This window comes from Anabrus simplex, chromosome X (genome assembly GCF_040414725.1).
Source record: "Anabrus simplex isolate iqAnaSimp1 chromosome X, ASM4041472v1, whole genome shotgun sequence".
In the NCBI taxonomy this organism is placed as follows: Eukaryota; Metazoa; Arthropoda; class Insecta; order Orthoptera; family Tettigoniidae; genus Anabrus; species Anabrus simplex.
Window position 1 is genome coordinate 193722649 of NC_090279.1, and position 72089 is coordinate 193794737.

Genomic DNA, 72089 nt, shown 5'->3' on the forward strand with positions numbered 1-72089 from the left:
GTATAAATGTTCCCTGTGACTCTGAGTTTGCCTTCATAGAGAGCAGTCAGTGACGAAGGCATTTGTATCAAGTGACCTATGCAAAATGGTCGAGGAAGTGAAGGTTGTTAAACCAGTCGAAGTAATTTCCATGAATTTTTTTTTTTTAACCATTCAATCTGTGCCACACGTGATAATCCCTACAAAAATTCTGAACATTTCAAAAGCTGTCAGCATCACATACAATTCATCAGATGTAGAAAGTGTAATGATAAAAGAATGTTATACCGACATAGAAAGGGTCCGTAAGGTGAAAGTCTTCAAAAAAGGGAAACATGCAAGAAACTTTCAATCTGCTATCTTTTTAATCTAGTTCCTCGATGAACTCAATCACAGATGAAAGAAGGCTTTAAGGTCTATCTGGAAAGGAATGAGCATAAAGAAAATTAAATGGATATCTGTGGAGAGTGGCTGAGAACACACCACCTAGAATAATTTGATGGGACTTAGCATCTCTCATGAATGTCTTAAGTTTGAATTCAGCACCAAAATTTTCCAATTTTGTCATGAACTGCCAATAATGTATGATAAAGTATAATTTGTAACTTTTAAACGTATGAGGAATAAATAATTAAAACACTGCACCTTAGACAGTTTTTTCATAATAACTTCCGTTCATAAATTTGGCTCTTTGCACCTTTCTACATTTAAGTATCCAATTGTCTTTTTGTATATGTAAACTAGTTTATTAAATAAATATACAACACAGCACTCTTAAAAGCACATTTACGACACAGTAACAACGAACATTACTTTACAAAAAAAGACGTACAAGTCACTTGACACAAACTCATGCATTCGGACGTTGAAGGTTCAACCAAAGTTTCAAAAGAAAATGATATCAAAGTTTCTTTGGCAGATAAACACACACACGCACATATTAACGGCTCGAGAGTGTTCGTTTCTCGTTTCTTAAAAGAAATACTCTCTTTTAGGAAAATGATTACGTTATCTGAAGGAAGTTTTCTTGACTGCTGAAGTAGAAGATCGTCTATTTTCATTCTTTCGTGTCAATCGGTATAATTATCCTGTATGTTTGTATATAATTGTATAAAGATATAAATCTCTTGAGGTAACTTCCTACATATTTCTCTGAAGCACCTTGATATAAAGAAATAGCACATCTTTAACTGCATCTGATGATTCTTTGGCTCAACACCAACTTTTTCTCAGGTAAAAAAATACTTTCTAAAACAACAACTTGCTCGGTTCCATTTTTTGATCTGCATTCAGTTCATAGAACACCAGGTACTTCAGCGTCCGTTGAGGTTACGCAAACAAAATAAATTAATTATCAAAAAGTCCCTTGATGATGATCCAGTTATTTTCACTTTATTGCTTGAACATTTACGCTGCTTGTTTAAGTATCACTTAAAACGCGATAAAAAAAGTTTTCTTGGGTAATTTTTCTTCACTTCGTGCTGGCGTATCACGATTTCTTTAACCAGTATTCCTTAATTAAATCGGAACCCTTTTCAGCTACCATAATAACAGGTGCGTTGGTGTTTCCGCTCACCAAAGTTGGCATTATAGAGGCATCTATCACCCGTAGTCCGTGAATTCCGTACACTTTCAGCGTAGGATCCACCACTGCTTCTCGGTCCCAGTAAGGTCCCATCTTACACGTACCCACTGGATGGTAGATGGTCACTGAATAATGGCGTATCATGCACTCCCAGTATGCATCAGTGTAAATTTGGATGTGGTTACAACCCGGGAAAGGTATATCGTGCATGCGACTGCCAAATCTCTGAAAAGCTTTAGTCCTGCTCATAGCGAATGCTATTTTAACGCCTTCAATTAGAGTTGCCATATCGAATGGATCGTGGAAGTAATTTGGATAAATAAGAGGGTAGTCGAAAGGGTTTTTGCTTCTTAATTTGATAACACCGCGACTTTTGGGACGCAGCAGTACTGGGATGGCACTCCAAACATCCTGGTTGTTGATGGGTTTAAACACGGCGTTGTAGAAGGCTTCAGTGATACCGTGAGCTTTTCTTATCTGCCTGCCACCATCCGAGTTCGTGGACCCCGACACGAAATGGAACTCTATATCAGGCCAGTCTAAGGACGCGTTGCTGTATTTGGTATGCACGAACGCGAGGCCTTCTACACCGCCCAGGACTGTCAGCGGACCATCTCCGAACATGGCATACCTCAGTACCGAGGGTACGTTCTCGTATCTGCTCTGGACTAGGGAGACAGGCTTGTTGATCCTGAATGTAAAGCCGCCCAGCCCAATATGATCCTGAAGGTTGTATCCAACGCACAAATCTTTGATCACAGGAATGTTGAGTGACTGTAGATGGTCTCTAGGACCGACGCCTGACAACATGAGAAGCTGGGGACTGTTGACGGAACCACCACTCAGGATCACTTCCTTGCGGGCCCGCACGATGTGGCTCTTACCGTCGCGAACGAACTCCACCCCGAAGGCAGTTTTGGTGACTGGGTCGATGAGGACCCTCGTCACTTGGCTGTGCATAGCCACGTGCAGGTTCTTGCGCAGGCGGGCCGGCCTCAAGAACGCCTTACCCGTACTGCAGCGTGAGCCTCGTCTGATGGTTCCTGCAAGAAAGGAAAACAAACTTAGCCTTGGTAATAACTAGTGAAGGGATTTTAAGGTGCAGTACCAGTTTTAAAATATAGCTTTGTTTCACACAGATGTGGAGACATGAAATGAAGCGAAATAAACACAATCTGTTGCACCTTTTTGTAAGGTTACTATATTTTGCCACCTTTTCCCTTCTATTTCATGTTCCAGCACCTTTTCACCCCATAGGTATCTGCGGGTTTTTTTAAGATTATTTTCTTTCTTGAACAGAATTTTAACATTTTGTTTGATCAGAACTCAACACTAGTCAATAAATAAATATTTTTGCTTTACTATTATTTTGCTTTACTTCATACGGACACACATGTAGGTCTTATGGGGACGATGGGATAGGAAAGGTCTAGGGGTGAGAAGGAAGCGACCGTGGCTTTAATTAAAGTGCAGCCCCAGCATATTCATGGTGTGATAATGAGAAACCACGGAGAACAATCTACAGCGCTGCAGACAGTGGGGAAATAAATATATTATAATAATTTATGGAAACCACCAGTAATTCACATCCCAGCAACAATGGCCAATATGCAGCTGTGAAATCAAATTAAAATTTAAACAATGATGCTGCAACAGTATAAAACTAAGATCAGTTAGTACTGGCATGTATGTAACGGTTCCACCTACCCACGGTGTACTCTCCTGCTTGTTTAAAGGGACCTAACATCTAAGGTCATCGGCCCCTGTGTACTCTCTTGTTCACCGTGTTAGTGTTTTACCAGTCCGAAGGTTAAGAAGGAGGTATGGAGAAAGATCAGTAGAAGAAGTTAGGGACAACCCCGAGAAATTTGCTAAAGAGAAATTCGAATTAAATTTCAGAACAGTCCAGATGTGGAAGATATGCTTCATTGGTTGCCGTGGGTGTCTAAAGGAGTTTCTTGCTATTTAAGGATCTACTGAGCTCAAGGCGCTAGTGACTTACTGCCAAAAAGCTTTTAAATATTGTGTATAATCCAATATAATATGTTGATTAATTACGAACGTTTGTGTAACTGTTTTAAACATTAATAAAGTGATTTCATCAACATCTTTTTTTTTGCACCTTTTTGTATGTATTTTCAGAACCTTTTTCTACCCTTTTCTCACCGTACCATCCAACTTAAATACCTTTCCCTAGTATTAACATCGGTTAAAAGCTATAACATTGAATATTGTCTAGCTAGAGTTAACCTATTAGTATAATAACTTGGATTTTACAATCCGTATTATATATGATAAATTACCAAACTAATTTTGAGCGAGTGTTACAAGACCGTGTGCGACAATATTGATCAATTTACATTGTTGCTACTTCTTTCCTCACTTATTATCTTATATTTTGCCGACATATTATTGCTGCACGAGCACATACTGTGTAAACATTAGTAGAAAGATTCCTCTCAGCCCCACTCCACAAATACAGTACTTATTTCACTAATTACTTTTTTTAATTTTCAACTTTATTCTGTTAATTAACCATGTAAGTGTAAAACTTACAGATATGACATTTTTATCGACAACAAAACCGGTTTGTGGGACTATCGCCTGTAACGACCGTTAATTGGCAGCCCCTTCGGAGTCGTTTGATCGTATTCGACTGTAGTTACCTTCTAGTAATCGCATGAAGCGGTGGGAGAGTGATGATGATGAGTTTTTCACTTCTACAAAAGCAGAACGAGTAGCTTCGTCAGTGCTGGCGAAGGTACTTCCAAAGACATAAACTTATCCTACAATATCCATCGCTGACGAGAAGTTCCTCAAATTAAACATGAATATTCCTCTAAAGATATATGTAAAGATATACTTCTATTTGGTGATGAGAATTGTAAGAGCCAATTGTTTTGTAAAGTAAATGGTGAAACGTTCGAAATGCTGCAAAGTCACTAACTAATAATTATGTGAAAAAGCAGTTTAAGTGTTAGAAGATATCTTGGTTAGTATCGTTTAGGGGGAAGTACAACTGAGTAACCATCGTCCATTAACACTAATCAGAGAGAAACAAACAAACGATGAGGTCCAGTTTTTCGGAAAATGAAGGCATTGGCAAAAGAAAGTCGAGGGCCACAATGGGCATCAAAGTGAAAGACTCCCTAGGCTTCTCAAACCTCATACTGTCGAGGTCAGAAAAGAACAAGTCTTGTCCAAGCGAGGTCGAATAGGAAAGATGAAAGCGAGGAGCCAGACACGAGTAAATGGAAGCAGTGCCGGACTCAGATAGGGGACCCAAGGTCGCCAATCAAAGCTGCCAAGATGAAAGCTCGTGGGTTCCCTTTAGTCGCTTTTTACGACAAGCAGGCGATATCGTGTTTGTATTCTATTACTCTCACCCACAGGGGGATGAAGAGATAGAGGAAAGAGATGAAATGTGGCACATTGATCAGAGATGAGATAAATTGTTGCTAACAATATTCAAATCCGATTTCTAATTCTTACTTCAGTTTAGCCGGAACTGTAAGTACTGCTAGTGTGTGCTAACATGGATGTTTTCGGGTTGGGAGAATGACTGGAATTATCATCAGTTTCACAACACCACTGTAACCATAGCAACTAGTGTTCGTCTATGTATACTAGGTTAGTAGCGTCATCTTCTCATTGTACGCTTTCTTCCTGTAACCAAGTGCTAGAGAAAATCTCGTATCAATTGAACCACGCTCTGCTACTCAGTCCAGAATTAAAAGTCTTGGACTGGTCGTAAAACGAACCCAGGGCCTTGGAATAAGAGAATAAGAAACAGGCACGCTATCTCTACACCACAGGGCTGGCTAATAATACAGGAAATAGGCATCACAGGAGACATTGCATTAGACAGATCTAAGATCACAAAATGAGTCGATATTCACCCCTTTACACACCATCCAAGCACTACCACCTACAAAGACCTATTCAGAAGATCGCAAGAAAAGCCACGGCGAGAAAATATTTTTGGAGAAAATAGGCTACGGCATTGGCTAAACAACTTCAATCGCTCTCGTTAGTGGGCCACAAGGAAGAAAGAACAAACATTGACCAACATCTCTTTGAAGGTGAAGTTCAGGGGAGAGATTTCGGACGCCTTTGAAATCAAGACAGGAGTTAGGCAAGGAGATGGACTATCTCTTCATCTGTGTCCTTGAATAGGTCATCTCGGAGTGGCGCAAAGAATTGAATAATCAAGGATTCGAGTCGGAGTCAGGCTAGGGTGCAAAAGCCAAAATGTTGTTGTTGAATGCCTAGCATTTGCAGACGATCTTGCAATTTTTTTGATTCCTTAAACACAGCTTTTTCAACTTAAGACACAAGCAGCGAAGGAAGGCCTACAGATCTCTTCTGAGAAAACAGAATGTGTAACTAATATTAAGCTGGCACTCAGAGAGCTCACTGTGGTACAAGACAAAATGATACGCGAAGATTAATTCAAGAAGCCGAGAGGACTGATAACACCAAACTTGTCCGAGAAAGAAGCCTTTACATTACGGATGAACAAGATGGAAATGGAGTACCATTTAACCAAAGGCATCTACAACAATAGCTCCTTATCTTTCAAAGCAAAGCTGAGGCATTACCGCAATGTGATCCGTCCGGAAGTCTTATACTTTTCAAAATGTCTTGCAGTGAACAAAAAAAGGTCCGATCGAGAAACTGGAGGCCAAGGAAAGGAAGATTTTGGGAAAGATCTTAAGGCCCAAAGATAATTTTGACTACAGAAGACGGCATAACGATGAATTATAGATAGGTAGATAACTACGCTAGTAGCACGATCAATGAAAGACCAGAAACGCACAGTTCAATTGTTTCCTGCTCTACACTCTTTTAAACGACACTGTGGTGGTATTCCTCTGACGTCAACCGGTAAACGAGTCCATTCTCGTGCAGCAAACACAGATAATGAGTTGTTATATGCGGCAGTTCAATGGTGAGAGATGACGAGCGGGTTGGGTGTTTGAGCCCTTGAATGTCTCTCGTGAACTTTTGAGAAGTAATGGAAACGCGAAGAAAGGTAAGATGGGGAGGATGTAGTAAGAACTCGATGGAGGAGAGAAGGTGACGCGGGATCATATTTTCTTAAATTTCATATATATCTCACACATGTATGTTGAGCGCGCTGTAGCCTTAGGGAAAATAGCGGCTTCACATCATTGAAAACAACGACGCAATAGTCAAAATGTGGCATTACATGAGTTTCGATTTTTTAAAGCTTTATTGAAAAGATATGTTTATATAAAAATGTAATGCTGAGTTAACGTTTTGACAGATATGTAAAACATGTGCAAACCAAGTCATGCGTTCGTCCATGATAACTCCGAGATTCTTCACTTGTGATACAAAAGTAATTGAAACAATGTGAAGGATTACTCTTGGCAACGGACGTTTAGTTGTACTTGTCATTTGACTTTGATAGCCAAGAAGGATTACTTGCGACTCTGTAGGGTTCAGTTTCAGGCCGTGAGCAGCAGACCAATCACTAACTGCCTGTAAGTCAAAGTTTAGTAAATCGATATTTTCCGGAAGGTCTCGTACTGTGGAGTATGTGTAGAGTTGAAGATCGTCAGCGTGCATATGGTATTTGCAATGTCTTAAATTCGATGATATGTCATTCACAGAGAGTGCGAAAAGAAGAGGACCAAGTACAGAGCCTTGAGAGACTCCTCTGTTCACGTGGCGTCACAAGGAAACGACTCAATTATTACCTTTCACCCACGTAGAGGAGATTACCTGTACCATTCGAAAAAGAAGCATTATCCTTTATGAGCATATGACACGAATGCATCCAACAAGACTGACCAACCGTGTCATTACCTTCTTTCAGCAGAAGAAAACCAAAGTAGCTTGGTTCATTGAAGTGGGTAAAGAACACATAAGCACATCCACGAGTGTATCCCACTAAAGAAGAAACTTCAAGCGTTCCAGGGTTTCCGAGACAAGCCAGAATTAAAAACTGTAAAGGCATGGACGCAGGAGAGGAAAGAACGAGAACGCATTCGGAAGTATTGGGCACACATCAAAGTCAGAAGTAGCCCGTTGAAATGACGTGGTCCAAAGTTGGCTGAAACGACATGAAATGATACTAAGGAGAAGAAGAAGAAGAAGAAGAAGAAGAATATATTTACGAGGTCTAGAATGTATTTCCTTCTCTCACAATGCATGAGCTTTACCATTCTGTTGTGGATACACTTGTTTTTCTTTCGATTCATTGGAACTCGTTATCTCACCGGTGGGTAGAATCAAAGGATGCATGTCGTAAGGAGCTACAAAGAGGGGAGTAACCAAAGACCCGCTGTCTCGTTTTCTAAGCCGAAAAACATATCCATGATTCTATGTTTCTGCGTGTAGCGGAGAAAGATGTAGGGAAGTATGTATTCAGTTCTCCGAAATTTAGTATATAGGCAAATATTGTACCTTGAGCTATCATGAACCCGGTCTGGGACTCGCCGTTGATGTCTCTGTTCTCGTAGCCCATCTCGACTCCCGCCTCTACGAAAGCCGCCGCGAGTGGGGTGTGCCACGGAGCTTCTTGCACCGTGAGGTAGCCTCCAGTTGAGTGGTAGCGGGTACGTGCCAGGTACGGGTTGCGGTTGTCCTCGGACTTCTTGAAGTAGTAGAGCGCATGCTCCGACCCCCAGCCAGGATTCCCTAGCTGCTCCCACAAGTCGTAGTCCTTGTGGTTGCCCCGGACGTACAGCATGTAGTTGAGCACCGAGGAACCGCCGATCACCTTCCCTCTGGGCCAGTTGCATCGCCCGTTCTTCATCCCTGTAACACGTCATGCTAGCGAGTCGGCATTCATTCATTGATTTATTATATTATATTATATTATATTATATTATATTATATTATATTATATTATATTATATTATATTATATTATATTATATTATATTATATTATATCTGTTAGGTCTTCAGCCCAGAGGCTGGTTGGATCCTCAAATAGCACCACCAAAGGTTATGTGGTTATAAGGAAACCGCAAAAACCAATGGCAGCACTAAAATGAAGCGTACTAGGCAAGATGAGGACTGAGGTAGTTTGCCATTGCTTTCCTCATATATTATATTATATTATATTATATTATATTATATTATATTATATTATATTATATTATATTATTGTCGAGGTCCCTTGGACCATGTGGTCCCTAAGTCTGGTGAGCTTTCTTCTTAGCCAATATGCATTCCGTCATCTTTGTGTTGTACGTTGCTTTCCTTTCCTGAGTCAATTTATTTATTTATTTATTTATTTATTTATTTATTTATTTATTTATTTATTCATTTATTTATTTACTTATTTATTTATTTATTCATTTATTTATTTATTTATTTATTTATTCATTTATTTTTTATTTATTTATTTATTTATTTATTTATTTATTTATTTATTTATTTATTTATTTATTTATTTATTTATTTATTTATTTATTTATTTATTTATTTATTTATTTATTTAACCAAAGCAGTGGGATGTCAAATTACACAGTTCCACAGTGAAATAGATACTTACAAAGGAGTAACACAGTGCAAACTTAAAAATATATTTAAAAATTAAACGAATAAAAATCAATTATTAGTAACAAAAGAAGCGAAAAAAATAAAAAAAACTAACGTGATAAATGTAGGGAAACGACAGTTAACAATAAAAATAAGGGCAACTTTCAAGAACGAGAAAATTTAAAGTTTGAAAGTAAAACGAAAAAAGAACTTAGAGCTAGGCACAGATATGACACATATATAACGGTACAATGAAATGAAAATCCACAGCCTGTTTCCAGTCATTCGACCGGGTCAGGAATCGCATGAATGAAGCCCCCATCTAGCGGCGAGGATAGAAATTGTGCCGGCTGACGAAGCCTGTCGCACTCCTCTGGGGCAATGATTAATGAATGATAGATGAAATGAAATGATAATGGAGAGTGTTGCTGGAATGAAATACGACAGGGAAAAACGGAGTACCCGGAGAAAAACCTGTCTTGCCTCCGCTTTGTCCAGCACAAATCTCACATTGAGTGACCGGGATTGAACCATGGAACCCAGTGGTGAGAGACCGGCGTGCTGCCGCCTGAGCCACGGAAGCTCTTAACGGTACAATACAGTATATACATAAAACATCGTATACAATAGTGTTGGTGATGGTGTTAAGAGGAAGTACAACTAGGCAACCATCCTCTATATAACACTAATCAGAGGAGAAAAAATGAAAGGGATCCGACACTTCGAATATTATAGCTATCAGCCAAAGAAAGACAACGAAGTACTTGAAGATGACTCCCTAGCCCTCAAATGCTCTAATAGCGTCCGGGGCCGGAAAAGAACAAAAGTTGATCCAGGGAGGTCGGATAGGATAGATGAAAAAGCCTGGCGCAAGTAACTGGAAGCAATGCCAGCACTCACCTAAGGCTCCGTGGTCGCAAACCCACGCTCCCAAGTCAAGACCCCCTGGGGCCCCAGTTAGTCGCCTCTTACGACCTTTGAACGTAACTTTAAAGTGTGCCCGTATTACTTTCAAGCGTAAAGGTTACAACGATGTATGGTTTCAAAGAGCCCTGTATCCCACAGGGGCGAATAAGCAAAACTCAGAGAACGAAGAAGTGAAGGGAACTGCCTACCTTCCTTTCATTTATAATACCACAAATCGAATTACCAAGGTTCCTGGCAAGCACAATATAAAAACCGTGTTTGGCACCGTCACAAAAGATCCTCACAGTTTAGGTAAAAGCAAGGACAAATTTTCCCCATTATTTCCGTGGGGTGTACAAAATTCCCTGTACTTGCGGCGAGGTATACATTGACCAAACATACCGGTCCACTGATCAAGAGACACCAATAAAATATCCGTCTCAACCAGCCAGACAAGTCAGCAATAGCTGAGCACGCCGTTACGGGTCATGAAAAAATGAAATGTCGTATGGCTTTTAGTGCCGGGATATCCCAGGACGAGTTCGGCTCGCCAGGTGCAGGTCTTTCTATTTGACACCCGTAGGTGGCCTGCGCGTCGTGATGAGGATGAAATGATGATGAAGACAGCACATACACCCAGCCCCCGTGCCATTGGAATTAACCAATTAAGGTCAAAATCCCGAACGGGTCATGACGTATTGCAAGATGTTCGAGATCTACAGGTGTAGTAGCATTATGCGGGAAGCACTGTGGAAACACGTAAATATCCTAAAAAGTTCATCAAGGACACTCGCTATCAATGAAGTAATACTTGGTTGCCAGCCATGAAGGATTTAGGTGGATAGTTCTCTTCGCTGTCCTTTCACTATTATTATTTCGTATTCCCCTCACCAACAGATGGTTCCCTCCAGGCTATGTGCTATGGGTCATACTTCCATAACCTGTATACACATGTTTAGGTATTATTCTTACCGTCTTCAACCTAATAGTGTACGCTCCCCCCCCCCCCCCCCCCCGGCTGATCGATCTCTTTTCCCGTTTTATTTCTGCTACACACTTTTTATGTGCATCTTCAGCGCTATTCTATTCTTCTGTCCTGTCAATCTTTGGTTGGACTTTATTATATTTTAATTTTTCATTGCATTATTTTATGTACAGTATTTCTTTTACCATGTTCATCTTTGGTTAGTCTGATGACCTTGCTGTTTCCTTTTAAAAAACGCATACGTTGCTGCGTTGTTGTTTTTAGGGCGAGTACCTGAAAGTCCAGCTGGCAGCGCGTCGGCCTTTCACCCCTTGGTTCCGTGGTTCAAACTCCGGTCACTCCATGTGAGATTTGTGCTAGATGAAGCGGAGGAGGTGGGACAGGTTTCTCCGGGTATTCCCTGTCATCTTTCATTCCAGCAACACTCTGCATTATTATTTCATCTATCAGTCATTAATCATTGCCCCAGAGGAGTGCGACAGGCTTCGGCAGTCGGCACATTTACTATCCTCGCCGCAAGATGGGGACTTCATTCATTCCATCCCTGACCCGGTCACGGACTAGAAAACAGGTTGTAGGTTTTCGTTACCCGAGAGTCCCAGGGTGAAACCTATGCCCCTTTACTCATCTGTTTCCTAGAAATTCCGATGAGACGAAAAAATATCTGGTTTTGCATTGGCGGGGGAAAATCGATCTGCTTGAGAGGCGGTATTCACCTCCCGTCAGAGAAGAAACTCCCTCTTCACTTTGGCAATGGAATTTAATTTTGACTCGGAGAGCTATTGGAGGAGTAGGGGGCACCCTTCATAGGTTAAATTTTTAGTTTAATTAGTGAGAAAATTATATTAAATTTGGAAAAGGCCGAAAAAAATTACGATTTCCTGTTAAAACAGTTCGTAAGTGAGCCAAGGACCGCGGTGTTTGTAACGTCTGTTTGGCTTCTTGGTTCTTACAACCCGTTTTAAGAGTAGGATTCCAGGGTCGGTTGAATGGCTTAGGAGGATTTTAGCTTAGGTCATCTCTATATTGTCTGTACATTGTTCAGAATTAAAAAATAATGGTATTTTTGTATCAGTCGCGCCCACAGTAAGCAGGAAATGTACTTTTTAATTTTCCGTAATGTCTGTCTGTCTGTCTGTCTGTCTGTCTGTCTGTCTGTCTGTCTGTCTGTCTGTCTGTCTGTCTGTCTGTCTGTCTGTCTGTCTGTCTGTCTGTCTGTCTGTCTGTCTGTCTGTCTGTACGTGCATCAGCAGAAAACCGCTGAAGGGAATTCAGTGAAAATCGGTATGTAAAGTCGGGGAATAAGTCGCTACAATCTAGGGCATAAATAATTTTATTCACGCTGAGTGAATTTAATTCACAAAAATTTCAGTGGCTTGGTTCTAAAAGGGCCAATGTCAAAAAAACCTGTTTTTGAGTTATGAGCATTTGAAGTTTTGCTTATAGTTTTCCAACTATTTTTTTCAACAACTAACTTTAAATAACTTTATACTTTCTTCGTGGAAGTCACCTGATTAAACACTATTTTTTTCTATCGTATTCTTTAAAAATTTCCAGGTCTCTAATCTTCATTGGTAATCTAACATTATTGGCAAGGGCTTATTTAATTAAATGTTAACTGTTTGTTTAGTACTTACCAGAGACATTGGCCCTTTTAACTTGTTGCAAGCCAGGATAAAACGCGTTTGTTTCAGTTAATATCTCAATTTAGAAAAAAAATAACATTGACCCTTTTATAACCAAGCCACAGATTTATGTTATTAGTAGTCCTATCGATAAATACTACTAAAGTTATATAGAATTAAATTTTCGATCATTTATGTCGTACACATTTTTAAAGTACCGGCTATGATAACATAAATATTCATGAATTTGGATTTTTGTTGCTAAGTCCATATCAACACCGAGCCATGAAAAAAAAATGGGTAAACAAAATTTAATGAAAATCGGTATGTAAAGTCGGGAAATAAGGAACTACAGTCTACGCTATAAATAATGTTATCCACCCTGGTTGAAATGGTAGTTTAGGCAAAGGTACAGTATCTAAAATTTTAATTTTTTAATCAGCTGTGTTATTGGTCCTATCGAAAAGTACTACAAAGTCGTAGAAAATACAATTTCCGATCATAAGTCTTATTCTGTTTTACAGTACCGAGTATGATAAGATTGGTGGTGGTGGTGGTTATTGATTTAAGATGAAGTACAACTAGGCAACCACCTATAAACCACTAATCAGAGAGGAAAATGGAAGGGGTCTGACACTTGGAAAGAACGAACGACTCACTTTACATTTGGTGCCCTAATATCACAGAGTCGGAAGAAAACTAAATGTGAAGGCATACAATATCGAAAGCTCATAAAATTGGTCAACAATAACATTACATTGAACATTGTTTGTTGTGATGTGCTTTGTGTCTCCGATAGATGGGGTTATTGCTGCGTACCGAGTAGGTCTATAACCTCCTGCCTGAATATTGGCGGGAAGTAGCTGGGGAGTTAGGTCAAATACTTCAATTATTAAGTAATTATTAAGTATTTGGTTAGGTAACTCTCTTCTTTAGCATGACATTCATCTGGTTTATAAATTTGCTGATAACTAATGGCACGTAACACACTGTTTCATCATAGCGTTCCAGCATTTCGATCTCTACGCTGAGGCACTAATTGTAATGAACAGTGTGCACACTTAACGAAATAATGGGAGAGGTGTGTTCACGGCTCTGAAACTTTAGACTGATAGATCGGCAATGTAGTACTGTTCGTTAAAAGTGAGAAAATGTGCGGTTTTTCATTCGATCGGGTATTTATATGGTAGCAGTGCTTTTAATCGCGACCTACCTACTGACGTCATTGTAATGACCTTTGTTGACTTCAGTTGTGAAAACCACAAAGACAGTCTCCAACTTGATTGTGACTGATAGTAGACAAGGGCGCCTCCCATTACACTGAAAATTCCCTAACCCAGTCTTCACACGAGAAAAGACGTGTGTTGATTCTCCGTCGCGTTTCTGGTATAACGTTAAGAGCTATGCAATTTAAGGCGAAACTCCAGAGATAAGAATCGATACCGGTATTTTGGTCATTTTTGTGAAATTTGTTTATGACTGAAATTGAAAGGATTGAGTTTTTTTTTTCTCGTCACGAAGTTATTCCACTGAATTCAAAAACAATTTATCACGGTAATAATGCTTTGTTTGCATGTTGAAATTTTATATTTAAATCCCGTTTTCTCCCATAATATTCTGCCAAATATAACAAAATTTGTATGGTATATGCATCACAGCTATATTAAGAAACCTACGTATGGAATTTTTGATTGCAGATTTTTTTCAAGTAGTAGGGATTTCTAAGTCCATACTTTTAGAATTTATACAAACTTTAGTATGATATACCTCCGCATATAAATTACTAGCATGTGCCCGCAGCTTTTCCCGCGTTTATTACTTGAAGCGTTAGATGTTTCTAAACTATTTATTTAAAAGCAAATTAAAACATTGTATTTATTAACTCACATCGTGAATTGCATGAAATACATTATTTTATTTTTATTTTATTCTTACTTTCAATGCTTAAGATACCGGGTTGATGGATGGTACACATAATATTAAAACCATGTAAGATACCATGTTATATTAAAAAAAATTACTGTTTTCTTAAAGAGCTTCGGAATAAACTATATTAATGCCCTTCCATTTGGAGGTAAGATGTATACTGTATTGTGTTTGCCTTTCGAACTCTTGAACAATCCACGTACAGTTGACAAAAGCACTGTTTTCGAAGATTGAGTCCTACAACTTTAAGCGATTGTCCTATGTCAAAATTTCAGATCTGTGTGTGCCGTAGATTTGACTGGGCTTCGCACACATACACCCAAACACTTCTGAATATTACGGGCTGATGGCTCCTCGTGTCGCAGACCGAAAATGGCTTCCTACTCAATGGACTTACAGTCCGAGGAATACTACTTCGCCCGTGGCATGCTCAGTCATGATGGTGGCTTCAATAATATTCGTCATCAGTTTCAGAGCCGTGTTCATTGCAGAGCATCAACAGCTTCGTACGCCCTCACACCATATAAGACCAAAACCGGTTTCCTACGCCCTGGACGTAAAATGGCTCCTTGAATATTGCGTTCTCTACCCATCTTATGTACGTTGCCTAGCGACAGCGACGCGATGCATTTGGTGGCAGCACATTGGATTGTCATATCCCAATGCACGTTTTCCGATGGTTTTTCGTTCATAAATCACCAACGAAAGCGAATATGAAAATCCCGGCTTCGAGATGCATTCGGGCCCCCTTCCATCTACCTATGTTCAAAATTTCAGGTCTCTGCGTGCTGTAGATTTTTCTGGGCATCGCGCACAGACAGACAGACACACAGACAAACACTTCCTTTTATTATTATAGATGTAGAGGAAAATCGATACGTAGTGCTTTTAAAAGAAGTATTATCTACCTAATTACGAATTTACATCGACATGTCAATTAAATTTCATGAAAATGGAATTTAAAATGTCAAAAAGGTATTTTGGAAAAACTATTAACTGTATATGAAAGAAATGTTCGTGTTATCTCTACTCTTATGCAGGTGACATTCCAGCAAAGTTTCGTGAAAATCCATGCATTAGATAAAAATTATTTTTATCTCCGGAGTGTCGCCTTAATGCAATCTTACTCGTAACGTGTACACTGGTGGAGAGAATTCTGTATGCAGTGTAGAATTCCCGAGTACATCAGCTAGTCTGAACTATTTTGTTAATCTGGGATCTAACAGTCGGAATACGAAGTTCATTCCGTATCTTCCTGTTAGATTTCAGTATTGGCGCTTTGGTAATCATTCTGAGTGTCTTCTTTTGATAACTTATCATTTTGAAAGTGGCGTTATAGCGATATAGCCCCCAAGCCTCTCAACCATACAGCAGGATGTGCCTGATACATGCTAGGTAAATGTTTATCTCAATACTTGTAGAGATATATTTATTTTCCAGCAGAGGTCTCAAAGCTTTCCATCCGTGCCGTGGAACAAGAAACACCTCAATTGGAGCTAAGATGGAGTCGTCACCTCCCGCTCAGAAGGCTAGCGCATAGTGAGCCATCTGATGACGAACAAGAGTACCACATACTGTGTAGAGATGAGAAGAATGCAAGAATGAGGAATGTGGCCTGCAAGCACGAATTTCCTGTTCTGCCCAGCAGATCGGCTCTTATCTGCTCTTCTCTGCTACACGAAAACATTGACTCACACTTCTCAGTTTGCTGGATTACAACGGACAAGAGCAAAGAGCTGCCAGTAGAAGATAATATAAAGTCGCCTGGGTAGTAGCGGAGTTGCTATGGTAACCATTGCATCACTGGCTCTGCTGGTGAAAACCCCTTCGCCCCGTGCCTCACCAGGCATGTGCATTCTTCTGATCTCCCAACAGTACTATAGACCACAGTACAGCAAAGGGGACCGATAACTGAAATTTTTAACTTGTACAATTTTGCAGATATCGGCATAAAATTTTGTTAGCACATTCATGAATTAAATATTACCTATTATACCAAGTTTCAAAGCAGTGTGTTGATTTACTCTTCTTCAATTATTATTTTATGTTATTTAGTTGTGAGTTACTGAAGAATGTTCTCTGAAATAATTTTGGTTTCTTTGACTTCAAAATTTTATAATGGTGTTTAACATACAAATATAAACACAACTTACTTTAAAAAATGTATTTCTCCGCAAATATCCATCAGACTAGAAATTTTTGATTTTCTAGTTTGCTAATTTCTATAGAAAAATAATATACTGTCGTAATAAAATGCATATAACGTTGCTTCCAATCAACAAATAAAATTCTTTATTAAGTATGTTTTGTTAGTTAAAGACATTATTTTAACTCCAGAAAGTTTCATATCAATCAGACAAGAAATGCAGCACATGGTGCTTTTTGCAGGAAGCAAAACGCTGAAAAAAATGTAAGATGAGAAAAGGGTATTTGAAGTTTTGAATGCGCCTGTTGTCTTTTAATGATTGTGAGGCAAACAGTGGAACATCATAAAGCGCTGACACCATACCACTGTCATTTGTTAAACCTTGGAGCCAAATTCAAACGGAAACGACAAAATACTGTCAAAATATGCGATAGAGTGTGAGGTGGGCGTGATAGACACACCCACACGGCAGCCCATTATAATGTCCGTACGGCCTTTAAAAATGGCGGAACTTGAAATATTCTGCCATTATCTGATAATAGGATTGGTGTTTTTTAACAATAATTCCAAGAATTGGTTTTTTAATAAGGAAACCATGAAATTTCAGTCACCGGTCCCCTTAAATTCAAACCTTCAAGTCTCCCTCGTGAAAAATTGAGATTTTCTTCTGATGGCGCACAGCAAAGTTCTCTGCGAAACGTAGAGTGTTTCACCTTATTTTCATAACACGCCATAAGCCTAAAAGGTTATTACATACCTGCCAACTTTACAAAACCAAAAAATCAGGAGATTTTGATTTGAAAATCAGGAAAAATCAGGAGAAATCAGGAGAAAAAATTGGTCAAAACTGCGTATTCTACATGTCTTCCACAATACATACATTATCGTAGCAAGCTCCATGCATCATGTCCACATTTAAATTAACACATATTTCCAGCAAAACTGAATGGAATCTAAATCCACAAATATCTTACTCTCACATATGTATTGGTATTCTGTGATACTTAAATACACAACACCGGAAAATTTATAAGAATATATGGTATAAATACACAACACCGGAAAATGTATAAGAACATATATGGTACGCCTACCTTCCATCTTATTGATTTACAGAAGCTTCTCCATCAGTAGAAAATTGCTGTTGATTAAAGGAAGAAGCAGTGGCAGATTTTGCCTGTCTGAGAAACCCACTGTCAAAGATTTGTTGAAAGCAGTTGCCCTGTAGCCTTGATTTTACTGTCAACAACCTTTCCAAGTTTTCATCACCAATAGATGACCTGAACTGTGTTCGTGTTTTAGTCACCTGACTAAATATCCTCTCACATTCAGCGTTACTGTGAGGAATTGTTAAAATACCAAGAATAACACGAACTAATCTATCATATTTTGGACTCCCATCACCACTTCTTAATTTTCCCACCATCGACCACTGCACATCAATTCTTTCTTCCATTAAGATCTCATCTGGTATATCATCTATCTGAAATGCACAGAACTGGGACTGTAATTCATCCATGGCTTCATGCTCTTCACCTGCGTCTGCATTCAGTAACACTGGAAACTTAGCCACAAAATACATCACAGAAGAAAATGAAGCCTCGGATGCAGATGTAATTCGTGCAACGGTCGCATTCTTCAGCATTTCATTCTTCAATGGAAACTTGTGGACAATGTAGTCACATGCGGCAATGAAGTACTTTCGAACTGATGAGAAAAATTCCTCCTTCTCATCGTGCTTCAGATGCTCTACGAATTGGGAAGTGCAACTACCAATGAACAAGTCACAATCATTCTTCTGGTTTACCCTGCTGTGGTAATCGACTTCCAAAAGAGAGGAAGATTTAACCAATGAAGGTCGTACAAATTTCGATATCAAATTCCTTAATGTGTCCAGCAGCAGATCTTGCAGTAAATGGATGTGAGGCACACTTGACTGCAAAATTACATTTGGTTTATCAAATGTAGGTATAACATTTGATAAAAACAGACATAAAGCCTTATTTAAATTTGATGACAGGAACATAAATATTCTTTCTTCACGAGACAGACTGCACTTAATGAATGAATCCTGTTTAGTTGTTTTGGGTGAAGAAGAACATGGGACTGGTGATTCATTGGTTCTTTTCCTTGAAGGGGCAGCACTTTCTACTGATGTTTGTTTCATTTTAGGAATATGGTAAGTTTTTAGACTTCCAAGCTGACCTGTCTTACCAGACTTTACTTCATAATTGAGCAGACTGGACAAAGGCTGCCACTGTTCTAACAACCTGGATAAACATTTGCCTACAGAAAGCCAACGGGTGCACACATGCTTTAAAATTTTCCTAGTCTCGGCATTGTACAGTTCCTGAAATTGTTTCAGTTTCTCTTTTCTCTTAGTACTTCTTTGTAGAAAATAGTAAATGTCCACCAAATAATCATCAATCCTGAATGGCAAGCATGATGCTCCCTTTTCTGCAGCCAAATTTAACAAATGACAGGGACAACCAACAACAAAGAGATCAGGCATATCATGTTTCAGCACACCAGCAACTCCATTCTTCACTCCAACCATTACCGGTGCATTATCACAACATAAGGCTAAACAGTTATTAAGTGGAATATTGCACTCTTTCAGAGTGTTGAGAAGAAGGGCACCTATATTCGCACCAGTAGAGTCCCCTTTCAAGTTAGGTACAGACAATAAGCAGCTTTCAATTTTTTGTCTCTTCTGATTATATACAGTAACAACAATGGGATATAGGTTACAATCTCCTTTGTTACTTCCATCAGTTGAAACAGAAAATTGCCATTTCTTCAAAGTTTCTACTATTTCTTCTTTCTCTTTCTTTGCCATTTCTCCAATAATTGCAGCAGTCTTTGTTCTTGCACAGCCGTATTTCTTTGCAATATCACTGTCCGGGAACATTTTTCTGAAAAGGTGACCTGCATGATCTGCACAATTAAGTGGCAAATTATGCTCCAAAATGAATGTTGTAAACAAGCATTCGGCATTTATCACCCGATCACCTTCAATTTTAACAGCAAAATTTAGTTATGTATTACTGTCTATACACTTGACGTTTTCTTGGTGCTTCTTTGTTTCCATGTGTTTTGAAACATCACTTTTTCCACCATGTGATACAGAAATATCACATCGACAAACAGTACAAAATGCAAAAGATGGACCTTTCCTGGATTCAATAATGCACGGAAACTGTTCCGAAAACTGTTTCAAGAAAACAGAACTGTATTTCTTGGCCATAGTGAAAATTCAAAATACCAAGCAAAAACACTACAATATGACGAAAATTTGCATTATAATCTATAAACAGCCACTTAACACGAAAACAAACCACCTTCAGGGATTCGGGAAAGCAAATAACATTCAGCCCACTATAAAAACGTCAATAAATACTGGATATGCTTCACTAAAACACATGCACGCATCTAACCGAACAGGACAGAACAACACTGAACACAAATATGAAACAGAACACTCAACAATAGAAGCATCCGAACCAGTGTTGCTAACCAGTGTTGGCCAAAAGTCACCAAATTCTAAATTAAAAGTCGCTAAATCAAATTAACTACCATAATCCAGTTGCACTTCATTTGAATGATAATTAAGCCCTAATCATTTAAGAAATTAAATTCACGTACCTAGTCAGAAGAAAAATATTTCTTCATTATCCAGCTCCTCGACAGCAGACAACGAAGGTTGCATGTATTTGCTGATACTGTATAGGCCTATACCAATTTTACACATAACTTTCTGAAATTACGTACCAATAATACGTTTTTTCTTAGTTTTTATTATTTTACAATCTGCTTTACCTAGCACCGTCACAAATAGGTCTTATGGCGACGATGGGAAAGGCCTAGGGGTGGGAAGTACCGTATCCTTAAGTAAAGTACAGCCCCAACATTTGTCTGATGTGAAAAAGAGAAACCATGTAAAACCATCCTCAGGGCTGCCAATAGTTGGGTACGAACCACTATCTCCCGAATGCAAACCAACAGCAGCGCGCCCCTAACCGCACGGCACCAACTCACTCAGTCCGGTTCTTTAACTTTGTACATACTATATGACGGCTTCCCCATAATCACACATTAAATTCAATACCCCTTCTAATAACAATTAAGAACACTGTCACAACTTCAAACAATACAGGAGTACTATGGAATTATTATAACACTTGCCTCAAACCCGAATGTTGCTATATACAAGGCTACAAGGCTAAAAATTACACATCTCTATTCCCTCACATGAAGTATGTGAGAAGATAGATGATCGGTCTCTGATAAGCCTTCCGAAAATAGTATGAACTCATGCTCCACACGTGTGAATCAGTTATGCGCTTCGATGCCATGCGTAGATTAATATATTGCATCATGCGCCCGCGCGATTATAAGAAGCATAATGCTATTTATCAAGCAATAAATTAAAATTTGCCAGAACTGTCTCCAAAGGGCTACTAAAATCACTAGTCTCTATCTTTTCATTCTGTCACTAATATTACTAAAAACGACTCCAAAATTCTAGCAACTAATCTCGAGAATCGACTAGACTGATGCGAATGAACACGAACATAGCATAGCACGCGAGAACGAGAGATTGACGATCGATATTCGCGTCACGATATACAGGTTTCAATAAACATCGCACATTCGCGCGCATTTCTCGTATTAACAAACGTCGATATTTCATTTGAAAGCGGCCAATGAGCGAAGGACTTCCGGCCACTCGCGTATAAAGCTGAAAAGGCGGGATTTGAAATCAAATGTTTGGAGTTCACAAAAAAATAAGCTAAAATCGGGAGAAATAGTAGAATAATCGGGAGGCGGGAGAAACTGTCGAAAATCGGGAGTCTCCCGCCTAAATCGGGAAAGTTGGCAGGTATGTTATTATCACGTCTACAATTACGGCCCGTGAAAGCATCAATCTTAAGTATTTCAAAAGTCTGGTTCTTTTACTGAATGATCGGCGTAGTGGCCTTCGTTTCAGAGGGCCCTGGGTTTGATTCCCGCCCGGACCGAAAATTTTAACTGCATATAAAAAATTCCTAGGGCCCGGGAACTGGGGTTTGTTTTGTGTTACCCTTAATACATTTCTCGTCATGTTACATGCAAACCACTGCAAAAACGAACAAAAGCGAATAGATTCCTCCACATAGGGAGGAAGGCTATCCAGCCGTAAAACAGGGCCAAATACACGTCAATTTCTTGTATGTGTGTCCAAACCTTGTCCCGTTTTTCAGCGGTGTTGGATATGAAGTGAGATGAGTCTTCGTAGTAAGTTTTACGACCGGATCCCCTTCCTGACGTGAGCGTCATCAGAGGAGTCGATGAGATGAAATGAATGACGTGATGTATAATAGTAGGAAGGATGAGTGTGAAACCCGGTGTTGGCACTTAGCCTACCCGTACCGAATAGCTTCAAGGGCTCAGCTCAAGGGTTAACGTCCCCATGCCCTCACTCCCTATGAACTCTGCGGAGAGGTTTGGAATTTAATCCAGGTTTTCGGCACGCAATCTAGCGATTATAAATTGAATACTACCACCTCTCTTACCCCGCCGGCCAACATTCTGATAGTGAAAGTAGTGGTGGTGGTGGTGATTATTGTCTTAAGAGGAAGTACAACTAGGCAACCGTCCTTTATTGACGCTAGTCAGAGGGAAAAATGGAAAGGAGCCGACACTTCGAAAAATGAAGGTATCTGCCAAAGAAAGACGAGGGCCGCGAAGGGCGTGAAAATGTCCCCTAGATTGTCCACAACACGCAGTATCGTGTGTCACAGCGTCTGCAATGTCCTCTCATGTCCAAAACCATCTCCAATGCAATGGTCCTTTCTCTCCGGGGATAAGATCAAAATGGCACGGAGACATGTCCGGTGAGCATGGCGGTTGTTCCAGTACTTGTCTCGTCACGTCCACTCTGCACGGAGCTTGACTCACAACTGCAGTTCCATCTCCTTGTGCCTGATACCTGTCCAACAAATCTACATGTCGTGCTGTGCCCATGTACTATGAGCATTGTATGGTAGCACCTTGCAAATATGATGAAAAGAAAAAGTTGCCATGACATGCCCCAACCTTCACATTTTGTGGAGCCATATGTTCGTTTTCCATACCTCGAATATTCGAGAACTCGAACCGTTTTCGTGCTAAATAAGCAATTCGAAGTTCGACTGTATGCGACTTACCTAGACAGGCAGTTCCTTGCGGTTCTGTCTTGTACTTCCAGTCTAACTGACTGAGCTGGAGATAGCCTGCTAGAAGAGGTACGTCCGAGATCTCAGTCTCATCCCCTCCAGCCTCCAGCAGTAATACCGTCCATGGTTCGACCTCGGTCAGGCGGTTCGTCACCACCGCACCTATAACAGCATACAAAAAAATATATAATTTAAGAACATCTAGATAAAAGAAGTAATTTTTAAAAAATCACCTATTCCTAAATCCAAAAATATAAAATAGGTGTATGTTACTAAAATGAAAGTGCGTGTGGCCAAAAATCTCTGGACACTCGTTGCCAGCGATGTAACTAACAGCATGTACGACCTTCGTTTGCTATTGTTACAAGATTGGATCATGTCAGAAATGAAGATCTCCGAAGGATTGGGAGTGGCATCTAACCCAGAGAAGATGCGAGAAGCACGACTTAGATGGTATGGTCATGTCGTCCGAAGCCCTGCAGACTCAGTGATACATACAGCCGTCCAATTTGATCCTGGAGGTTTTCGATCCCGAGGTCGTCCTAAGAAGCGATGGTTCGACTGCGTCAAGGAAGACATGGGTGTTGTAGGCATCACTGAAGCTGACGCCCTTGATCGCAGGAAGTGGAGGATGGTATGTTTAAACGCAGACCCTGCTCCAATGCGGGACTAAACGCTAGGAAAGAAGAAGAAGAAGAGCTTTTTAATCTTCGCGGAAGGTGTTCCACTTACTTCAGACGCACTGAAGGTGGATTTTTTTTCCATTAGTCCTGAAGAATGGTGAATATAGGGTGTTTGTTAAGACACTCCCTGTTTTCTAATTACGGTACTCTAACTTTCTACATTATCATCATCATCACCCTCATCATCGTATCCCCTTTTCCAACTAACACCGGGTGGGGGCAATTATGGTTCGTCTCCACTTCGTCCTGTCTCTTCACCATTCCTCATCCAACACTGTGCTCCAGTCCAGGTTCAGTTGTCCTTTGCTGTTCTTCACAGAGTCCATCCATCGTAATCTTGGTCTTACCCGTCCTCTCTTCACTGTCAGGTCGTGAAATAGGCCAACGTTATTCCATTAATTTAAAAAATATAGGAAAGTAATAGGTAACTAAAAACTACCGGTTCATGAAAATGAGTTCAGAGCATTGTTGTTAAAAATAGAAGTATTAAGAAAATGTAATGGTAGTTATAAAATGTTGATTTAACGTTAAATCTCAGCCTGTTTTCCTGATATCTATAACTTATGATAGTAGAAATGTAATACTGTAGGAAGTTATCACGTATTAACAATTTATTCATTCATTATTTTTGTATCGGAATTTCGCCACCTATGGACAGCATGGAACTCGAGGTTTCTTTGCCTTTCTTCTCTTCTCTTCCCAGAACTTCTTCATTCTTTCGTTCCTCATCTTTCTCTCCTCTGCGGAAATGATCCGTTTGGGTCTCTTTTGTTGTGGATTTTCTTTTAGTGATTTTAAACTGTCGACTCTTCTTCTGAATCTCTTCTAGTTTAATTCCAACTCCTTCCGCATCTCTCTTGATCTCTCCTACCCACTTGAAGGTGGCATTTAATGCCATCACGTATCTGAAGATCCTTTCGGTCAGTGTTTTGTCATCCATTCTTGCTAGGTAATTTCACCCTTGTCCGCCTCCGTAGCGTAAAGGTTAGTGTCATTAGCTGCCTTCCTCAGGGGCCCGGGTTCGATTCCCGGTACTGCGAGAAATTTAAGAATAGCAGGAGTGCTGGTATGTGGTTGAAATGGTTCATGCAGCTCACCTCCACTGGGGGTGTGCCTGAAAAGAGCTGCACTACCTCGGGGTGAGGAAACGGGTTTACTTATTTCAAACTTCGTTTCGGCATTGTGTCCGTGATCTTTTCAGTTTACATTCCTTCTTTCCTTCCAAGTCTCATCAGTAGTCTTCTGTGGACCCAGAAATTTCCTCAGAAGCTTCTTTGTCGTCTTCTCGAGTTCTTGCATCGTCCCTTTATTTATTTATTTATTTATTTATTTATTTATTTATTTATTTATTTATTTATTTTCTATCGGGCAAGTTGGCCGTGCTGTTATGGGCGCGCAGCTGTGAGCTCGCATCCGGGAGATAGTGGGTTCAAACCCCACTGTCGTCAGTCCTGAAGATGGTTTTCCGTGGTGTCCCATTTTCACACCAGGAAAATGCTGGGGCTGTAACTTAATTAAGGCCACGGCCGCTTCTCTTCCCTTCCTAGGAATTTCCTGTCCCATCGTCGCCATGAGACCTATCTGTGTCGCTGCGACGTAAAGCAAATAGCAAAAGAAAAATGTATTTATTTATTTATTAATTTATTTATTTATTTATTTATTTATTTATTTATTTATTTATTTATTTATTTATTTATTTATTTATTTATTTATTTATTTATTTATTTATTTATTTCTGGTCTGAGTGGCTCAGACGGTTGAGGTGCTGGCCTTTTGACCCCAACTTGGCAGGTTCGATCCTGGCTCAGTCCGGTGGTATTTGAAGGTGCTCAAATACGTCAGCCTCGTGTCGGTAGATTTACTGGCACGTAAATGAACTCCTGCGGGACAAAATTCCGGCACCTCAGCTTCTCCGAAAGCCGTAAAAGTAGTTAGTGGGACGTAAAGCAAATAACATTATTTATTTATTTATTTATTTATTTATTTATTTATTTATTTATTTATTTATTTATTTATTTATTTATTTATTTATTTATTTATTTATTTATTTATTTATTTATTTATTTTAGGGAGTGTCCGAGGTCATGTTCGCCTCGCCTGCTGCAGGTCTTTCCCTTTGATGTCCGTGGGCAATCTGCGCGTCTCTCTCTCTCTCTCTCTCTATATATATATATATATATATGTGGGGGGGGCGTAGAGGGGGGGTTAAAACCTGGTGTCTCATCAGTAGCCTATTCCTGTCGAATTATATATAATCACCTCTCCTACCCTGCCGGTCAACATTCTGACGGTGAAAATGTTTCCACTAACGGGACTCAAACTGGCTAACCTCGGTGTCAGACCATAATAGACTTGACGTCTTGAGGACATATATGGTATTGTTTGAGAATAGAAGAACTAAGCATAACAAAACATGTTTCTTACGATGCCACCTTATTTCCATCTTACTGTACATAGAACACTCAAATTTTACACGTGCATTATATAGTTCTTCTTTAACCCGAAACAGAAATTTGGCATGATTTATGCATTCATTTCAAAAAAGAAAAATTATTGTGTAAAATATTATTTTAATGCATTTTTTCTCTAAAGGTGCACTTTTATCTGAAACCATTAAACCAGTTGAGTTAATATTTCTTGAGGGTATCCACAAGTATAGTAGCTATATAACAGGTGATGGATGATGGGTTATAGAATAGTCATTTCAACTTACGGAAATAAATATCAGACTTAATGATAAGAACTTCGTAATGGTTTTTATGGACATTGAGAAGGCCTACGACAGTCTGCCTAGGGAGATAATCCGGGAATGCCTAGAAGGCATAGATGTGCCAAACTTCCTGAATGATAAAGTAAAGATGATTTATCATAAATGCTTTAGCTGTAGGGGATGGAAGATCAAATTAGTTTGAAACCCAAAGCAGGGATGTCCCTTGTCACCAGTTCATGATTTTCGTGGATCAGATCATAAATCTACCAAAGTATGTTGCAAAGAGTATAACACTCTAATATTTGCAGATTATTTTCTGATCTGGATAGAAAATGAAGCAGAAGTACAGGAGAAACTAAATATTTGGAAGGGCAAGTATAAAGAATATGGACTAAACATCAATAACCCAAAAAATGTTGAAATGACTATCAACAGGAAAGGCGCAGTTTCGAATATTGTACTGAAGGGATCACTGTTACAGTCTGTTTCTAACTTCAAATACCTTGGAAGTATCTTTTCAAAAGATAACACAATAAAAATATTTATTAGGACTTGGAAAGCTTCTCAATTTTATTTTTAAATGAGAAATCTACTGTGGGATGATAAAATACCCCCAGAAAGAAAAACTGACCATGTTTCATTCCTACTTCCTTCCGGTTCTCACTTATACTGGAAAACATGCACCCTGCATTAGTAAAATTCAGTCAACAGAAATGAAATTCATCAGAACAATAAACCAAAAGACCAGGAAAGACAAGATTAGAAATGAAGCAAGCAGGAAGGAGGCTGGCATTAAATGCGTGTTAGCGAGCTTTTGGGAAGACACAGGCTACAATGGTTTGGACATGTTGTGAGGACGGACGGAACGAGAACAGCAAGGAATTACTTTGACAGAGAAGTGAGATAGTGGTGGTGATGATTATTGTTTTAATAGAAAGTACAACTAGGCAACCATCCTCTATATAACACTAATCAGAGAGAAAATGGAAGGGATCCGACACTCCGAATAATGAAGGTATCGACCAAAGAAAGGGCGTGAGAAAGAAAGACTCCTAGGCCTCGATACCTAAAACTGTCAGAGTCGGAAAAGAACAAGAGTTGACGAAGGGAGGTGAGATAGGACAGATGTGAGGAGCCTGGCACAAGTAAGTGGAAGCAATGCCAGGACACAGCCAAGAGCCCCGTGTTCGCCAACCCACGCTCCCAAGTTGAGAGTCTCTGTATCCCTTTTAGTCGCCTTGACGACAGACAGGTGATCGTGGGTGTTATTCTACCGCCCCCAGCCACAGGGGGGGGGGGAGAAATGGGAGGGAAAGAGACGATTGGGAAGGCCAAGAAATCGATGGACAGATACGATGAAATCGAAGGTCAGCAAGAGGAATGTCAAGTGGGAGGACATAGAGGAACAGGAACTATACTTTGACAAGAAGAAGTGGTGAGCGCTTGTACACCACACTCGGGAATCTGGAGCTGGGAAATGATGATGATGATGATGATGATGATGATGATGACAACTTAATGTATTGTGAGTCATGGGCGCCAAACACGCGCAAAAGTTGTGAGCCTTGTGCGGATGATTATTGAAATTATTATTATTAGTTACAGTTAGTTAGTTACATGTGACGAAGTTAGTGCTCTTCGCTCTGGTTTGCACTTAATCACATTCCTAATCCACAGCTTAATCGGTGCACTTGAATATGTCTCTAACATTAATGGATGGGTGAAAACCATCACGGTATAACTGACATTAAAAAATGAGTTAAGTGCGGGATGTAACTCCGGGAGGATGTATCCTTTCACCAGCAAAGAGATACAAGTGATAGCGGTAATATTCTGCGCTCTAGTGATAGGTGGTATAACTACAAATAACATGCTTTATATGAGTGTTAAGGTGTTTAAATGCCTTTTTCTCTGAATGATAAAAATGCTATTTATACCGTTATGGTTTTCATCCATTCTTATCATTACATATGATAAATTTCAACTTCGGTTCCGTATTGACTTAAATACATATTTTAATTTCTTGGTAATAATTAACACATAAATATGTTTACATATAAATTTCTTGTTCCTCAAGCTAAGGATGATCTTACCAAGGTCGAAACATGTCCTTTAGACATAATGTTTAGATAGGCCATTTAATTTAAGTGGTAATGTGTTATTGTACTGAACAGATGGACAATATATGTAAATTCTTACTGAGAATTTTTAAAAAACGTTTTATCATCCTAATTACTATTTAAAATCCCATACTCACCAGCAGAGCCTGCCCCCACCACTATGAAATCGTATTCAGGGTGCAGAAGTTCTGTGGCCACGTCGATGGGTCTCGACTCAGGGTCCATCAGCTCATACTGAAAATACGCGATAGCTGCTACCATCATAGGCACGAACCAGGCCACATTAGAGGCTGCATTAGCCGCTGCTCCTACTAGCGCCGCCGGCAGCGCCGCCACTGCACTGCTCATACTGAAAACATCAGTCATCATTAGAGGAAGGATTTTGGCATATTTGCATGATGTGTTTGCTTCGGGAATTATATGCCCATAAGAAATAAAAGCTATTCATACCATTTGAAATTGAATGGCTTAGTTTTATCGTACACATAAATGCATATATAGCCTACATAATACGAGCATATTCTTGACATACGTACATATAAATGCATAATTGCAGTTTTCTTATTATTTTATATAAAACAATATATAAAAAGGTATTTTAATAATGTTATTTGTTTTACGTCCCACTAACTACTATTTCGGTTTTCGGAGACGCCGAGGTGCCGGAATTTAGTCCCCTAGGATATCTTTAACGTGCCAGTAAATCTACAGACACGAGGCTGACGTATTTGAGCACCTTCAAATACCACCAGACTGAGCCAGGATGGAACCTGCCAAGTTGGGGTCAGAGGGCCAGCGCCTCAACCGTCTAAGCCACTCAGCCCGGCTAAAAAGGTATTAAGTGGCAGGGAGAGATTCAGTTAGATGAAAATGTAGGAAGCAGTCTAGCCTATGCTGACGACTTGGTCTTAATGCCAGATTGTGTCGAAAGCCTGCAGTCTAATATCTTGTAACTTGAAAATAGGTGCAATGAGTACGGTACGAAAATTAGCCTTTCTAAGACTAAATTGATGTCAGTAAGTAAGACATCAAAGAGAATTGAATGTCATATTGGGAATAAAAGGCTGGAACAGGTAGATAATTTCAAGAATTTAGGCTGTGTGTTCTCCCAGGATGGTAATATAGCAAGTGAGATTGTCTCAAGGTGCAGTAAAGCTAATGCAGTGAGCTCGCAGTTGCGATCAACATTACTCTGTGAGAAGGAAGTCAGCTCTAGGATGAAACTATCCTTAGGCCTACATCGGTCTGTTTACAGATCAACTTTGCTTTATGGGAGTTAAAGCTGAGTGGACTCAGGATATCTTATTTATAAATTAGAAGTAACAGGCATGAAAGTAGTGAGAATGATTGCTGGTACAAACAGGTGGGAACAGTGGCAGGAGGTTAGTCGGAATGAGGAAATAAAGGCTAAGTTAGGAATGAAGTCGATGGATGAAGCTGTACGCATAAACCGGCGTCGGTGGTGGGGTCATGTGAGGCGAATGGAGGAGGATAGGTTACGTAGGAAAATAATGGACTCTCTTATAGTGGGTAAGAGGGGTAGAGGGAGACCAAGACGACAGTGGTTAGACTTAGTTTATTTACGTCGTACCGACACAGATAGGTCTTATGGCGACGATGGGACAAGAAAGGCCTAGGTGGGGGAAGGATGCGGCCGTGGCCTTAATTAAGGTACAGCCCCAGCATTTGCCTGGTTGAAAATGGGAAACCATCTTCAGGGCTGCCGACAGTGGGATTCGAACCCACTATCTCCCGGATGCGAGCTCACAGCTGCGCGCCTCTAACCGCACGCCCAACTCGCTCGGTAGACACAGTTTCGAACGATTTAAAGATAAGAGATATAAAACTAAACGAGGTCATAGAACTAGTTACAAATAGAGGATTGTGGCAGCGATTAGTAAATCGCTTGCAGACTGAACACTGAAAGGCATAACAGTATGTATGGATATTGACGACAGGTTGACAAGGTGTAATTCTGTTTTGTTTTTTGTTTTTTTGTTTTTTTTTTTGTTTTTTTTTTCGGTGGCGTTTTGGTATTCAGGTCATATGTTGGAATCGTAGAAAAAGATGTTTTACGATACTTGAAGTAGAAGAAAGGAGAGATCCTTCCTCGATACATGCCAGGACCCAGCCCACCCACACCAAAACGTATTTTTACTTATAAAGAAGAAATAAAATGGAGACAGCCTGAAACTAAATAATACCAGCATTTTCTTTGTCCCTAAGAACTTGTCACTAGCCCGACCTCACCAATCCATACCAATTATCTATCAATACTGGTCTTCCTTCGTGTTATTTATTATGTTTGGATAATGCGCCACTTCAACGCATTGCGAGCTCTCCGGAGTCGCTGCTTTGTTGGATCCAGTTGGATCTGTGACCTATACTTTGTCTCTTAGTTATGTAATGACCAGTAACCACTAGCAATCATGCCGAAGGAAAAAGCAGCTAACTTACAAGTGTTTTACTTCAGCAGTGGATATTTGGAGAACCAACATTATACATAGGAGAAAAACAAGTATTTTGCATAGTACGCAATAGTGCATATATATAATAATTGTTGTTTAAAGGCGCCTAACAGCTAGGTCATAGGCTCCTGATGGTTGCTACGACATGAAAATTAAAACTTCAAAATGGATCCACTGATTAGAATATAAAACGAATTGTGATGATAGAATGGTCGTGAAACAGAAACCATCAGTGGATCCAATTCACAATGTCTTAATTACTGGGATGATGCTTATTATCTAAAGGGGTCCAAAATCCAGGTCGGCGGCCCCTCATAATTGTACTAATCACTGGTAAAGCAGAACCATGGTGTATAGTGGTACTAATCACAGGTAACGTAGACTCATGGTGTTTCTCGCATGGTGGTATTAATCACATGAAATGTAGACCCATAGTATGTCACACACAATGGCACCACTCACAGGTAACACAAACCTATGGTGTTTCGCACATAAGGGTACTACTCACAACCAATGTAGACCTATGGTGTTCGTCATATAGTGGAACTAATCACGGGCGCCGCTATTTCCGTGGTGTTCCTCACTTAGTGCAACTAATTACAGACCACGTACACTCATGGTGTCGCTCACATAGTGGTACTAATCATAGGCAATGTAGACCCATGGTGTATCACACATTATGGCAACGCTCAAAGGCAACACAGACCCATGGTGTTCCTCACATAATGGTACTAGTCCTCTCAGGGTCTCAGGCAACGCACACCCATGGTTTTACTCACATAGTGGGACTAACCATACGCAATGTAGACGCACGGTGTATCACACATTATGGCAACGCTCACAGGCAACACAAACCTATGGTGTTCCTCACATAGTGGCACTAATCACAGGCAACGGAGACCCATGGCATTTCTCATAAAGTGGTGCTATGCAGACCCATTCTGAACACAGAGGAACCGGCCGTTGAAATGCACACGATGAACATTATCACAAGCAACGCCCAGATCCGTAGTGTTCCTCGCATAATGGTACTGCTCGTATGTAACATAGACCCATGGTTTTTTTTTCTCGCAAGTTGGTACTAGTTGCAAGTAACAGCGACCCATGATTTTCCACACATAATGGAACTAATCACAGGTATTCTCATGGTTCTAATGTCATCATCCCTTGGTCGCCCCTTTTAGTCGCGTCTTATGATAGGTAGAGATACCGTGGGTGTATTCTTCGACTGCATCCCCCACCCACCTGTTTTAGTGCATATGAATCCGCCCTCCAGTCGTCATCATTAAACCTCGACAAACATGTTGGGCATTTTGATAGTAGAACTGTAACTTAATGTGCAGGTATAAAAATGATGAGATGATTTGAGGACAGAATGAAAGAAGAGATGATGATTATTGCTTAAAGGACATGTATTACCGGCCAACTATTTTCTCTTGACTCCAATCAGAGGGGTGGGGGTGGGAGGTGAATGGAAGAGGTCTAACCCTTCGAAGGAAATGCAAGGGACTTGCAAGGCGAAAGGATGGAAACTAGGGATGGAACAAATGGTTACTTTCCAGTATCATGTTCCTGAGTATCAGTTACACTGTAATATTAGGTTGGAGTATTAGGATATAAACGTAATGTAATACAAGTTGCAGGTCAACTTTTGGAAGGAACGTCCCGTATACCTGTTGTCTCTTGTAGCCCCTAACCGCATCTTGGTAAGTACAGTACTTATAAATAGCAATACTGTATCTTCATCTCGCTCTCTTCTCTTCCACTATCCCTTTCGCCAGGTTGTCACTCACATTCTTAACTATTCCTAGAAAAATATTTTTGCAATGGCCCATTTACATACCGAGAACCAATAATTTTAAACCTTCATTTATAAAAAGCGCCGTGGCTGCTATGTGCATTCATAGTTGTCCGAGGATCTGTAATTAAACAAACTCTAGGACCAGACTTTTTCTTTTTACAAGCGAATGGGCCACTAAGGATCACGCTACAACTCCATTTCTTTCTCTTCGTGCGGAATTTTTTCTGTGTCCAATACTCCTTCATGCGTTCGCTGGCCTGCTTCCGTTGTTCATCTGTCCAGGCTCTTCCGGTCTTCCTAGTTCTTCCCGCAGCTTGAACACCTTCCAAATTCTTCAGTGTGTTCCTAAACGTATTATTTTCTAACAGCTGGTCTTCCAAGATGTTTAACCTTTCCATATCCTTCTTTGTTTCCTTAATCCATGCTGAGGTGGTCTTTTTTCTCCAGAAGTAATCAAATATCTGTTTGGTAAGTCTGTTTGGGTTCATTCTGTATAGATGTCCAAGAAACGCCATCCTCCTTTTCTTCATGGTCTCTGAGATTCTTTCCACCTTCTGATAAACTTCATTGTTGTTCCGAAGTTTCCATCCGCTTTCAGTTTGGACAGCTCCCATAATTTTTCTGAGGATTCTTCTTTCCAGGACCTCTAGCTTCTCCAGCTTGTAGTTCATGGACAAGCATTCACTGGCATACAGGTAGACTTTATAAAATATGTTGATGAACGAGTTTCATATACACTTCAGATGCCTCCGAAATGGTTCTTGAGGAAAAAGCCTATCAGGCAAGACGTAAGCAGATTTTAACCCAGTACTTTTTTTGTTATTTGTTTTGTTACGTCGCAACGGCACAAACTGATCTTACGGTGACGATGGGATAGGATACGACAGGACTAGAACGGAAGCAACCGCGGCCTTAACTGAGGAACAGTCCCAGCATTTGATTGGTGTGAAAATCGGAAACCGCGGAAAACCATCACGAGGACTGCCGACAGTGGGGTTCGATTCCACCATCTCCCGAATACAAGCTAACAGTTACATAACACAAACCATGTAGCCAACTCGCTCTGTAAAGCCAGTATAAAAGGCTCCAGAATCGTATTTCGTCATATATAAAAGGTTGTGGATATGTGGTAAACAACAGTGTAAGTGGTTTGTCTAGCGTCTTTTTTCTGTATATCACTCCTATTTTATACTTGTAAAAATTACGATAGCAGCTTTTGCGCAGTCGATGACGAAATTTCAGGTCGCACGGATTCACGTGATGGGACTTGCGACAGCTTTTCAGGACCTGATCTATCCATGTACATAATCAGAACTACTGTATATGAAGCGGTAGAATTTTTAAAAGTTTAAAATTATTATTAATATTATTATGTTCCGTGGTTCAGGTGGCAGCGCGCCGGCCTCTCAACGCTAGGTTTCGTGGTTGAAATCCCGGTCACTCCATGTGAGATTTGTGCTGGACAAAGTGGAAGCGGGACAGATTTTTCTCCCGGTACTCCGGTTTTCCATGTCATCTTTCATTCCAGCAACACTTTCCAATATCATTTCATTTTATCTGTGATTAATTAATCATTGTCCCAGAGGAGTGCGACAGGCTTCGGCAGGCGGCACGGTTCCTATCCTCGCCGCTATATGAGGGCTTTATTCATTCCTTTCCTGACCCGGTCGAGTGACTTGAAACAGGCTGTGGATATTAAGTAACCCTAATACAAAGCCTTTGAATAACTAAAGAATATCTGTATCCGACCAACAAGTAACAGGATAGGAATATTAGTACTGCCAGTAAACTGTTACGAAAGTATCTCTCGCGCCTGCGCAAGAGTGCGCGATTAAAGCGAGCTGCTACGCTTCCTAATATCCGTTAGCCAATCAGAAAGCCCTTTCCTTGGTTTCCCTGAGACAGTTACTTTTGAATTAGGATCTCCGGAGGAACATAATATTTCCAGAAGAGCTTACTGTTACGGATTAGGATGCAGTATCATGTTACGATATGTAACTCCCATCTCTAATGTAAACCTCAGTAGCGTTGGGGGACATTTATCCCAATCTGTTTCCCAATGGACAATATTTCCAGTGGCAAGTATTCCCGCGGACAAATTTATCTAAAGCAAATATTCCCACATTTTCCGAAGTATTTTATTTAACAGATTCCCCAATAGAAAAAAGATCCCATAGTTTCACATTTACATTATCACTTTTCAGTCTCAATTTGCAAGGACACATTGTGGCCAGTAGAGTCTCCGCGGCTCAGGTGGCAGCGCGTCGGCCTCTCACCGCTGGGTTCCATGGTTCAAAACACGGTCACTCTATGTGAGATTTGTGCTGGACAAACCGGAGGCGGGACAGGTTTTTATCCGGGAACTCTGGTTCTCCCTTTCATCTTTCATTCCATCAACACTTTGTCCAACCCTTGTCCCGTTTCCTTACGGGGTCGGGTATGAGGTGAGATGAATCTGTCGTTGCGGGTTTTTTATGACCGGATGCCCTTCCTGGCGTCAACCTCATCAGAGGAGTTAATGAGAGATGAAATGAATGACGTGATATATGATAGTAGGGAGAGGGTGAAACCCGGTGCGGGTACATAGCCTACTCCTGTCGAATAGCAACAAGGGGTCTGCTCAAGGCTTAACGTCCCCATCCGACGGACGAATCACCATCAACAGCGTCATATGCCCTTACTCCATATGAGCACTGCGGAAAGGTTTGGAATTTAATCCAGGCTTTTGGCACGCAATCTAGTGATTAGAAATTGTATACCACCACCTCCCCTACTCTGCCGGCCAATATTCTGATGGTGAAAATTTTTTCGACCAACGGGACTCGAACCGGCTAACCTCGGTGTTAGACCGTTTTAGACTTCAGCGCCTTAACGATCATGGCCACCAGGCGGGCTTTTCATTCCATCAACACTCTCCAATATAATTTCATTTCAACCGTCAGTCATCAATCAATGCCACAGAAGAGTGCGATAGGCTTCGGCAGCCGGCACAATTTCTATTTTCGCCGCTACATGGGGGCTTCATTCATTCCATTCCTAACCCGGTCGAATTACTCGAAATAGGCTGCGAATTTTCGCATTGTGGCCAATAGCTCGAAGGTATCATTTTCCTCTTGGTAGTCTTCATATTTGGAAAAAAATATATTAAACATCCGTTGCTCATTTCGGAACTGAGTTCGACTTTGAAGCTTTCATATTGTATTTTTTATTCTTTTACATTCTTTTTATCAAGCGAGTTGGCCGTGTGGTTAGGGTCGTGCAGCTGTGATGGTGATGGTGGTTATTGTTTCAAGAGGATACAACTAGGCAACCATCCTCTATGTAACACTAATCAGAGAGAAAAAATGGAAGGGGTCCGACACTTCGAAAAACGAAGGTATCGGCCAAAGGAAGACAAGGGCCACAAAGGGCATGAAAATGAAAGATTCCCTAGGCCTCCATACGTAATATCGTCGGGGTCTGAAAAGAACAAGAGTTGACAAAGGGAGGTCGGACAGGATAGATGAAAGTGAGGAGCCTGGCACAAGTAAGTAGAAGCAATGCCAGGACTTAGCTGAGGGCCCCGTGGTCGCCAACCCACGCTCCAAAGTTCAGAGCCCCTGAGGCTCCTTGCCTTTTCCTTTCCCATCATCGCCGTAAGACTTATCTGTGTCGGTGCGACGTAAAGTAAATTGGAAATAAAAACTTACTCTAGTTTTCTGGCCATTTCCTGGCTGGCTTATCATCAATTCAGTGTCCGTGTGGGTTTATGGAAGCTGGACTGTTGGTGGCCCAGGACTGCCTGGTACCGGGCGAGTTGACCGTGCAGTTAGGGGCGCGCAGCTGTGAGCTTGCATCCGGGAGATAGTGGGTTCGAATCCCACTGTCGGCAGCCCTGAAGATGGTTTTCCGTGGTTTCCCACGGTCACACTGGAGCTGAACCTTAATTAAGGTCACGGCCGCTTCCTTCCAACTCCTGGGCCTTTCCTGTTCCATCGTCGCCGTAAGACTTATCTGTGTCGGTGCGACGTAAAGCAGCTAGCAAAAAAAAAAAAAAGTACTGCCTGAGAGCGGTTATGCCACCCTTCAAATAAATGGTTCATTCACGAATATTTCTTTCGTACTATTATAATTAAATCAAAAATATTCAGCTGCGGGCATAAAACCTTCGAGAATATCTTCTAAAATAATATCGAACTGTTGTATCACGTTTCCCATTGGTATAAGAGCAATTGCGCACATCATTTGTGTAGCTGTCTTCATGCTACGATCTTCAGGATTAGCTTAACGTTTATTATTTTGGAAAAAAATAGATTGGGAAAAATAGCCTGCAATCTATCAGATGCAAAAGAAAATATGTACTGGGAAAAATGTAGGTGGAAATAAAGGGCTCTGAGAAGTAATATTTTTGGAAATAATTAGATTTGGAAAAAATACCTATTATCTTTCACAGACCTAGGAAAGCTAAAAAGCGTTGAGGCCAGGAAAGAAAATGGGTTGACCAAAGGAGGATTGGAGAGAAACGAGTAAATGAAAAAGTCTAACACAAGTAACTTAAATAGAACTAATGCCAGACTCAAGTATTTGTGAATATCCGAGTGGATGCAGGATCTGTATATCATTCATTGTTGAGGGAAGAATGAAAGAACAGATTGTTTAATGTAGATATGCAGTATGACTCATATCACTCACCATTCCTCTTCATGCGCTTCACCAAAGCGATCTTACTCCATCTTCAGACTTTTCTTTACAGATTCCTTGATGGAAGTTGCAGCTGAACTGACCGTCTTCAAAAGTTTTCGGGCATCTATTCCGACAAGATCCTCTAATATTCTTGGACTTCTTTTAGACGATTTTTGATTGACCTCGAACATTTGGTTTACAACCGTTGTGTTGTGAGTCTGTTGCAAATAAATATCTCTGCTTAATTTTTTTGTCCTAGGGGAAAACTCTTCGTTTTGTGATCTGGTAGTCAGTTTTGGAAGTCTAATGTTTTCTACGTCGATTCTCTGACTTTTACGCGAACTTAATTTTTCTGTTACTTTTTTATGAACTACCGAGGTCTTCATAGTCTCCTTCTTGGTGTGCTGAAACGTTTGATTCGCACTGGTACACGTTTTCTTCATCCTAATTTCACGTCTTAAGAATTGACTCGTTCTCATTAGATGCATCGTATTGAAGTATGGAAGATCTGGACCTGTCGATTGTGTAGACGTACCCTTTTCTTCTTTTTGTGAATCAAAGCTTTGATCGGTTGAACCTGTTCTCCCATTTATCACCAAATTTTCAACTTCCGAATTCTTCAGTGTCTCCTTATTCACTACTTGTTTCTTACGCGGTGATCTGGGAGAATTTTCCTCTAAGCGAGTGGAGCTTGATGAAAGACGCTTCGATGCCTCTTCAAATAAGTTAATTGTTTGTGTCGGTGTATTATTCCGTTTTTTTAGTTGTGGGCTAGGAGGGAATATGTACCTGTCTGGCGAGTCAGGAAGTAGATTTTTTTCTCGAGTGTTGTTACTTAAACCGTGTCGACCAGAATCTGAGCCACATGCAGAAGGTGCAAGATCGCGACCCCCCCGTACAGGGCTCAGTCTACGAGAACGGTCGTTAATTATTTTCTGCAGAGGCCTCTTAGTCGGTGACAGTTTATCCTTGGACAGATTTATTCGAGGATTTTTTGACTTATGGACACTTTTTGTGGCCTTCACTTTTGTTGTTAGGCTGCTTTTAAATATAGAATTGCGCATTTCCATAAATGTGTTAGTGTTGTCTTCAGTTCCCATGGGATCTCCCTGTAGACCTATTGAGTTTGATTGTTCTAAAATTTCTGATTTTTTCTTCTGGTATGAAGAAATTGATTGATAAATTCTTGTTTGACTACTTGTGTTGCTGAGTCCTTCCCGTCTTGATCGATCGACTGATTTCTTTCTCTGTGAAGTTCTGAATGAAACTTCTTTCCGGCTGGATTTTTCGTGAAGATCCTTTCTTAAGTATCTGATATCAGCTAAGTATTCTCTATATTTCTCTGTTATGGAAACCTCTTCATTATGCAGCTGCTGAGCCTTAGGCTTTTTGTTCATGCATTCTTTTGATTTTCTGCTTTTCCTGTTAGATTCTGTACTTCTCGAGGCAATAGCTTCAGTGATGGTTGTGTTCTCAGATTTTCTCGCCATGCTATCACGTAGATATTGTTCGGTTGTCCTTTCTTTATTCGTATGAGACGTTCCCGTAAACGTTTTTTCTCTTGGTTTGATCTCTATTTCCATAACACCATTGCTTACATCATTTACATACGAGTCATCAGTATTTGCAGGGTGGTCTGAATTTGTTAATTTGTGAGGATTTCTGTCCGTCTGGGTCTGCTCAAGTATTGACTTCTGAATTTCTAATAATGCGTTTACACTCGCGAGAGGTAATGCAGGATCTCTCTTAATTAGGTGAAGAACATCGTACTTGGACGTTCTTGTTAAATCCCTCACAGCATTTTGCCCGTCGTTGGTGGACTTCTTCCAGCTCGTAGCTTCATATTTTTCCCCGTTTTCACCATTCAGCGTTTCACTTGTCGAAGAATTAGTGTTCCTTGTATCAGTTTTCGAGGATGTTAATTTCACGTGTAGGGAATCATCAGATTTTCCATCACGAAGATCTAGCACACTAGTCACTCTAATTCCAGAAAGAAGCGATTTGCTTAAATCTCTTGTATTAGTCATTGGTTTAGTTTTCTTACTATCTAGTTCCTTCGTTTTTTCGTCTGGTACACGAACGTCCTCCTTTGAATTGAAATTCCTATGATCCTGATCTGTATAACCTTGTATACGTTCTTGAATGTTAAATAATGACTTTTTGGATTCTTCTGTTAATTTCTGTAATGCAATCATTGACGAATTGAAAGGTTGACAGTTTCCTCTATTTTTGCGATCAGGAGGTTGTGCTCTAGGTATAGTCTTGATTTCATCAGTAGTTTTTGATTTTTCCGTAGCAGATTCCGTATAATCGCCAATGTTCTCACTGGAACAGGACTGTATTACTGCTGGGGACATGTGGATAACATTAACATTTAAAGTTGCTCTAGTTCTAGGTTGACGTCTAACAATCCATTTTGAATTCTTCAAATCTATAGCGAGCTCGCTTGGGTTTCTTGCTTGTTTACTGAAAGTATTTAGTTTTCTTCTAGCGTGTTCTTCATTGCCTTCACTGAATTTCTTCGGAGGGTTTTGGTTAGCTGGGTTTGCGGAAAGCATAGTGGTCCGATGTTCCGTGTTTGTTGCTTCAGTCTGTAAGGGTTCTGTGATGGTAACCTTGGGGGATATGAGAGTATTCTGCGAGGATATCTTCTCAGGAGCTAATGTGATTGGCTCTCGAGCCCTCACAGATTCTATCAAACTCTCCTTGGATAATGTCTTACGTGTTCTTACATGTGCTATTTGAATTGGCCCTGTCTCGGCTAAATTTATCTTCGATGTTGATCTGTTATTAATTCTTATATTTGCGACTTGGGTCTGCAGATCCTGTCTGTTCGTTTTCAACAGTCTACGTGTTGAATACATGTAAGCTTTCCTATATTCTTTCAAAGCGTCTCCTGCGCTTAAATTATGTCTAAAGTTGAAAATTTGACTATTACTTTTGTACAAACGACTACCAGTTATCTTGTGTGGCTTCGTATTTGATTTCTTTTGTGGGATTATTTTACTTACAGCTATATTTCTGTTCCTCTCTGTGATAGTTGTTGTAGCGAATGAAGTTGGGGCCGAATTATTTTTATAGGCAAAAGCTGGAGAATGTGGTGTTCGACATGTGGAGAAACACCATTTATTGGTAGGACATGACCTTACATTTAATTCGACTTTTGATGATTGTTTCTTTACTTGCTTATGTTGAAGTCCCTGTTGCTTCTGCACTCGTTGATGTTGTTTGTGTTCCGACAGCCATCTTTTAGAAACATCTGCTTTCCGCCACCAGTTGACGAGATATGTTTCGCATCTGTCTGGTTGGTGAATAATGGTGCAGATCTGGTCGTTACGATGCCCATGTTTCTTCTTCGACGATTGCGCATCCTCTTCCTCCATTGAGGGTGATATTCTGCCTTAAGAAATGGATCGTAGATGGAGATCTTTATGTAAGATGTTGGATGTCCCTCCCGTTCCTGCTGAGGTTATGTCATGTTGATGATGGGGTGTTGGTAACCATGACTTCAGTTCCCGTTCGACATTCCGCGCTATACTGTTACCACGTTTCCATGGGGAATTCATATCGATTTGAATACGCTTTCCGTATTAATAATATAATAAATTGCAACCAAATGGTCATAATATATACACTTAAATGCACTCAGACATACATGAATAATATTATACATTGAATGCGTGCAAAACATCATCAGTTATTGACACAATTGTGTCAAGCTTCCTTTTCTACGGACACATTCGATGACATGGTATATATCACATCGTTAGTCGCAGAAGACACATACGCAGTCTGGTCCCGGCTTGTGAAATCCGAAGGTTCTGCATACCTTATGGTGGAACCCGTGTACGGCAAACCTGGTCACTGTATGCCTCAGATCATATCCACCGCGCGTCCAATCCCTGTTTGTCATCGCATCAGTTGAGTAAAACTCATCTCATATCATAGCCCTCTTTGATTTCCGTATTGAATACCTCACGGAAACGGGAATTCAGTCATTCAGTTCGTATTGAGTCTCAAAGTCGATCCTACTAGAAAGTGGGATCGAATCGTACTCAGTACCTATATAGTATCATGGAAACGCGGAACGTATTGAAATCGATTCGAAAATGATACGGATGCTCGATTGTAGTTTGTTTATAATGTACTTCTTGTAATTTCATTCGTGTCCTTTTGATTTCTGCTTAGTGCTCCTTATAAATTTTACCATGTGAAGTATTAATAGAAATCTGTGGGCGCCGGAAGAGAGTGTAACGTTATGGGAAATAATACGAGAAAAGGAAATGCAGAAGCTCATCGACGGAAAATGAGTTGAAACAATTCTATATTCAGCGGATGAAGCTAGTTTGTACAAAGCAATTACAACTTTTTTCTCAACAGACTTTGATTTGTTCACGAAAAACTTGTTCGATTTAACCCGCGAGTGGTCGCTCTATGAGATTTTCTCTCACATTATTTGTTATAGTGATATTACTTCACAGTGATGAAACGGAGTTGACTGTTCCCTCTTCTAGCTGAGTATAACTGTCGTGAGTAGAGCGATTCACATTTGTAGTGTAAGCACCCCTTCCCATAGTCAGATCAAAGGTTCCTATACGTCCGTGCGCGCAGCGTGAGAGTTTCTCTCATCGCGCGATTAATCATAAACCTTGCTTTTTACGTAAATATTACTATATATAATGCATGTGTGAGATTTTATTTTTTACAACTTCAGGACGGAAGTGATTTTTATGTACATTGCATATGTAATTTGAAGTAGTAATTTGTGTCTTTAATAAACATGTAATCATTTAATTTTTATGTCCGGCTCCATGGCTAAATGGTTAGCGTGCTGGCCTTTGGTTACAGGGGTCCCGGGTTCGATACCCTGCAGGGTTGGGAATTTTAACCATCATTGGTTAATTTCGCTGGCACGGGGGCTGGCTGAATGTGTCGTCTTACTCATCATCATTTCATCCTCATCACGATGCGCAAGTTGCCTACGGGAGTCAAATTCAAAGACCTGCACCTGGCGAGCCGAACTTGTCCTCGGGCACTCCCGGCACTAAAAGCCATACGCCATTTCATTTTTAAAATTTAATTTGTATCTAAAATCTATAAGGTAGAACTTGCATTTTATTTCAGTAGTAAATTTCAGCCGTACGGCCCACGAAACTGTGAAAAATGTCATATTTATTTTAATGTGAGAGAAAGTCTCACGCGCGACCACTCACGTTACATTTCGGCTAGCGACCACTCGCGGGTTAAGGTGTGGTTCAAGACGCAGACATATGAACTTGAATGTCGAAGAACTCATCCTGAAGTTGTCTAACCAATCATCTTCTGTGGAGTAACGTTGTACTCGCTCCTACCAGTCCTTACTCCTTTCTTTTATGTAGTACCACCTTCTCTTCATACGCTTCTTTTTGATTACCTTAGACTGAAGAAAAACCACATTATGTGCTTGCAACTGCTGCAGGAAGAACACCGTTTCCCTCTGTCGCTCCAATCGTTCATTCTCCTATCTCTGAAATGAATGGATTAAACTTACAAAAAGCTGATACACTATCAGGCACAATACCACATCGTTTGAAACTTCCATTGCTTTCGGTGATCGTACGGGCTATACATAAAACAAGTTTGTATAACGGACTTCAAATTCCTGTGGTAATAACGCACGAGGGCTTCTTTATTTGTTCTACTTTGGTTATGGTTGGCCGTTGCTGTCAAGCGCTATATGTCGGATTATTCACTGTCTTCGTAATACACAGACCGTACTGCAGAAAAAGCGCCACAGCTAATCAATTGAGGCGAGCTAAGCAAATGTTACAAATTGTACTTGGGAATGTAATCCATAAGGATTGGGGGCATTCTTTGGATGATTGTGACTGTTGAGAGACAAATTTATATTTAAGTATATTGCATGTTTTTTCTTTAAATTTATCACATCAGGATGTACGTAAACAGCTGTTATTAAGATAATGAGACCTCATAGTTTAGGTTAGGTATGGTATCTTCACGTGGTGAGTAATGTAAATTCAAGGGGCGTAATACTTCTCTTGTAACTTATTCATTTAATTGTTATCGTATAACACGTTTTGGTGAAAATGTAATGTGCTGCAAATCTAAATACAATGTGTGAAAGTTCGCAGTTGCCACAATGCTAAGAACTTGTGCATACCACTGCGAAAATGCCACTATACAAGTAAATATACATTAATGTTTTCATTTTCTTCGCATGAGGACACGTTACCTTTATGAAAAACGAAAATTCCAACCGTAAAAGTACCTGTTACGAAGAATAAAGGTGTATGTTTCACTCATTTTCCAGAGCTGATGATGAAGTCTGCTTTTGACTTTCCTGTTACACAGATTTACAGCAGGGCGTTTTATTGTTGATACAGAACAAGCATAAATGTGGACAGTAACCAACTGAACCTACATTTGGTTATTTCTTGGGTTAACAATATTGAGTACTCGCTGCCTTTTCTCCCCTAAATTAATGCGAGTAAAATCAATTCCTCCGCAATTTCCGTGAATGTGGGAAGTAACTAATAGATCTTGCTGGTCAGAGCATTAATATTTGGGAAAACATGGGCTATTCCTAAACAACAACAAAAAAAATGATATAAATGTTTGTATGGAAGAAAGGGTCTCAAGAAAGTCTTCGAAGGAAGACGTTTCAAGAAAGAAACCCGAGAAAGCTACTGTATTTATGGCCATCTAGAGGTATGGAAGTAAAGTTAATAATAATAATAATTATTATTATTATTATTATTATTATTGTGTCCGGCTCCATGGCTAAATGGTCAGCATTCTGGCCTTTGGCCACAGGGGTCCTAGGTTCGACTCCCGGCAAGGTCCGGAATTTTAACCATAATTGGTTAATTTCGCTGGCACAGGGGCTGGGTGTATGTGTCGTCTTCATCATCATTTCATCCTCATCACGACGCGAAGGTCGCCTACGGACGTCAAATCAAAGGACCTGCATCTGGCGAGCCGAACTTGTCCTCGGACACTCCCGGCACTTAAAGCCATACACCATTTAATTTCATTTCATTATTATTATTATTATTATTATTATTATTATTATTATTATTATTATTATTATTATTATTATTATTATTATTATTATTATTGTAAGTTTGTCTCCATATTTGTATTAATCATATTTGTATTAATGCATAATTATTATTTGTTGGGTACATTGACGAGTAAAATACTCAAGCTTTTGACCGCGTAGATCGCAGTTCGAACCTACTTCTCCTAAAACTAAATAGACCTGACTTACGATGCGATTACAGTTGTTATTGATCTCACCTGTAATATTAACACAACGTTTGTGAATATTTCATAATTACAAGGTACAGACGCATCATGTCCTTGCATTACAAGGGTCGGACGGAGGGAACAGTTCGCCTCTTTGTGTGATGTCATCGGAGCTACAGTACGGCCTGTACGTCACGAAGGCAGTGGAATATTTGCATATGGGCTCGCGCGATGTCATACTCGACGAGTGTAAAGACTATCGTATTCAAATCGATCTGATTACGGATTGAATCTTACAAGGAAACAGCTAACGTATTGAGTACGGAAAGCGCATTCAGATCGATTTCAATCCCCATGGAAACGTGGTATGTATTGTTTCAGAAGAAGAGAGATTATAAACTATAGTTTGTATTTCCATTGCTTTTCATATCAAGTTTAATGATTTATTTAGCATCCGTTTCCGTTTTAGTTTATTACTACTAATTTCTTAAAAGTATAAATCGTATCTTAAATTCATTAGAACTATCCTCGTAGAGTATAGACATAGTCAGTAAGAAGCGTTTAATATGTTCAGCCTACATGAGAGAGGTAAATCGTTTTCCACGGATGACCATACACATACCAAAAACAAAGCACACAATGTCCGCACGTTGCTCGCTACCAGTGATTTTGTAGTGCATCTAAACTTTGCTTATAAACCACTTAAAAGAAAAAGCTGTGATAACATTCCGTAAGAGGGTGAGTTATCGGCGGAATATAAGAACTTGTTGATAATACTGCCACGACAGGGAGCGGTAAGCCAAGTTCCGCGTCAGGAACTACCGTTCACGCCATCTGTAGTACATGTCCAGCAATGTGGTTGCTTTGTATTCGTTGAAGACTTTCGATCCATAACATTCGTTGAGGCACAATATTTACAGTCTTACTAAAGATGATGCTTGTTGAGGGACCTAACAGCTAAATCATGGGTCTCTAGTCGTACTAGTAGACGGTGAATAACTTTTATACTAGGTTTATACACCGTTTATGTGCAATTTGTTACTAATAAACTGTGTATAAACCTGTGTATGTCCGCCTCTGTGGTGTAGTGGTTAGCGTGATTAGCTGCCACCCCCGGAGGCCCGGGTTCGATTCCCGGCACTGCCACGAAATTTGAAATGTGGTATGAGGGCTGGAACGGGGTCCACTCAGCCTCGGGAGGTCAACTGAGTAGAGGTGGTTTCGATTCCCACCTCAGCCATCCTGGAAGGGGTTTTCCGTGGTTTCCCACTTCTCCACGAGGCGAATGCCGGGATGGTACCTAACATAAGGCCACGGCCGCTTCCTTGCCTATCCCTTCCAATCTTCCCATCCCTCCACAAGGCCCCTGTTCAGCATAGCAGGTGAGGCCGCCTGGGCGAGGTACTGGTCATTCTCCCCAGTTCTATCCCCGACCAAGAGTCTGAAACTCCGAGACACTGCCCTTGAGGCGGTAGAGGTGGGATCCCTCGCTGTGTCCGAGGGAAAAGCCGACCCTGGAGGGTAAACAGATGATGATGATGATATACCTGTGTATACATCTTTTATATTTATTCACTGAATTACTTACACAGACCAGGACTCTTGTAAAAGCGTTGTATAGCAGCGAGATGGGCAAAAATAAAAGGGAGGCCAACACACCCTTTCAAGAAGAAGAAGAAGAAGAAGAAACGAGTGACGAAAAAGAAACTAGTGAGCAGTTTGTATTCGTGGTATTTACTATCTGCAGTAATATAATCGTGGTGAAATATTCGACTTATTCATTGAACATTGAACACACATTGAAAGAATGGACATGGACACCGAGCTCGATAGCTGCAGTCGCTTTAAGTGCGGCCGGTATCCAGTATTCGGGAGATAGTGGGTTCGAGCCCCACTGTCGGCAGCCCTAAAGATGGTTTTCCGTGGTTTCCCCATTTTCACACCAGGCAAATGCTGGGGCTGTACCTTAATTAAGGTAACGGCCAGTTCCTTCCTACTCCTAGCCCTTTGCTGTCTCACCGTCGCCGTAAGACCTATCTCTATCGGTGAGACGTAAAGCAAGTTGTAAAAATAAAAAATAAAAATTGAAAGAATGGCCAATAACACTGCCTTCGTGATGTACAGGCCGTACTGTACCTCCGATGACGTCACATAAAGAGGCGAACTGTTTCCTCCGTCCGACCCGTGTAATGCAAGGACATGATGCGTCTGTCTGTACCTTTTGTAACTGTGAAATATTTGCAAATGTTGTATTAATATTACAGGTGAGATCACTAAAACCTGTAATCGCATCATAACTCGTAATTCAGGTCTATGTAATTTTGGGAGACATAGGTTTGAAGTGCAATCTACGCGGTCAAAGCTTCATTGTTTTACTCGTCAATGTACCCAACAAATAATTATTATGCATTAATACCAATTTGGAGACAACAAACGTACAATAATAAACTTTACTTCCATACCTCTAGATGGCCATAAATACAGTAGCTTTCTTGTTTTGTTGTTGTTGTTGTTGTTGTTGTTGTTGTTGTTGTTGTTGACACCTCTGGCACTATCCTTCGAAGACTTTCTTGAGACCCTTTCTTCTATATAAATATATCTGTCAATTTTTGTTTAGCAGTAGCCCATGCTTTCCCAAATATGAATGCAGTGATCAGCTAGATCTATTAGTTACTCCCCACATCACGGAAACTGCCGAGGAATGGTTTTTAATCGCATTAATTTTGGGTAGAAAAGGCAGCGCGTACTTAACATTACGAACCCAAGAAATAACCATATGTAGGTTCCATTGGTTACTGCCCATTTTTATACTTGTTCTGTATCAACAATGAAACGCTCTGCTATAAATCTGTGAAACAAGAAAGTCAAAAGCAGAACTCATCATCAGCTCTGGAAAATGAGTAAAACATACTCCTTTATTCTTCGTAACATGTATTTTTTCGGTTGGAATTTTCGTTTTACATGGAGGTAATCGGCCTCATACGAAGAAAATGAAAATATGAAAGTCTATTTACTTGCATAGTTGTATTTTCGCCGTGGTACGCACAAGTTCTTAGCATTGTGGCAAATGCGAACTTTCACACACTGTATTTAAATTTGTAGCACATTATACTTTCAATAAAACGTGTTATATGATAACAATTAAATGAATAAGTTACAAGAGAAGTATTACGTCCCTTTAATTTGTATTACTCACCACGTGAAGATACCATGCCTAACCTAAACTATGAGATCTCATTATCTTAATAACAGCTGTTTACGTAAATCCTTATGTGATAAAGTTAAAGAAAAAACATGCAATATACTTAAATATAAATGTTTGTCTCTCAACGGTCACAATTATCCTAAGAATGCCCGCAAACCTTATGGATTACATTCACAAGTACAACTTGTAACATTCGCTTAGCTCGTCTCAATTGATCAGCTGATTGGCTTGGCGCGCTGGCTACAGTACGGCCTGTATATTACGAAGGCAGTGTCAATAACATTGATGATCTCCACGATATTTTAAACATAGTCATAGACCATTTAGAGGTTATGGGGGCTAGACACCTTCGTCAAATAACACACTTTAAGAGACGGAATGACCCATTTCTCCTGGATGATAAAAGTTTTAAAATTAAATATCGATTTACGAAGGAATATGCTCGAATTGTTCTTAACACAGTCAGAAATAAATGACTTAAGAAAGATCCAGGAGTTGGCTCTATATCGTGCGAACTTCAAGTTCTCACAGCACTTCGTACATGGGCACGAAATGAGGTTAGTAATTATTAGTGACCTCATTATTACTAGTGAGAATAATATACCTAATATGTGTATTACTATTCTATTCTTGTTAATTCGAACATTCTATCGTAACTTTTCTCTCTTTCTTTGTCAACAGATACAAGATGATTCGGCTAATCTTCCCGGCCTTTTCGGTATGCCATGTTTAACCACCAGGCCCCGATTTACAAATGGGCGGACTGGGCGTTTGCCCAGGGCGCCAGTTTTTGAGGGGCGGCGGCCGGCAGATCGAGTAATTATGGCCTGCGCAAATTACGTCTTAAATTCATTACACTCAAATTGATTTTACATTCCACAAATTATTCCAATTATTTTATTAGCCTATATAAAACACTTTAAATTATTCTAACTTTAAAACCTGAATTTCATCTATATATTTAAATTTTATGAAGAAAATTTGTCTTATTCCTCAAATTATTTACTTACCTACAAACTATCAAACTGAACCAACGGCTTTTTAAATAAAAATAAGAACAGCCCGATTCTTATTTGGCTTGATAAGTTTAATTATGAGAATTAACTGTATTTGCATAACGGTAATATTTAATTTGTAAACAATTATTTTTTAGGGAAACAGGAAAACGAGCAGAGGGGTGGGTTGGGGGGGGGGGGGGCGACATTATATTGTTTGCCCAGGGCGCTAACTACTTGAAATCGGGGCCTGGCTACCACGCGACTTTTCGGAAAGTTTTGCACATGGATAACCAGCAAAAGCGATCTTAAAGGCGGTGAACGTGCAGAAATATGCCAGTGAACTGCAGGAGGAGATTCCTACGGCTTGGAACGAGTGTATTCGTGCTGTATAGTAATACAATGCGTATACCATGTTTATTAGTAAGAAAAATATTCAGCGCTTATACGAGGTGTATTCAATGAATAACCATACAAGTGTTGAACAACTGTATAAGGATTTTTTTATTAGTAAGACTGTTAATAAAGGAAATTTCTAACGTTGTAACTGGCAGAGACATCTGTTTCCAAAAATTGGCGGCAAAAACGGGAATTGTTTCCCCTCGCTCGAATCATCAGACCCATTATGTCCATTTCCTCTACCTGGTATTTCTGTCTGTAATAGGGAATTGTTGGTTAATAAACATTCCTTTTTTTTTTTTTTTTTTTTTTTTTGAGGTTGACATCTGAGGGCTGCGACTTATGACTTTCAATTTTTAATCGATTTAGGTAATAAAAAAATATAAATTACAGGACTATAGGAAAATATATAGGTTCTAACGTCAATTCAAGCGTTTTTAGGCACTGTAGAACCACCGTTTGTAACTTTATAAATACATGAAACTTGTAAATAAAACTTCACTCTAAGTTATCTCTTCAAGAAACAAAATAGGTTTTTCTATAAAATCCCACTTTTACTTATCACCACCATAGAAACACTTCACAGTGAAAGCATCCGTCTGCCGGGCTGAGTAGTTCAGACGGTTGAGGCGCTGGCCTTCTGACCCCAACTTGGCAGGTTCGATCCTGGCTCAGTCCGGCGGTATTTGAAGGTGCCCAAATACGACAGCCTCGTGTCGGTAGATTTATTGGCACGTAAAAGAACTCCTGAGGGACTAAATTCCGGCACCTCGGCGTCTCCGAAAACCGTAAAAGCAGGTTGTGCGACGTAAAGCAAATAACATTATTATTATTATTATTATTATTATTATTATTATTATTATTATTATTATTATTATTATTCATCCCTCTACATAGGGATGTGTCAGGAAGGACATACGGCCGTAAAACAGGGTCAGTTCTACATTAAATTACGTACTCCAAGAAATGGGGAAATGTCCAGAGAGAAGGAGAAGAAGTAGTGATAATTGGACGAATCTAATATTATGTTGATAGAAGTCCTCATCACATCCGACTCGTTGTCTGAATGGTCAGCGTACTGCCCGTCGGTTGAGTGGGTCCCGGGTTCGATTCCCGGCCGGGTCGGTGATTTTAATTGCTTCTGATTAATTCTTCTGGCTCGGAGACTGGGTGTTTTTGAATGTCCAAACACTCTCCTGTTCATATTTAGACAACATACCACACTACCAACCAACACAGAAACACGAAATAGTGATATTACCCCCTTCATATAGGGTTGGCGTCAGGAAGGGTATCCGACCGTAAAACAGGGCCAATTCCACATGTGCAACGCAATTCGCATCCGCGACCCCACATATGTGAGAAAAGGCGGTAGAAAAAGAAGGAGGAAAACAAAGAAGTCCTCATTTTGCTTGTTGCGACTCCTTTTGACGCCCCATTGGTTTTTTTACGGTTTCCCTATAACCGCCAGAGTTGGGAATTAATTGAGTAAAAGTAGTCTAATTACTTGTGAGTAATACTTCTTATTTCTAACTTTTGTTCGTAAGTTAATTTACTTAAAAGCTTTATGCTTCAGTGAGGACTGATGGTAAAATTGACAGTAGAATGAGTTCTTGGAGGGGTTAGACAAGTCTGTAAGGGAAGGAGAGGGAAGTCAAGACGACGATGATTAGACTCGGTTTCTAATGATTTAAATATAAGTGGTATGGTACTAAACGAGGTCACCCCCTAGAGGACTGTAGAGGCGTGTAGTAAATTCACAGGGGCTTGCAGACTGAACGCTGAAAGACATAACAGTCTATAATGCAGATGTATGTACGTCCTTCCTGAAATACAATTGTATTCGGTACATTCTAGTATGTTTTTTTAGTAATCAGTACATATTGCATGGAAGCAGAAATGGGTGAAGATTAACTCATGGTGAAGGTAACTTAGAACCAGCTGGATGAGGTATCCCTTACCTCTCCAGTATTTCCAAAGACATCTGATATACCCCACAATACCGCTGCTGGGGGGAAAATATAAAGGCCCAATAATACTTCTTTGAGAAATTCCCCTTTTAAGGATTACAGGATCAGATGATGCTTCACCTTCTTCTTCTTCTTCTTCTTCTTCTTCTTGCGTTACGGCCTCTGTAGGACCACGGACAGCTACTTCATGGATTGCATTTTCTTCTTCTCCTCCCAGAACCTCTTCATCCTTTCTCTTCTTCTCTCCCGCTCTTCTTCCGAGATATTCAGTATCCTCTTCTCTTGTCTACTCCACTGGTGACTCTCAATCCTTTTCCTGTACCCATCCCTATCATTGATCTCTGGCATATTAGTCGGTATGTACTTGCTTCTCCAATTTTCCTTTTCTTCCACCTTGATCCCCAAATCCGACCAATCTTTCCGAAGTTCAACTACCCACTTGGTTCCTGTCTTTCCTCGTGTCCTAGCTGTTGTTTCCCATACTCTTTTCGTCATTCTATCCATATTCATCCTGATTACATGTCCCGCAAACCTTGCTCTTTTCAGTCTGATTTCTTCTGAGATTGTCCTCATGTTCCGGTATAGTTCTTCCCTGGGTCTCCTCATCCATCTCTCACCTCCTCTCTTAGGGCCTAGTATTTTCCTCAATATTTTTCTCTCCTCTTTCTCTAGTTGTTCCGCACCATTTCTTCCTAGTGCTATTGTCTCAGCAGCATATAATACAGCATTTCTCACCGTTGCCTTGTAATGTCTAATCTTTGCATAATGCTTCACCTACTCTAATGCTCCGAATTCTATTTTCTCACCTTCTCACTAAATAACCGGAAAACATCCAAATGTACAGTTTACGAAAATGTGTGTTTTCAGCTGTCATCTCATGTTTTGCCCGGTCCACACAGATGGCCGATAATGGCCACGCTCTCAGCGCTCAGGTCTATGAATCGAACTAATATATTCTCTGATTAACGTTCCCCACATTCTTTTTCTATGAATCAAACATTCTGGTGCTATGTAAGAACGTCTTTGAAATTATCGTTTCATTCAAGAGTTTTGTGAAAGAACGTGTAATCACAATCTCAACAAAGCCATTAAGATGAAATCATTAATGTCATCGTTAGCTAAACTGCCTGTTGGCCTCAGGTCAGTAGTAAGGTCTGCACGTCAACCTCGTATAATGATTTCGATCATTTCGAGCGATTACTTTAATAACTGTGTTTATCTCTTTCGCGTTCCCTGTGCGTCATCTAACTTATGGGAGGCTGGGACTGAGTTTTTGGTGGAAAAAGTAAAAATTATTGATTTTTCAATTTATGCATATTATTGTACGCCGGACTCCTGCGGATTATTTGGCGGTGGTATTTTTCGGGTTCCGCCTTTTCTAAAGTACTAGCATGACATTTAATGTCCGGTTGAGTCCCCATCCACTAGCTTTTACTTACGAAAATATACATATAATACATTTTCAGGTATTTAAAATGTTCCAACTGCACCAATTTGGTTTCAAATTCCATGAGAATTTCATGGGTTGTTAACACCTGTATTGTCTTGATATTAACAGAAGGAATTTTTTTATAATATTGATACTTTAAAAGATAGTAGCATTCAAAGGGGTATTTTTTTAGCATAATTTGAGAAAAACATAAACACATAAAACACATTTTTTCTTCACATTCATGGACTACATATGCAGACTTCCTCTCTGTTAAAATTCTTTCCATACCTTGCAGTGCCTGTACACCAGTTTTCAATGTGATATTTGAAGTAACTGTTCAGCTGGTGCATTTTTTATGCTTATCGATTTTTAAAAATGTTAAAGTGTAAGTGTTAATTTCTCAGAAAGTTCTGTTGCTATTTTTCTGAAAATTGGTATATGGCCTTCTTTCACCATTAGGAGACCACAAACCAAATTTCATTCAATTCTATCAATAATTACTATTTTTTATAAATTCAGAACTTCCCTTAACACAAAGCATTATATTATGTCCCACTGCTGGGCGCAAATTTAATTTCATTGAAATAATTTATATTAATAATAATAATGGAATTATAAACATGTGCATAAGTTTAAATACCTCTTTCCCCGTGTGGGTGAGAGCGGTAGAATAACACCCACGGTATCCCCTGCCTGTCATAAGAGGTGAGTAAAAGGGGCCCCAGGGGCTATTAAATTGGGAGCGTGGGTTCGGGACCACGGGGCCCTCAGCTGAGTCCTGGCATTGCTTCCCTTTACTTGTGTCAGGCTCCTCACTGTAATGTATCCTATCAGACCTCCGTTGGTCAACTCTTGTTCTTTTCCGGCCATTGGCTTTCTTTGGCTGATACCTTCATTTTCGAACTGTCGGATCCCTTCCATTTTTTCTCTCTGTTTAGTATCATATATAGAATGCCTAGTTGTACTTCCTCTTAAAACAATTATCACCACCACCACTTAAATACCTTGGTGAGTGGACCCTGTGGGTGAGGGCGCTAGAATAACACCCACGGTTTCCCCTGCTTGTCGTAAAAGGCGACTAAAAAGGCCCCGAGGGCTCTTAACTTTGGAGCGTGGGTTGGTGACCATGGGGCCCTTAGCTGAGTCCTGGCATTGCTTCCACTTACTTGTGCCCGGCTCTTCACTTTCGTCTATCCTATTCGACCTCCCTTAGTCAACTCTTGTTCTTTTCCGACCCCGACGGTATTACAGCATTCGAGCCATAGGGAGTCTTTCATTTTCATGCCCCTCGTAGACCTTTCCTTTCTTTGACCCATACCGTCATGTTTTGAAGTGTCGATCCCTTTCATTTTTCCTCTCTGATTAGTTTTATATAGAGGATGGTTGCCTTGTTGTCCTTCGTCTTGAAACAATCACCACCACCACCACCACTATTCATCCCCCATCAGCATGGGGGTGTGAGAAGAGATGAAAAAGAATATCCAAAGTGGCCGAGATTATGGATGTATGTGTGTATATTCGAGGATATATTTCAAGCAAACTTGGTTCACACATGACTTACGTACTCTCTGGATAGAAATACTGTGGAGTAAGACATCACTAGCCGCGTTAGGGGTAGGGGTGGAATATACAAATAATAGAATACGTATGTTGGGTATTCAGCCCGAAGGCTGCTTTGATCCTCTGCAGCTCCGCCAACAGTTGTCATAAATAGCCTAGGCGTCACTGAAGAGGCGTACTAGGGAAATGAGGAGTGAGGTAGTTTCCCGTTGCTTTCCTCACCGAGCCAGCCGTTGCTATTACATATCAGTCTGCCAAGCCCACTGAAATGCATGCACCAACCGACCCTATGAGCGATATTTTCACACCATTCATAACAGGGACTGGCTGCATACGGCTGCATCACGCATACCTCAGTCACTTTCATATTGTCAAAGCCAAGGATGAGTCTGAGACAGGTCAATGCAAGTAACAAATTTGATATAGCCCATACCAGAAGACATAGTGCACTGTAAACACTACATCTCGCCAGTCCTTACGTCTGTTTAATCAAGCAGTTAACGGTATCACAGGAATAATAAAGAAGGCTGTGAAGCATCATTTCCGCTTGGTCAAACATGGCGATTACCGTGGAAAGTTTGTTTTGTTTTGAGAGGTACAGTAAGAGGTTGCGTGTTAAGAAATTCAATTGTCATTTTCTGGACTTCCTTTTTCCATGACAAGTGTACCTTTTTCTCTTGAACTACTGACGATATAAATCTGAAACCTGGTAGTCGGGCGGGATAAACACAGTCGCACATTCCCTGCAAGGAAATCAACACAATATGTAATTTTATGGACTTTATCGATTTTACTTTTCGTGAACTTTTTAAATTGAAAAGTTAATTTATTTTTAAATATTGAAATAGGCATGAAATTAAAAAGGCCTGCAGGGATCAAATCGTCAATTAATATTAATATTAATGGACAATCCATATTTTTCGGAGTCGGATGTTGTTCAAATCCAAGTTCCGCCCCCATCGACATGGGGGTGTGAAGGGTATATGTTCCAGCATAGCTCTCAACCAGTCTTGGTACACATATGACTTCATAATATCTGGAGAATGTACTGTGGGGGCAAGACATCTCTAGGGGAGGGGATGACATGTAAACGGCCGATATTAGTGTCAAATCAATAGTTTTCGGGGTCGCTGAGATTGAATTGTGACGCTCTGAATGCCGTTTCCTTTTGTTTTTTTAATTGGCTTAACGTCGCAATGACACAGATAGATCTTATGGCGACGATTTGATACGAAAGGGTTAGGAATGGGGAGGAAGCAGCCGTGGCCTTATTTAAGGTACAGCCCCAGAATTTGCCTGGTGTGAAAATTGGAAACCACGGAAAACCATCTTCAGGGCTGGCGACAGTGGAGCTCGAAACTAGCTCACAGCTGCGCGCCCCTAACCGCACGGCCAACTCGCGCTGTGGATGCCGTTTAAGTCAAAATTCATCCCTAATCGGAATGGGGTGGTGGTGGTGGTGATTATTGTTTTAAGAGGAAGTACAACTGGGCAACCATCCTCTATATAACACTAATCAGAGGGAAAAAATGGAAGGGGTCCGACACTTCGAAAAATGAAGGTATCGGCCAAAGAAAGGCAAGGGCTACGAAGGGCGTGAAAATGAAAGACTCCCTAGCCCTCGCAAACCTAATAGTGTCCGGGTCGGAAAAGAACAAGAGTTGACCAAGTGAGGTCAGATAGGATAGATGAAAGTGAGGAGCCTGGCACAAGTAAGTGGAAGCAATGCCAGGACTCAGCTAAGGGTCCCGTGGTCCCCAACCCACGCTCCAAAGTTCAGAGCCCCGGGGCCCCTTTTAGTCGCTCTTACGATAGACAGGGGATATCGTGGGTGTTATTCTACCGCCCCCACCCACAGGGGGATCGGAATGGGGGTTAGAATGGGTGAAAAGGAATGTCCAAAATTACCGAGATTATGAATCTATTTGTTCTTTGTACACACATTATATACTGTCTCAAAAAAGTACTGACGTGGTAAGACACCCCTAGCACCCCTACCGTTCGGGGATGAGTTGGGGGTGGCATGTAAAAATAATCGAAAGCTACCAATATTACGGTAGTGTCGAATATATAGTTTTTGGGGTCATTTAGACGAATAGTGACCATCCGGATGCCGTTTAAGTCTGTATCTATGTTCTGCCCCCTCCGGCAAGGATTGTATGAGGGGGTTAAAAGGAAAACGTACAAAATGTCCGAGATTATGAACGTTCCAATATAGCTCTTGGTACTCATATCACTTACTGTTGTTGTTGTTGTTGTTGTTGTTGTTGTTGTTGTTGTTGTTGTTGTTGTTGTTGTTGTTTGAGTCATTAGCCCATAGACTGGTTTGATGCAGCCATCCACGCCACCCTATCCTGTGCTAACCTTTTCATTTCTACGTAACTGCTGCATCCTACATCTGCTCTAATCTGCTTGTCATATTCATACATTGGACTACCCTTACCATTCTTACCGCCTACACTTCCATCAAAAACCATCTACAGAAGTCCTGTGTGTCTTATGATGTGTCCTATCATTCTATCTCCTCTTCTGGTCAAATTTAGCCAAATCGATCTCCTCTCAACAATTCGATCCAGTATCTCTTCATTCGTGATTCGATCTATCTATCTCACCTTCAGCATTCTTCTGTAACACCACATTTCAAAAGCTTCTATACTCCTTTCTTCTGAGCTAGTTATAGTCCATGTTTCACTTCCATACAATGCCACGCTCCAAACGAAAGTCTTCAAAAACATCTTTCTAATTCCTATATCAATGTTTGAAGTGAGCAAATTTATTTTCTTATGAAAAGCCTTCTTTTCTTGTGCTAGTCTGTATTTTATGTCTCCCTTACTTCCGCCATCGTTAGTTATTTTACTACCTAAGTAACAGTATTCATCTTACTTCTTTTAAGACTTAATTTTCTGATTTAATATTTCCTGCATCACCTGACTTCGTTCGGCTGAAAAAAATCACGGTGGTGGTTAAGACACCCCTAGCACCCGTAAGGGAGGGATTGACATATAAAAATTATCGAAAACGGCCGATATTCGTTTCGAATGAATCGTTTTCGGGGTCGCTGAGAAGAATTGTGGAACTCTGGATGCTTAAGTTCAAATTCAACCTCCAGCGGCATGGGGGTTGAGAAGGACTGAAAAAGGTCATGTCCAAAATGATCGGTATTACACTTGAAGGCACAGTTTTTGGAGTCGCTAAGCTGATTATTGACAGTTGGAATCGTGTAGCCTACATATCTATAACGCGACGCGTAAATACACTCGTGTTCATAAAAACCAGAACACCTTGAAAGACAAGAGATAGGAACTGCATATTCAGAGGATATGTGCATTAGTACACGTTCTGAAGAAATGATTAGCATTTGTACCATGTCGGCCCTCAGGTTCAAGGTCCACATCGATATCTCTGCGCACCACCACCGATTGGTAAAATGTGCCTGCGGCTCCCATTGTCGCTATAAACCGAAGGGAATGGATCAGTGTGACTTGAACATACATGCAGGACGCCTCGCAGATGTATGTGAGAACCGTACCGTCAAATGAGTGAGTTCGAAAGAGGGCGTATGTATTGGCATGAGAGAACGTGATGCATCCATCCGGGAAAGTGCTGCTCATGTGGGACGAAGTGTGTCGGCAGTGCAACGGGTGTGTTCACAGAAGGCCGTAGAACACGACGAGATGGGTCTGGTCGCACCACGCAGCCCACCCTCCGAAAAGATCGACACCGATATCATCACGCATGGAACAAATTATCAGTGCCCATGGAGGACCCAGTGCCTACTAGGCAACATGACACATGCTGAACCTAGACGACTGAAATGCTAATCGTTGCTCTAGAACATACTGATGATGGTGATGCTTGTTGTTTAAAGGAGCCTAACATATAAGGTCATCGGCCCCCATATACTAATGAACATGTCCTGTGATGGTGGTGGTGGTGATTATTGTTTTAAGAGGAAGTACAACTAGGCAACCATCCTCTATATAACACTAATCAGAGAGAAAAAAATGGAAGGGGTCCGACACTTCGAAAAATGAAGTATCGGCCATAGGAAGACAAGGGCCGCGAAGGGCGTGAAAATGAAAGACTCCCTAGCCCTCGCAAACCTAATAGCGTCGGGGTCGGAAAAGAACAAGAGTTGACCAAGGGAGGTCGGATAGGATAGATGAAAGTGAAGGAGCCTGGCACAAGTAAGTGGAATCAATGCCAGGACTCAGCTAAGGGCCCCGTGATCGCCAACCCACGCTCCATAGTTCAGAGCCCCTGGGGCCATGTCCTGTGAATATGAACTTCCTATCTCTAGTCTTTCAAGGTGTTCTGCTGTTTATGAACATGTGTGTACTTACGATTATAACTTACTTTTAATTATTTATTTGTAAGTATCAACTACCCAGACAGTCTGGGATTCCACAGGGACTAAGTTTAACGCGAAACCAAGTCATCTCAAATTTAAACTAAACACATAACATTAACTCTAAATCTACCAAAGAGTTCGTAACATATTAATCGACGTCACAATGAAGAAATCTGCAGAACTTCACTTCAAACAAGTAATACAAATGCTAAAAATTATACATTCGAAAAAGTACTTAAGCAGAGCCGGGTACTGCAGCTAGTATGAAACAAAACTCAATACAGTACTACATAATGGCACCCATTTCCTGTACTCCGATAGTAGAGTAGCATACTTGTGTACCATAAATAGTTTAGTCCTTGGATTAATTTAGATTAACAATGTATGTTATAGGAGAAATTGAAATAATAAGTTGAAATACACACCATTGCCCACAATTCATAAGTATTAGGTTTCATTTATATTAATTTTTATTTTAAAGTTTTTATAACATTAGAAAAAAGGAACAGAAATGTTTAACAATAAATCAATTATATAATTAAAAATAAATAAATTGCCATACTTATGAAACAAGGCAGTTGCTCATAATCAGCCGAAACGTGTTTGATTAAAAATCACTCGAACAAAAGATGGATACATGTATTGAGAAGGAGGATGTTATAAAAACTTTTGTTTTGTAAAGTGAAGACCGTCAATACGTTTCAAAGAAAATTCTTTAAAAATGAAGCGTGTCAGAATATCTGAGCACAATAATATTGAAGAATCTTTACTGAGATGGTTCAGACAGCAAAGCAAAAATAATACATCAGTCACCAGGTTCAGACAGCAAAGCAAAAATAATACATCAGTCACCACTGATCTGCAGTTAGGGCAATCGCCCAGGTGGCAGATTACCTATCTGTTGTTTACCTAGTCTTTTTCTAAATAAATAATATGCCGATCAATGAACCTATTCTTCAAGGGAAGGCCAAAGAAATTCCTCTGAGTCCCACTCCACAAGTACTGTACTGTAAATAGGCCTTAGCGTACTTATTTCAGTTACGTTTTGTGAAGTTTTAACTTCAACCTGTTAATTAACCATGTAATGGTTAGTCCACACCAAAGTTAATAAACAATGTTAACGAAACAAAGTTAATGAAAACATTTCTCAACATGTTAATAAACTTTTGTTAACAAACTTCTTCAACACTGTGTCCACACCAAAATAGCTGTTTATGAGGTTACGGTGGATAAGGTCAGGAAGAAGAAAATACTTGCAGCTGCATCTTTCATTATTTTAGTGAGTACAATTAAAGAAAAGAGCAGACGCGAAGTGTGGCAGAGAAAAATATTGGAAAGGCGTTTAGAATTAAGTTTGGAGAGAGCACTTATGTCAGAACCTTTAATTCATGATCACGCAGGCTTTCAAAATTTTCTTTGAATGCCCCCACATGACTTTCAGTTCTTGTTGACAGTAATTGGGCTGAAATTGAAAGTAATGATACAGATTAATGACAGGCTACTTTTCATAGGTATAACTGTCCGCCTCCGTAGCGTAACGGTTAGTGTTATTAACTGCCGTCCTTGGGGGCCCGGGTTCGATTCCCGGTACTGCCAGAAATTTAAGAATAGTAGGAGGGCTGGTAAGTGGTTGAAATGGTACATGCAGCTCACCTCCAATGGGGGTGTGCCTGAAAAGAGCTGCACCACCTCGGGATGAGGACACGAGTTTACTTTATAGGTATAACTTTAAGATTCTTAGCAACTGGTGGCTCAGACATTTCACTTAAATACCGACTTGTATAGAGGATCAAAACAAGCAATTTCAGTTATTGTGTCTGAGATGTTTGAAGCTTTATACAACAATATCAAGGAATTGGTAAAGGTACGAAATAAAGAAAATCTTCATTTAACCTAGTTAAGATAGTATTATTTTGATGATGTACACGCGATTATGGGAGGTCAGGTTATTCAGCAAGGAGCGAAGCTGGAAATAAAACTACAGCACATTAGAAAACAGCTAAAAGAATATCGTACAGAATTACAGGTACTGTATATTAGAACTTTCGCTTACGATTTGATAGTGAAATTTTAGAAGAAATAAAAAATTCATCGTCTTCCACGCTACTAATATGCGTGCTCTACTTGCATTCTTGCGCATGTGCGAACCGAGATGTTAATGAAAAGTTTCATTCATAAAACTTTTGTTTATCAACCTGCTCGAAAAGTTAATGAACACGTTATTTTGTTTATTAACATCCAAAAATGTTCATGAATATTGTTTATTAACAGTGATTATTAACAAAGTTAACGAAAACCTTCGTTAAGTGTGCAGCGTAAAAAACACAGATATATATTTTTAGCAACAAAAAAACAACCGATTTGTGCAAATATCGGATATAACGACCGTTGATTGGCGCTCCCTTCGAAACCGTTATAACCGTTTTCGACTTTAATAATAATAATAATAATAATAATAATAATAATAATAATTAGGGCCCGGATGTTTATGACATTAAAATATTAGAAATATGTAAGCATTTATGACCTAAAAATGGTTTAAAATATGACAGTAAATACGACTTAAAATTTTTTTGGTCACATTTTCGAAATCTTCAACATTTTGCCGCTGATAAAATTAACATTATATTGAAAATATACTTTTCAATCTAGAACATTCAATAATAGTAAATAAGTAATAATATTGAGTTTATTATTATATTTTGAATTTATTTAATTACTCAATCCAAAGCCAATTCTCGAATCTGCACAGAATGAAGTACAGTAAATGTCACATTTTGATGGGCGATCAGAAATAATTAAAATAGCAAATTGCATATATTTTAAAGTTTTCACATATGAACGATCTTCTATTTTCATGCAACATTGACTTGTAATGGGAAAAAGACCGCTCAACATCGCAGGATGTTATTGGGGCATATTTGAAACACGTCAAATCATTAGAGTTCCATTGAAGCACACTATTCTGCCGCTTTATCCGCATCTGTCTCTTTCTATACAGCTTACCCTCCTAATTCACATAAATATATATTTCTAAGAAAAATAATTGAAAGAAATTAAAATTTACGAGATGTGAAAATTCCGTCTTTGAGAAGACTGGAAGCAGGTATGCGAAAATGGAATAAAAATATGATAAATAATACGAAAATTCACTTGGAAATATGACCTATCCTAACCTAATCCCATGGCACTACAGCCCTTGAAGGGCCTTGGCCTACCAAGCGACCCCTACTCAGCCCGAAGGCCTGCAGATTACGAGGTGTCGTGTGGTCAGCACGACGAATCCTCTCAGCCATTATTCTTGGCTTTCTAGACCGGGAAAATATGACCATAATATGAAAAATTACCGGAAAATGACAAAAACGTTAAAAGAGCCAAAATATGACTTTATATGACCCGTGAAAATTGCATATTTTAGTTACCGGATATAAAATCATATTTAACTTGTATTTTCCATTAAAATAATGTAAAGAAAAAGTATGACATGTCATAAACATCCGGACCCTATTTTGTTAATAATAATAATAATAATAATACTGTAGTAATAATAATAATAATAATAATAATAATAATAATAATAATAATAATAATAATAATAATAAAAGTTATACGGACATTGCTGTTAGTGGTGAATTGCCGAAAATATTACAGTAGTGTAGCTTAACATGCGAATGAGTGTAGAGAAGCGGATGGTGGTCCTACCTGATAAGTCTGACTGTCACACTGTCTGTCGATGGACTGATTGATGGGCTGGATACCCACTAAACGTCTTGACATCTGCCGCACTTTCTATCCCTAACATCCCCACCACCCTCCCCTCCCCTGCCAGTCCTAAAACTCTGCTCACGTAGAGTGAGAAGGCCGCTCGCCCGGGGGAGAAAGTGACCGAATGGCACGGGTGGAGCAATCGGTTGGCATTGGAGCACCAGGAAACAAGTCGCTGATAATAACAAATGTGTTGAGGCAATTCGGAAGACCATGATGGGTTTTACGTTTAAGTGTCATACTACATCACAATACACGAGGAAAGGGCTTGTCAGGAAATCATCAGGCAAACGCTCTTCTGAGAGTGAGTTGGCCGTGCGGTTAGGGGCGCGCAGCTCTGAGCATCCATTCCGGAAATAGTGGCTGTACCTTAATTAAGGACACGGCCGCTTCCTTCCAACTCATAGCTGTTTCCTAACCCATCGTCGCCATAAGACCTATCTGTGTCGGTGCAACGTAAGCCAATTGTAAAAACGAATTAATTAATTAAATAAATAAATAACTCTTAGGTAACCTATCCTCCTCCATTCCCGAAACCGGTTTTTGCGTACGTCTTTATCGATCGAGTTCATTCCTAACTTAGCCTTTATATACTCATTCTGAGTACCCTTCTGCCATTGTTCCTACCTGTTTATACCAGCAACCATTCTCGCTATTTTCTCCCCCTCTGGGTGGGGCGATAGAAGAACACCCACGGTATCCCCTGCTGTCGTAAGAGGTGACTAAAAAGGGCCTCAGGACCTCTTAACTTGGGAGCGTGGGTTGGCGACCACGGGGCGCTTAGCTGAGTCCTGACATTACTTCATCTATCATATCCGACGTCCCTCGGTCAACTCTTGTTCTTTTCCGATCCCGAGGTATTAGGTATCGAGGCCTAGGGAGTCTTTCATTTTCACGCCCTTCGTGGCGCTTGTCTTTCTTTGGCCGATGTCTTAATTTTTCGAAGTGTCGGATCCCTTCCCTTTTTTTTCTCTCTCTGATTAGTGTTATATAAAAAATGGTTTTCTAGTTGTACTTCCTCTTAAAACAATAATTACCACCACCACCACCATCCAACACCAGGAAACAAGTCGCTGATAATAACAAATAAATGTGTCGAGACAATTCGGAAGGCCATGATGGGTTGTACGTTAAGTGGCATAGTACATCACAAAACACGAGGAAAGCCCTTGTCAAGGAATCATCACGCAAATACTGTACTGGGAGAACTTATACGAGTCCGTCAGCATTTCTCATTTCCTTGTACTGGTCTCCTCCCCGTTCATTTTTCTTCTGCGCGGCGTGTTAAATAGCTCAGGCGGTATAGTCGTGGTCTTCTGAACCCAACTTGGCAGGTTCGATCCTGGCTCAGATCGGTGGTGTTTGAAGGTGCTCAGATACGTCAGCCTCGTGTCGGTAGATTTACTGGCTCGTGAAAGAACTCCTGCGGGACAAAATGACGGCACCTCGGCGTCGCCAAAAACCATTAAAATTAGTAAGTGCTACTTTAAATTATTATTATTATTATTATTATTATTATTATTATTATTATTATTATTATTATTATTATTATTATTATTATTATTATTATTATTATCTCACAAATATCCCTTTATTTCTTCATAGAAGTTTTCATCTGGGAACTTGGAATGGTGACTTTGGGGCACCGAGCTGAGTCTGGGATTACTTCCATTTACTTGTGCCAGGCTCTTCACTTCCATCTATCCTATCTGACTCCCGTTGGTCAATTCTTGTTCGTTCCCGATTATAGCATTCGAGGCATAGGGAGTATTTCTTTCTCACGCCCTTCATGACCTTCGTCTTTCTTTCGCCAGTATCTTCATTCTTCGAGATGTCGGACATCCTCCATTCTTCCCTCTGAGTACTGTTAATAGAGGATGGTTGACCGGGCGAGTTGGCCGTGCGTGTAGAGGCGCGCGGCTGTGAGCTTGCATCCGGGAGATAGTAGGTTCGAATCCCACTATCGGCAGCCCTGAAAATGGTTTTCCGTGGTTTCCCCATTTTCACACCAGGCAAATGCTGGGGCTGTACCTTAATTAAGGCCACGGCCGCTTCCTTCCAACTCCTAGGCCTTTCCTATCCCATCGTCGCCATAAGACCTATCTGTGTCGGTGCGACGTAAAGCCCCTAGCAAAAAAAAAAAAGAGGATGGTTGGGCAAATTGTACTTCCTCTTGAAAAAATAATCACCACCACCACCACAATTACTCCTCTTTCATTGTTCCCTATAGGGCTGTGTAGCACAGGCGGTATAGTGCTGGTCTTCTGAGCTCAACTTGGCAGGTTCGATCCTGGCTCAGTCCGGTGGTATTTGAATTTACTCAAACACGTCAGCCTCGTGTCGGTAGATTTACTGGCACGTAAGAGAACTCCTGCGGGACTAAATTACAGCACCTCGGCGTCCCCGGAAACCGTGAAAGTAGTTACTGGAACGTAAAACCAATAATCTTCTTCTTCTGAGCGAGTTGGCCGTGCGGTTAAGGGCACGCAGCCGTGACCTTGTATTCGAGACATAGTGGGTTCGAAACCCACTGTCGGCAGCCCTGAAGTCGGTTTTCCGTGGTTTCTCATTTTCACGCCAGGAAAATGCTGACACTGGGTCACAGCCTCTTCCTTCCTACTAGACCTCTCCTATCCCATCATCGCCATAATATCTATATGTGACGGTGCGACATTGTAAGAAAGAGTTAATATTTTCAATTTCCTTGTACTAGTTGCCTCCCCTTTCGAAGGCATAACTAAGGAGGATATAAAATGCAGACTAGCACAAAAGCCTTTCTTAAGAAAAGAAATATGCTCGCTTCGAACATTGATATAGGAATTAGAAAGATGTTTTTGAAGACTACACTCTAGAACGTGACATTGTATGAAAGTGAAACATGGACAATGACTAGTTCAGAAAGAAAGAAAGAAAGAAAGAAAGAAAGAAAGAGAACGGAAGCTTTTGAAATGTGGTGTTACAAAATATTTGCAGCAAACGCCATTTTGTCCATCCAACTTTGATGCGGTGCTTCACGCCACCATCGATCGTGGTGTCGGTGGCAATAACAGAACCCAGTACTTGAATGTGTCCGTCATTACCAGTGGTTCATCCGCTAGGTAGACTGTGTTAGGCGGACCTTGGCGAAATTACTGAACATATGCTTCGCCTTTTTACGGCTTATTCTGAGTCCGTTTGTCTGAAATGCGTCCGCTCAAAGTTCTAAGACTGCCTCGACAGTACAGGATTCAAATATTTCACTTTTTAAAGAAATAATAAGTAGGTGTGAAAAAATAATAAAAATTGATACTAAAAGTAACGATGAAGTAAAAAATGTTTTCTGAAGGTAGATCTTGGAAATTCTAGAGCGTGGATATAAATCATTAAGTGTCTGGCTCCGTGGCTAAGTGACGAGCATGGTGACCTTTGGTCCCAGGGGTCGTGGGTTCGATTCCTCACCGGGGTTGGGGATGTTAAACATTATTCATAAGAGAAAACGTGCACAAAATCCTTCAAAAGTATGAAACAAGTTGCTGAAGTCGCTAGTTTATTATGTTAGGAATCGAGTCCCGAAAGGATTTGATTGAATTCAGTTCCTACTTGCCCTTGTCTGTCTGTTAGGTCATCAGCCCAGAAGCTGGTTGGATCCTCAAATAGCACCACCAAATGCTATGCAGTTATAGGGAAACTGCAAAAACCAATGGCAGAGCCCAAATGAGGCGTACTAGGCAAGATGAGGAGTCAGGTAGTTTGCCATTGCTTTCCTCGCTGGACCAGGAGATGCCACTGCAGCAAGACTGATCCTATGAGCAACACCTTTCATAACACTCAGACACTAGTTGTGCTCCAAATGCCATTATTCAGTACACTCATACCCCAGCAGCTTCCATATTGTCACAGCCATGGATGAGACTGAGACTTCGGTAGAAGCTACACTTTGCTCTGGCCTGTGCCAAGAGATGGATACAAAAAATACTGCATCCATCAAGAAATGGCAACGGATGGTCTAACTGCATTTAAAAATATAAATTCCTAACACATGCGCTTCACCCCCTTTCTCATGCCTTGCTGTTTCCATCCTTACGTCTGTTTAATCAAGCAGTTAACGGTATCACAGTTAGGAATAATAAAGAAGGCTGTGAAGCATCATTTCCGCTTGGTCAAGCATGGCGATTACCGTGGAAAGTTTGTTTTGTTTTGAGAGGTACAATGGTAAGAGGTTGCGTGTTAAGAAATTCAATTGTCATTTTCTGGACTTCCTTTTTCCATGACAAATGTACCTTTTTCTCTTGAACTACTGAAGATATAAATCCGAAACCTGGTAGTCAGGCGGGATAAACACAGTCGCACATTTTCCTGCAAATAAATCAACACAATATGTAATTTGATGGACTTTATCGATTTTACTTTTCGTGAACTTTTTAAATTGAAAAGTTAATTTATTTTTAAAAATTGAAATAGGCATGAAATTTAAAAGGCCTGCAGGGATTAAATCGTCAAGATCTTAAAAATCACTGAAACAAATTACAAGGTCCAGGGCCTCTGCCTTGCTGAGAAAAAGGTACATCAGTATGAGCAAAATTCAAATTTGAAAACAAATATTTTTTTCAAAAACTTTGTATTTAAATGAACTGATTAATGGTTGTAGCTAAGGATAATGTAGTTTAAATCAGTGTTCAAAGTTTCATGATCTTTAACTGAAATAGTTTCAGCGTTAAAGAGAATTTAGATTATCAGTTAATTTTCGGGCACGTCTCCCCTGAATTTCTCTCTTTCGGGGACCGAGCTCGTTAACTGCAGCTGTATGCCGTATTCGGGAGATAGTGGATTCGAGGCCACTGTCGGCAGCCCTGGAGATGGTTTTCCGTAGTTTCCATCTTCACACCAGGCAAATGCTGGGGCTGTACCTTAATCAAGCCCATGGTCGTTTCCTTCCACCTCCTAGCCCTTTCCTATCCCGTCTTCCTACCTGCCTATGTCAGTGCGGCGTAAGAGCAACTTTGGCCTTTTTTACGTCTCTGTTGAATGTGTCTTTAATCACTTGAGTGCTCTCAAAAACTGCAAAACAGAAACAAGGTAAAACTGACCCTGCGGTTGGCGGAAACTGAGGAAAATGAAGGGTACAATAATTTTGAGAGAACCTCCGTGGCTCAGGCAGCAGCGTGCCGGTCTCTCACTGCTGGATTTCGTGGTTCAGATCCCGGTCACTCCATGTGGGATTTGTTGTGTTGGACAAAGCGGAGGCGGGACAAGTTTTTCCCGGCTACTCCGGTTTATCCCTGTCATCTTTCATTCCAGAAACACTCTCCAATATCATTCCGTCTCTCATTCATTAATCATTGCCCCAGAGGAGTGCGTCAGCCTTTTGCAGCAGGCACAATTCCTATCCTCGCCGCTAGATGTGGGCTTCATACATTCCATTAGCCTGAAATAATAATAATGATGAGCAGTGTGTTGAAGAAATGAATTTACTTCTGGCGAGTGAGTATAGTAATACATATTTAAATTTTCTCAGCTGATGTAATTATGTAAAATTGTTTTGAAATGAAGATTATTGTATTTTAAGTGGTGGACATACTGGTTTTCTTCTGTTTATGGTAATTGATCCTTGAAGTGAAGCCCGTTTTTAATTAATTCTTGCTTTTTATTTAAAAAAGGGTATTTTGGTTGAAAGTCGGGTAATTCGTGCGACACCGGATGGTAAATTTACTGCTAGGCACTGCAACCGTAGACTAATTGAAGGGTTGGATGCAAGAACCATGCAGCTCCACTTTTCGTCAAAATGGACATTTTCACATATATCGAATGTAAACAAATAGGCGCACATTTCTATGCAAGAACCATGCAACTCCAATGACTTCCATTGGCGATACAAAGGAAAAGGAGCCACGTGGAGATAGCATTCATCATAATTTTAATGCAAGAACAAGGCAGCTCCAGGAGCCACCTGGTTCTTCTATCGATTTTAGTTCAGTGCATCGTCACTGGTGCCGAAGCTTCAGAATAGTAGAAAAAGAAAAACGGAAGAGAGAAAGACTGTATGTTCCTAATGACTATGTGGACCTCATAAGAGGGTCAAGCTCAAAATTTGTTGTCAAACAAATTGAGAGAGACAGCTTTCTAGACTATAAAGGTACTTTTGAAGCTCTCCATTTCAAAATATCGGTTGTTTATTCATAGAAATTTTATGGAACTGTTAAATGCTCAATGAATGCATCAGGTTTTTCTCTACAAGAGTTTCCTCTCTTGAAAAAGTACAGTACTCCAAAGTTTCCTCACGCGAGTCAGAAACTGTATCCAGAAGCCCTGCACATCAAGGAAGCAAAATTTTGGGATGTAATGGTACTGGCCAAACGCTATGTACCTCCCATTGACAAGTGGTATTACAACAACATAACCAGCCAATCAAGAGAAAATAATGTGAACACCTCACCTGGAAGTGAATAACATCAACTGTCATACTGTAATAGTGGATACACTTAATATTCAAGGTTCTTAAAATTTCTGTGACTTATTATGAAGTGTTTGCATATTGAAATAATGTAATTTATTTTGCAAAAATACAGATTTTGCTAAGTAAAACCACAGAAATCATTGAATTAAACATTTTCTATGCAAGAACCAGGTGGCTCCAAAATTAATTTATTGCTATAAAAGACAGGAAAATTGAAAATTCTTCTACAATACAGACTAAATGTATCAAGGAGGTCATAATTAACATACTGACAGAAATAATTATTTATACTATCATTTATACTTATTTTATACAGTTTTTTCTTGCTCCTGAAACGTTAGAAAAAATGGAGCTGCCTGGTTCTTGCATCCAGCCCTTCAATTGGTGCTAGCAAAACTGGAGTAAAGTGTAGCTGTAAGGTTGCATTTGAGAAAAGGTAGGTAGGTTTGAAGCCCCGGCGTCTACAGTCCTGAAGATATTTTCCACGGTTTTTCGTGTTCACTTCACGTAAATACTGGAGTTGTGCACCTTAATTAAAACCAGGGTACATTCTTCCCCCATCTTATCCCGTTCCTATGCCATCGTCGCAGGAAATCTCAACATTGACCTTCACAAAGTTGAAGATTTCCTTGTATCGTTTAGAAAGCATGTGGTTTTGATCAGCCCCGAGGAATCGAATCTCGACTAGCTACGGAAGGTGCGCAGATGCCGTGCTTACGTCGGGGGAAATACTTTATATCCACAGACGTAAATGCCCTCAGAGCATTCTACGTCTCCTGTATCTTACCTATTGTTGAATACGCCTCTCCAGTCTGGTCCATTTCTGCTTCTTCAAACCTCAGCCACCTTGACCGTGTACAATCTTTTTTCTGTGCTATCGTCAGAGCCAGGGTCCCTGCATGTCGCAGTCTAAGCACTATCCAAGTGCTTGGGAAACTGAACCTCAAGACTCTTTCTGCTCGGAGGAAAGTAGCCGACCTAAAGCTGCTATACAAAGCAGTTAATGGTCTGTTTAGGTCTCCAGATTTAGCTTCCTTATTTCCCCTCCACGTCCCATCCCGTAATACCAGAATGAAGACCCTATTCCATACTCCTTACTCCCGGCTTTCTCTCACCCAAAGGTTCCTTTCGGTACGTGTTCCAGCAATGTTTAATACATTATCTATCAACAACAACCTAGATCTCTTCATAACGTTTCCTTCCTTCTGTCATGATATTTATCATATAACTTAATTTTTTTTCTTGTTCTTTCCCGTTCTGCTCCTGTATTTACTGTAAATGTATTTTTCTTTGTTAATAACGTTGTTTGTGTAAATATGTATTATATATGATTGTACAGTTTTTATTGTGTATATTCGTGTCCTTTGTAAGTATTTATATATCTTTCATTTTAGATTCATATCTATTGTACATAGCTCAGATCGTTGTAATTCGGCGTTATGCTGTTGCTGATCCTGAATAAATAAATAAATAAATAAATAAATACCCTGCTTATGATAGGAGCTGACTAAAAGGAGCCCCAAAATTTCTCAATTTGGAAACGTAGGTTGGCGACGATAGTTCCTCCAACTGAGCCTAAAATTGCTTCCTGTTGTGACAGGCCTCTAATTTTCATTTTCCTGTCCGACCTCTCTTGGTCAACACTTGTTCTCCTCCGACCATATGACACTAGGGTTTTTTTTTTTGCTAGGGGCTTTACGTCGCACCGACACAGATACCGGTAGGTCTTATGGCGACGATGGGATAGGAAAGGCTTAGGGGTTGGAAGGAAGCGGCCGTGGTACAGCCTCAGCATTTGCCTGGTGTGAAAATGGGAAACCACGGGAAACCATTTTCAGGGCTGCCGATAGTGGGATTCGAACCTACTATCTCCCGGATGCAATCTCACAGCCGCGCGCCTCTACGCGCACGGCCAACTCGCCCGGTGACACTAGGTTTACGCCGCCTAAGCCGTCTTTCACGCCCTTTGGGACCCTTCCTTTTCCTTTAGCCGATACCTTCATTTTTCTAAGTGTCGGGCCCCTTTCCGTTTTTTACCTCTGATAATAGTTAACAGAGTATGGATACCAAGTCGTATTTATTTATTTATTTATTTATTTATTTATTTATTTATTTATTTATTTACGAAGCACAATATACAGCGACACTGAGCAAATGTCACTTGTACTGTCAACAAACTCATTAACAAATGAATGTAAACTTTCATAATAAATAATAAACATCAAACTCATTAACAAATGAATGTAAACTTTCATAATAAATAATAAACATAACAGCCGCCCGGTATTCTAGAAATGAATGAGGCAAGGCTGTATTTTGTCACCCCTCATTTTCATTGTTCGTATAGAACAGGTGGTAAAGGAAATCGAAGAGGAATTTTACTAGGGAATCACAGTCCATGTAGGAGAAATCAAAACTCTGAGATTTGCCGATGATACTTATTCTGTCCGAGTCTGCAGATGGTCTGGATAAATCGCTGAATGGTATGGACAGAGGTTTGGGGGAGGAGTACAAAATGCAAATAAATAAAACTAAAACAAATTTAATTAAGTGTAGTCGGACGAAGTCAGGTGACGCAGGAAATAGTAGATTAGGAAATGAAGTTTTAAAGGAAGTAGATTGATATTGTTATTTGTTAGTAAAATAACTAACGATGGCAGAAGTAAGGACGACATGAATTGCAGACTAGCACAAGCAAGGAAGAAATTTGCTCACTTCGAACGTAGATATAGGAATTAGAAAGATGTTTTGGAAGAATTTCGTCTGGAGCGTGCTATTTTGGCGTTGTATGGGAGTGAAACATGGACAGAAACTAGCTCAGAAAGAATAGAAGCTGTTGAAATGTGGTGTTACACAAGAATGCTGAAGGTGAGATGGATGGATCGAAACACGAATGAAGAGATAATCGAATTGGTTAGAGGAGATCGATTTGGCTAACTTTGACGATAAGAGACAGAATGATAGGACACATTTTAAGGCACCCAAGCCTTTTTTAAAATTAACATTTTGGCATTTGGTCCGTAAGACCATGCTGCCTGCTCTGTACATTTAGAAAACAGGAAGTCAAACATGGGTCCTTTCATGGCATTGTGACTAATTGGTGATAGAAAGCCATGGTACATGAACTTGGGTTGGATGAGAACAGTTTAACTACAGACTCTAGAACAAACGTATCACAATGTTAAATTGGCTTCACTTAAAAATTTGGCTATTGATATATACGGATGTCATAGCTGCTGAACAACGACGAAATGGAAGTGTGGAGTGGAACTTTGAGCTGTTGTATAAGCGTTTGATATAAATTCGTTACTTGTGGTTTGTATCTAGTGCATTCTGCTTCTTGATTGGGATCAGAGGGACAATTTGGGGAGTCTATAACGTTGAAGAAGACTTGTTTTGATTTTGTTTGAGGAAAGTGT

The 72089-nt window shown here is 40.2% G+C and overlaps 1 protein-coding gene across 1 annotated transcript; it reads right to left on the reverse strand.

Annotated features, from left to right (window-relative positions):
• Positions 1–720: 720 nt before the first annotated feature.
• LOC136886773 (glucose dehydrogenase [FAD, quinone]) lies at positions 721–28729 on the reverse strand. The gene is made up of 4 exons (XM_068230472.1): positions 28519–28729; positions 22860–23030; positions 8000–8353; positions 721–2607 (listed from the first exon to the last, which is right to left on the reverse strand). The coding sequence occupies exons 1-4, from the start codon at positions 28727–28729 to the stop codon at positions 1469–1471; spliced, it is 1875 nt and encodes a 624-aa protein (XP_068086573.1). The 3' UTR covers positions 721–1468.
• Positions 28730–72089: the final 43360 nt, after the last annotated feature.

Bases quoted from the DNA above. Each gene is read 5' to 3' on its own strand.
- LOC136886773 (XM_068230472.1), bottom strand. From the start codon at position 28,729: ATGAGCAGTGCAGTGGCGGCGCTGCCGGCGGCGCTAGTAGGAGCAGCG. The intron at 23,031-28,518 runs GTGAGTATGGGA...ATGCTGTTATAG, and splicing joins GGTGGGGGCAGGCTCTGCTG to GTGCGGTGGTGACGAACCGC. The intron at 2,608-7,999 runs GTACAATATTTG...CCTTTCTTGCAG, and splicing joins CGGGTTCATGATAGCTCAAG to GAACCATCAGACGAGGCTCA.